The following is a 72,089-nucleotide window of genomic DNA, read 5'->3' as shown; positions in this document are numbered from 1 at the left end:
CTTCGAGGTTTGATTTCTGATTGTGCTCCATATCGTAAACTGACATTTTCTGCATTTTCGCAAATATTTGAGACGGAGTCGTCTTTGAAGTAGACTTTTTCATTTTATTTTTTAAATAAAGCATGAAAATGATCCCATCTAAGACCATTTGTTGTATCTCATGAACAGGTTCACACTCTAAAACCAAGTCAGGCTCACATTTTTGTACAACAATGGCAGACACACACAGAGGCACATACAATCAAATATGGAAATGCAGACACTAGGAAGCATAAAAAACTTGATTCATCAAGCCGAAATCGGCTCGCAAAGGGCCAGATTCTGAGAATCTGGCCCTTTGCGAGCGCTATTTTTGCATTTGGGATTCATCATCCCAAATGCAAAAATAGGTAATAGCGATTTCGCTATTTTGCGAGGAATTACATTTAAGGAATCTCTATTTGAGATTCCTTAAATGCAATTCATCATCCATTTAAAAATTGCGAATTCGCAATTTCGGCCTGCTATTTACCGCGAGGTCAAACCTCGTGGTAAATAGCGAAAACTTAGAAAAATGCTTTTAAAAGCATTTTTCTAAGTTGCATGTTGCACACACACATGTCCTTTGGACATGTGTGTGCGCAACACCTGTTTCAATTTGCATTTAAGGGGTGCTACAGGGTGTCCTTTGGACACCCCTGGCACCCTTTAAATCGGTATCTTATTTGCGATAAGCAAATTGCTAATCGCAAATAAGGAATGTGTAGGAATCGCAATTCTTTATGCAATTTCTACATGAATCCCGTTTTGCAAGTCCTTAATAGCGATTCCTTATGAATCGCTATTAGGGTCTCGCAAAACGGGAGAATGATGAATCAGGCTGATACTTCCTCCCTCGAACAGCAGGCCCTACTTTAGAGAGCACGGTCCCGTGGCTCAGCTTCACATACAGATCTACTGCCTGAATACTATCCCATTTTAAGATCTCATCCCACCGAACTTATCCTCATCAGAAGTTCTGTTTCTGGGCATGTTTCTCTGAGTTTGTACTCCACTCCTAAGCGGGATGTTTCCCACCTTTCTCAGATTTGCAGGGGATGACAGTTCTGGTTAATTGGTACAGCAACACAATAGAGATGTCAGCAGAGGTGCACAGAACATGATGTGTGAAGGTGGTGCATACCAGAATTTACGTTGTTGTTTTGCTTGCATAGCTCGCAGTTTAAACCTTGAATGTTAATGCGTTAACAGTGGGCTCAGTGTGCATAATACATAGAATCAACCTACTGTTTGGGTACAGGCATTAAGCTAGGACACAGGGCAAAATGACACTCCTGGTTTGCTTTTGAAAACCTAATTCAATTCATTTCAGAATAACGTTATTCTGTCGACCATAAAAGCATATAAAACATAAAACAAAAAACGTTCAGTAAAATACATCCACAATTGATACATTTAAAAAACTAGTGGCTTGCACAAAATCACATATAGCGGCACAGAACTTCAGCTAAAACGGCGATAATGTGCTTGCTAATATGCGTTATAGAATTCCAATAGAAACCCAGGTTAGATGTGCAGGACATCTAACCTGGGCTTCTATTGGAATTCTATGACGCATATTAGCAAGCCCATTATCGCCGTTTTAGTGGCAGGTTCCTGCCGCTAAAACGGCAATAATGTTAACGAGGTTCTTGCTAATATGCCCCAAAATTTGCAACAAAAAAAGAGAAAATGAACCATAGACATGGTAACATCGTTATTGCACAGACATACAATTGCGTCTAAATTAGGCAGATACCCTAAGGGGAAACAGAGTAGGTATTTTACTGTATCTGCTCTAAATCTAAATAACAAAGGGGCATATTACACAGGCAGGCAATATGTGATTGTCGCCGCTTTAGCGGCCGTTTTCGGACGCTAAGCGGCAATAATTCTATCGCCCTATTAGCAAGCTGTCGCTAACAGCAGTTAGCGACAGCTTGTAGGCCATAGCGAGCGGTTTGGGGCCCGCTTTGCATGTCCGCGATATTTATCGCTAATGACATGCAAAGTAGGCGTACCCAACCTGTTAGCGACTGAAAGCAGTCGCTAACGTTGCTATCGCCTATTAGCAAGGCAGGCCTAGCGATGGAAATATTCGCGCTAAGCGCGAATATCTCCAGAAACTAACGCCTGCTCAGACCAGTTCTTAGCCATTATATCCAATGGGAGTTGGATATTATGGCTAAGTCCTCATTAGCGATAATGCATGAATATCGCTGGATTACCAGCAATATTCACGCATTTCGCCGCTAACGCCGGATATTTTATCGCTTTAGAGATAAACGTTGCTAATGGCACGTTATCTCTGCGATAATATCCGATGATGCTTGGTGTTAAAAAAATACTCGCTAAGCCCATTTAGCGATAAATATCGCTAGTTGTTGGTAATATGCCCTAAAGAGCGCTCTCAGGTCCTTTTAGTGTTCCATACATACCTATCAGCTGTAGCCTCCACGTTCAAGGACATATACTTTGCAATAGTTGTTTTCTGTAATTCATCCTCGACCCTCATTCCACGCAATTGGGCTAACAACAGTAAAAATGACTGGATTTTTATTGATGGATGCACATGAGGCAGTGTCTGAAAAAGCATTTGATTAGCCAAGGTCATCAAGTGCATGTCACGTAAGACAACCATGGGATAAACATGCCCTATCATAAATCAGGCAATCCCTAATTATGGCCCTTGATAACGGGGCATCCTCATTATGCCAAATAGATGGCCACAGCAAAGGCGGTCTAATTTGAATAAGATCACTCGAATAAGTGAGACCTAATACGCTGTGACAAATAACATATGAAAAGGAGGCTGGAAGGGCCAGAGCTCTCCTACAGCAATTATGTAATTTTGTATGTAATCTGTAATGCAATGCAAATAGCTATGCCCCAAACTCCTGCCCCATAAGAGGCTAAAGGAGAGCATTATGCAGTGTAAATTTGTAGCACCGGGGCCAGAGGTGAAGCATTAGAGCGACGCGGGAGGTCAAGGAGTGATCCCAAAGATCTAGCCAGTTTTGCCCTATTTTGCAAAATATGTGGTGCCCAAAATCCTGTTGTGCTAAAAGTTCACCCAAATATGAAAATGTTTTTGCACTGTCTAAAACGTCATTAAATAAGATTTAGCAAAATTAGTTCAAAGATAACATTTTTAGAGATTTTGGTGTGCGTGCCATCGAAACCACATCATATGCATACAGAAGTACTGGGACCAGGGTGCAATTTATATTTGGTACATCTAAAGTGCTAGTTGCCAATTGAGTGCTCAAATCATTATTGTAAAGGACAAATTTAAAGGAGCAAGTACACATCCTTGCAGCACCCTGCCATGAGTCTCAATGATATCTGACAATTTGCCTTTTGGTCCATATCGCGCCCTTGCTGAAGTATTAGAACAAAGCGCTGCCAATATATGAATGAGGGTCCCGTCAAGTCCAATGTCATAAAGGTGCTGCCATAGATTATTTTGATTTACACAATCCAAGGTCATGGATACATTCATGAATCCCACATACAAAGTGGACTGTTTGGCTACTGTGTGCTTCACAATGACAACATTTAAATTTGCCAGCCCGAAAACCATATTGGCATGGGTCCAGGATAATATTTTCACTTACCCAATCCTGGATCCTCATATAAAGAACACAACCACAATGTTTGGCCGGCATTTTGATTCAAGACATTGGGAGATAACAGTTAGGCTTGGCACGGTCAGCTTTTCAAAACATGGGGACTATAATAGAGTTCACCATGGAGCTGGGTATTGTAGAAGATGTCATGGCACTAAACACATTTATCAGCAGGGGGGCCCATATGGCCAAATTACATTTTATTAAATTTATGGGAATACCATCGGGGCCTCTGGTGGGAGGGGCAAAGTAGTAACAATGGGTTTTCTTTCCTGCGTTTTAAAATTATTAGAAGGTGCACTGTTTTGCTGGTGGGATGCCATAGCACAATTACTTCCATTGAGGCCATCCCCCTTCTCCCCGATATTAGTCATACCAGCCTTGGTTCCACTTACCCCTTTACACTATACCGTGTCTGTTGTATCTGTTATGTTGAGCCTGTCCTAAGGATGCTTTTAGCTCACTCGGATCACCAATTGCCTTGCCTCTGCCCGACATATTACCCATTGTAATCTGTGGCAGGGGATTTGGGGCCCGATGCAGGTAAAATAGATTTACCGATTTTTAATTACCGAATCATACCGATTCGGTAATTAAAAATAGGTAAATCTAAGGGGTGGAGATGTAGGAACATCCAGATGTTCCTTTTACCGAATCGGTAAAAAATCTGTATTTACCGATTCGGTAAATTTACCGAATCTGTAAAATATGTGGCCCTACATACCATTTTGTAAATACCGGTCGGTAACGGCTGAAAATACCGATTTCGGCCGTTACCGACCGACCTACATCCGGCCCTAGGTGCCGAACATGCTAAACATACTGAAAGGGGAGGTATGGCTGGGGGCTTCATCAATGATCTCAAACGATTTTACATGTTGGATAGGTGCTATATAATAGAAGTTATTAGTTTTTTCAAGGATTCCGCAAGTAAGCGCAAGATTGAATCTATCAGAGAGAACTCCACCCCCAGTCCATTTATACTTTCAATAGAGTTTGCCTTCGAACAAATCTACAATTAGGCCTCTCTTTCGCTTTACTGCTGGTTCTGGAGTTAAAATAGAGCTTTTAACAGCCTCAGCGTTGCTTTAATGGGTGGAGGGGGCTGTGTGAATATAAGTTGTGCGAGATAGTGTTCTTTCTTGTGCTCCACCCGGTGTTCAGTTTGCGAGTTGGGGACAGTGTATACTGAGCGCATTGTTTTACTTAGACTGCTTCCTTGACGAGTAAGGGTGATTTCAGTGCTTACCAACCCTATTGCTCTCAACAGCATAGTTCAATAATTGTGGGTTAATACTGCACCGTTGCCATACTCCTGTCTTGCTTCTTCCCCATTTTAATAAACAGAGATGGGAAAATGCGCTTGCACTTATCAAATTGTCTGTGAGCGGGTTGAAGGATTGAGGTCCACAACAATAGGAGTATGTGAGGTTTTTATGTTATATTCAGGTCTGGATGCTGTTGCCAGGGTTTGTTCTGGGGATAATATGTCTTATCCAAATGTCTTCTTTTTCGTTTGGTGCGTCTGGCATTCTGTGGGGATGTCTTCACGTTTCAGGCTCCCCTCGAAAAATCAATAACACCTGGAGTGTTGGTGAAAGGTTCCATTTGTACGCCTTCACCAAAGGGGAAAAGGAGTGAGGAGACACCCAGCGCTTTACTAAAGAAAATAGACTTGATGAGGCTGTGCACGTTAGAGGGGAGGGTGATCGGGCGGTTTAGGGACATGGGAATCGCTTGGCTTGTTACCATTGACCTTCTCCCACCTCCCAGCCCACCCCGCAAACCGTGGACGCACCTGTGAGAGCCACGCTTCTCCTGGAGCGTGGCTGGGTGGAGAGTGTGGACGTTGGCCTCCTGGCGCTCCTGACACTTCTGGAACTTCTCCCTTGGCTGACAATATCGGGACCAGAGCGTCTTCTCCCAGGGCTCTCATCTCCTCCACGCGTTCTCTCTCCTCCAGCGTCTTCCTGAGTCCGTCATCTCTTCCTCTTGTTCCCCGTCTTTAATTGGATTGGGGCCAATGATGCGTGGCTGGGGTGTGGGGTCCGTCGAGAACAGCTCCCAATTAAAGGGACCTTACGCAGAAGCAGATTAACATTTATCCTGACAGGGACTGCTTGAAACACATCAGTCCAGGGATTCCTCTGTCTGTGAAGAAAGGAGAGGATCCCGGCAGTCAGGAATACACCACCATTCGTCCACCATTAAGGTATTACCAGAGGAGATGGGGCCCAGTAACATTGTCCTAAAAGTCTCCTAGCAATATTTTTAAAGTACTCAGGTCAGAGCGATAGCTCAGCCTTGTCTGGCCACGGACAGGTGTAGACAGGTGCGCTCTTGACCTGGGTATGCAAGCCCTGCACTGTGGGACTCCTCTTAGGAATTTATGGCACTCCAACACCTCCAGACACCATTGTGGCCCCAACCCAGAAGTACTATACATGCTGGGGGGTGTAGTTCTCCTCCTCCCCCCAGCAGTAGTAACCACAATTCATGACTGCTGCAGTTAGCGGCAGGCAGGTAGGTGAAAAAGAAAGTGGCCTTGAGGATCCCATGCTTGCCGGACTCCTCTCAGGAATTCATGGCACTCCAGTGGGGCTCTATGCTTGTGAGAGCAATAGGGGTGGTAAGCACTGAAATTGCTGTTACTGGCTCTCTCTTGCTCAAGGAAGCAGTCTTAGTGAAACAATGCACTCAGTGCACACTGTCTACAACTCCTGACCTCCTGGTCAGAGTCACTTGCAAAACCCTGTCTAGCTCCACCGTTGTGGGACTGCCCTTAGCGCCGTTTGAGCTCCATGCCAGGTAGGTGTTTGAGGCCCACCTCCAGTCACAGGCTCCTGCCTGCACCTCATCCCTGGTGATGTAGTGGAGAGCCCCCTCCTCTTCTGCTATTCTGCTCTGTTTGTGGCTTTTTTTGCCTTTTTCCAGTTTGCATCTTTCCTCAGTATTTTGCCTTTTTCCTGTTTGCCTCTTTTCTCTGTATTTTACCTTTTTTCTTTGCCTTCTGTCGCTTTCTCGTTGCCCTTCTCTTTACCTTTTTCTCCTTTTTCTTGTGTACCCCGCCGCTGCTGCCCTGCGTCACCTACCCCCAGACCCCTACTGAACGGCAGCTGCTGCACAGCAAGAAGAGCAATATCTCTGACCTCCTGGTCAGAATCACTGCTCTTTTCTCATGCAGCTCCACATTGTGGGACTGCCCTTAGTGCTGCTTGAGCTCCTTGCCAGGTAGAGGTTTGAGGCCATCCACCACCCACAGGCTCCTGCCTGCGCCTCATCTCTGGTGGTCTCGTGGAAGAGCACCCTGCTGTTCTGCTATTCCGCTCTGTTTGTGCCCTATTTTGCCTTTTTCCTGTTTGCCTCTTTTCCCTGTATTCTGCCTTTTTCATGGTTGCCTCCTGTTTCTGTATTTTGCCTTTTTCACGTTTGCCTTTTTTCTCTGTATTTTGTATTGTTACCTTGCCTCTTGCCTCTTTCTCTTTGCCCTTCTTTACCTTTCTTCCCCTTTCACTCGTGCTTCCCACTGCTGCTGCCTCCACGGCCCATCCCCCCCAGTGTGTCGCACCTGCTTCTGTCTCCCACCTCCCAGCCGATCGCCCTTCCCCTGACCCCTGCATATTAGTGGCTGCTGCGTGGCAAGAAGAGCCCCTATCGCTAACACCCCAGCACTATTCACAAACTCAACCATGGATGCAGGATCAAATTGCCAGCTCTCAATGCCAAGCAACACCCAAAGCCCGATCTCCTGCCGCCACTGCCACCCCACCTTCACCCACCTCCGGACCCCGGTATTTACCTCCAACCCATCGGATGCCACCGCACACAAGGCACTGAGCTGCATCCTCCTTAACATATGCCCTCTGAACAGACACGCTGTAGAAATCCGAAACCTCCTAAACACTCACATGCCTGACAGTGCCTTCCTCACAGAGACCTGGATCAACGCCAGCTCTGCACTCGGCATCACAACCATCATCCCTCACAGACACAAGATCCTGAGAAAAGACCACCCCAACTTCCAGATCCAGCCCAACCCTAGAACAATGCTCCATGGAACACTGGCCTCCAGTTCTCCTGGAGCCCGCACTCCCTTTGACAATGCAATCGCCGCCTACAGTGAGATACTACTGAGGAATATATTGAGGTTAAACTGTGTCACTTTAGAGAATATTTACCTGTGCTCCGAGGCAGACAGGATTGCACCAGAAAGATAGGAATAAGCAAATGAAACCATTGGGATTTTTTTGAGCAAGACTCGTTGGAAAGTAAGAATACAGGAGTATAAATAAAGCCTTGAAAAGACTCATGGAGTCGAAACGCCCGGCGTCGGCTATGATCATGTATCATGTTTTTAACAATTGAATGAAAATTTCATCTATCAAAATAAAGAAAGAAGAACATTTTGTGATAGAACAAAGTTTTCAGAAAATTTATTGGGCTTTGGGAGCATATTTATTGTGATTGTTGAAACAACAAATTTCCTTTTCCAAAGTTTTTTTCGAGGATGGAAAGATCCTGGCAAGTCGCTAACTTGTATGAGCTTGAAATTTCAATTATTTATTAAAAGTCTTGATAAAATATCAGTGCAGTACTGGAATCATGTTATACATCATTTAAAAACAATCGCACAGACTATTGGAGGTCCTGCAGAGACCCAATAGATGTGCTTGTAATGAACAATGTCCTGAAGAAGGTGCAAGATTGTGTAGATCACCAAAACGCTGCGTCGACAATTTGTTTGTTTACTATTAATTGTAGTGTGACCAAAGAAAAACATTTTTTTAGCAATAAATTGTGAATTTGAATGTTTTTCACTAAAGATGTTTTTATAATTATGGCTAATTGTTTTTAAATGATGTATACCATGATTCCAGTACTGCACTGATATTTTATCAAGACTTTTAATAAATAATTTAAATTTTAAGCTCATGTGTGATAATGTGCCCCCGTTGAATAATTGTTACAAAGAGTTTTGTAAATTTGGTAACCTGCGCAAAGACTTTCCTCACACTGAAGGGTAGGTCACTATACAAGTTAGCGACTTGCCAGGATCTTTCCATCCTCGAAAAAAACTTTGGAAAAGGAAATTTGTTGTTTTAATATTGTGACCCATTCCTTTTCCAGTAAAAGGGTACCTCCCTCCATACTTGGTTTATTGTGATTGTGACTGATATTAGATTGCACTCCAATAGATTGTATTACATTATCTTCTTGATACTCTAAATATACTGGTATGTGCTGAGCACCTTTGTTTGCTGCCTACATCATACCCCACACCCTTGCCTCTATGGACTACTTACTACTTGGAGACCTGAAATTCCACTTGGACAAGCACAGCAATCCCAATACCACTGCCCTCCTGGAGAACATCACCAACATAGGACTGAAACAACTTGTCTCCACCCACACCCACACATCAGGGGACACACTCAGCCTCATCTATGCTGGAGGAAACAACATTCACTTCAGCCACACCATGGAATGCTCTGGACAGACCACCACTGCATCCATTTCTCATTTATGAAACCCACTGCCCACAAGCACACACCCCACCTTCCACGCAGAAGATGGAACAAGGTCCCTGAAGAATGGTTCACCTCCGCCCTCACACGTAATCCACCCACAACTAGGACAGATGCCAACACAGCGGCAAGCAACCTCTACCAATGGAGCGCCAACTGCGCCAACACTCTCGCCCCCTCCAGAACACCCCGAGATGGCACAACAAGAAAGCCAACTGGTTCACCAGGGATATCCGAGAATCCAATTGCTTCTGCCGACGACTGGCAAAGACGTGGAGAAACAGCAAAACACCAGAAGCATTCTCCACCTACAAAACAGCCATCACAGCACACGACCAACACATCAAATCAACAAGGAAGAAAAATGTCATCCAAGACAGAATCCTCTCCAATGCCTACAACTCCAAGGAATCTTTGCCATCCTACAGGAAATTTGTAAAACCCAGCAGAAAAACAACCAACGTCCCTCCCTTCCAAGACCTCTGCAATGAACTCAGTTCCTTCTTTCACCTCAAGATCAAGACGCTCTACAAAAACTTAAATGACCAAGACAAAGACCATGGCACAGCCTCAACTCTCACCTCCAATGATGCCACCCAACAGACCCTTCTCAGATGGACTTCTCTCACCACAGAAGACACCTTAAAGACAATTAAGAGTATCACTACGGAGCACGTTCTGACCCCTGCCCACCGTACATCTTCCACTGGGCCACCACTGCCAACTGCTCCCTCAAGACAGCCACATTCCGCGACAACTGGAAGCGTGCAGAAGTCAACACCCTCCCAAAGAAGCCCTCCACAGACCTGATGGACCTCAAGAACTTCAGGGCCATCACACTTCTTCCTTTTACTGCCAATGTCATTGAAAAGGCCATTAACACCCAGCTAGCACACTTCATAGAAATTAACAACAATCTGGATTCTGCAGCAACCACAGCACCAAAACCACTCTCCTCGCTCCCACAGACGACATCAAGATAGTCCTTGACCAAGGACACACAGGAGCTCTCATCCTCCTGGACCTATCAGCAGCCTTCAACATCGTCTCCTACCGCACACTAGGCACCAGACTCAATGATGCAGGCATCCAAGGAAAAGCCTTAGACTGGATACAATCTTTCCTCTCAGGCAGAACATATATAATAAGACTCCTGCCCTTCCTCTCAGAATCAACATCAGATGCAGAGTACTTTAAGGATCCTCCCTCAGTTCCACACTCTTCAAAATTTACATGGCCCCTCACAGAACCATTTTCAGAAACCATGGGCTCAACATTGTCTTCAATGCCTATGACACCCTGCTCAACCTCTCCCTCACCAAGGAACCTGACAGCACCAGGCACAACTTCCAAAAAGAGATGAAAGCCGTTGTGACCTGGATGAGCAACAGCTGCCTGAAGCTCAACTCAGAGAAAACAGAAGTTCTCATCCTCGGCTCCACCCCCGCCACATGGGACAACACCTGGTGGTCCCCGGCCCTTAGATACCCACCCATTCCAATGGGCCATGCACGCAACCTCGGCATCATATTCAACTGTTCACTCACCATGATTCGCCTGATCAACGCTGCATCCTTCACATGCTTTAACACCCTCTGCATACTTCGCAAGACGATCAAGTGGATCCCCCCTGACTCCAGGGAAACTATCACCCATGCACTCATCACCAGAATCCTGGACTACAGCAACATCCTCTATGACGAAATCAACAAAAAACTCCGCAAAATCTAGACCATCCAGAACGCTGTAGCATGACTTATCCTCGATATCCTATGACACAACCACATCCCCCAACTCCTCTGCAACCTCCACTGGCTTCCCGTTGAGAGAAGAATAACCTTCAAGCTGCTCACACATGCCTACAAAGACCTCCACAACACTGGACCCCAATACCTCAACGACCAAATCTCCTCCACGCCCTCAAGAGAAACCTCAGCTAAGCAGACCTCGCCCTAGCCACCGTCCCTTGTTTCTACAGAACCAGAGGAGGTGGAAGATCCTTCTACCTCGCAACCAAGACCTAGATCAAACTACCCCTTCACCTCCGATGAAGCCCAACACTGCACCGATTGAGAGAGGACCTCAGGACCTGGCTCTTCAAATGACCCCAACGGATCTGCTCACCCTTTCCCCAGCACCTTGCGCCCCTCACAGGTGAGTGCTACACTAAAAAAAAACTGATTGCTTGTTTGGTTGGTTGATCGCTGCCTATTGGGCTCCCGGTTTTACAGCACTAGCTGCACTAAGTGCCCCTTTGTGCGCTGCATAATAAACCTGCCCCATTGCACACTCATAATACACCATGGAGGGAAAGGCAGAAGTGGTAATAAATATAGGTTTGTGCAGTGAGTGATAGACTGCAATTAGATCCTGGGGTATCAGCAGAAACTATTAATATAATGTTCCAGATTCACAAAGAAGTTTGCTGCACAATAAAATTTAAGGGGCAGATTTATGTTAACTGGCGCAACCCCAGGGATGCGCCAGTTAATGTGCGCCACAGTGCGCCACAGCTCCGCCACCCATGGTGCGCCGCACTTACAATGCGGCGCACCATCGTGCAAGGCAGGGAAGATGCGTGACGCATCTTTCGGCGTACGGGCGGCGCATTGCTGGAGTCATGTCGCAAGTGCGACATGACTCCTGCAATGCACAGGGGCCACCCCTACAATGCATGGTGCGTCACCCTTACGTCTGCTTCAAGCATGCGCAAGGAATTGCCGTAGATTTCACTCAGCCACTTTTAGGAGGCGTTCCTGCGCAGGAACGCCCCCCCCCTGCGCAGGAACGCCTCCTTATGGCGCAGGGCTTTCCAACGTGACGCCTCTCCTAGATGCGTCATGTTGTAAATAGGGCGCATTGTTTGCGCCGCCGTTGCGTCAAATTAAGTGACGCAATTGCGGCGCACAGAGGCGCAAGGGCCTCATAAATCTGCCCCCAAGTGTTTTCCAAGACTTTACCTCCTTAAAGAAAATGTATCCGGACCTAATACAGACAGGTTTTTGAGAGCACAATGAATTATAGTGTGCGAAAAAGAATAATACACGTGAAAAAGAAAATATGTATGAGAATCCGATGCACTATCTCGATTGTCTTGGAAATCTAATTCCCTGAAACACTAAGACGGAGTGAAATGCATACGTTATTAAAAAAACTGGAAATTGTCGACTTTATTGAAAAATAAAGTAACTGTCTCGTTCTGTGTTATTTGAACACTATGCATACAGTTAGTTGATTTGAAATCTCTGGAGCTCTAAGGCTGTTACTGTTGACAGAATCAGATGTCATATCAAACTTAAAAGCAGATGAGCATCATGAAAAAGAAATCTCCATTATATATGGAAGTAAACAAGTTTTGCCAGGCACTTAAAACCTTTTTATAGTCATGTTTTCCACTGATTGATGCACCATGCCTTAGCAGAACATGAAACTGCTCGATAAGGGCTATCGTCGGAAGCTGCCATGCTGTATAAAGTACATTTCATTTCTGAGACACAGCTTGCCAACTGAGCTTACAAGGACGAACGAGTGCTCTTAATTTAAAAAGAATGCTGCATGAGAGCTGAGTGGTAGATTCAGTCAATGACAACCTCTTGTGCTCTGAAACCCGCTCTGCTGCCTGGATGTCTTCCAAAAACAAACACAGTAGCTTTTTATATTTGTGTAGATGTATAAGTCAATACAGAAGACGAGGAATACAACTAAATGTGCATAAGCGAAAGTAGAACTCTTGTTTAAAGAAAAATGAATGGATGTCAAAACATGAAAGTGCCTTGGGGAACAGGCATACTATTAGCCACGTCAGCCAGATTCACAAAACTATTGGTGTGGCTTGGGTCAGTATGATCCGATTTTTAATACAAATATAAAATACATTGGAGTTATGGAAGAAGTGCAAAGGGCTGACTGTGAAAAGTAATGCATGGTAAGGCAGGCAGTCAATTTTAATAAAATATAATGTTTCTCATTTCTAATTATGCTTTCTTTACCATTTACTTGTTTGAGAATGCATAGATGAAACCCCTTTCTTTTAAATGACAAAGAGTGGAGAGTGCAGAAATTGGACTTGTAACTCATACTGACTTTATCATACCCTTATGTTTGACCATTAGATTGCAATGTTCCGTTATAAGTTTCATAAGAAAAGCAAAATGCTTTTTTATACCGGTTAATATACAAAGTATTATCCCAAGTTGATACTATGGTACCTCCATGTCTGGGATGTTTAGAAGGAGCACTCTTGTTTGTACTTAAAACATCTGTTGCAGATTTATTATCCTGCCCCTTCTATGTAGATTATCAGCTATATATCATGACTGAATTTAGTTTGAAAGCACAGATATGGAAAGCTGAAAACGTACACTTTTGATGGTACAAGGCCTTAGATATCACAGCTCTTGCTTGACAGATCTGACAGGCCAAGCCCTTTTGTGGACTTTAGCCGTTTTCTATGACTCCTCTCACCTGATTGACACTTCCTGAATGCTAACACATATCAGGTCACTCGATCATTTTCTCTCTCTGCTTTCACGGTGGCTTGTCTTCAAACGGCAGCCTTTCAAATGGGAAGCAGAACTTCCCCCCTCCTTGGCAGTTATCAGGATGTGAAGTCGTTTTTCTAAGAGGCTGTTTTGTGCAATACATGCCAAAGTATTGATCTATCATCAGAGACGAAGGCATTTTCAGGTTGATAAATACCATATATAATGGTGAGATTTTATTATGGCATATTTGAGGCTAATAGGATAAATAGTGCATTGGCCTTTCCTGAAACCTGCCTGCAGGTGCATTAAAACCGGGGCCAACATTGATCCAATATTCAAGCAGGGTCAGGAGTAGTCTGCCAAAGATTTTTACAGCTCCATCTAGTAATAAAACTGCGAAATATTCTACAGGGTCATTTTGTGACCCTTTCTTGTGTTAAGGAACAATAATGGTTGACCTGATCTATGCTGTAATCTAGTCTATATGTTGAAGAACAGTCGAACTCCTTGGTTAAGATGATAATCCTTGGTAAAAAAAAGATGATTAGGTGCAACTAGGTTGACCCTCCTGAGTAAGAGGGTAAAGAATATACTCAAATCTGCATTATCCCAAATAGTGGACAATGTCCCATAGATGCACTCAAAAAAGAAATTTCAATAATGGTGAACCGGAGTTTTTGATATTCTTAATAATTTTGTTTTATTTCTTCAAACTTCTTTTGTCAAAATAATAATGAATTCATCATGTTTTTCAATAGTATGCCCAATTCATTTGGAGCAGTCTGCCCTTCATCAGGGGCCTTAATTTCTGTAAAAAAAAATACACAGCGTTGTATTATTGAGTAACATATCACAATATCACTGTTTCATGGTGTTTGAGGCAGTATTTGTGAACATAAGCACCTTATATCCCAAAGGGGTAGTCTTGGGGTTGTTTAGACATTTGATGCCTTCTAAATGAAAGTGGTTTGGGAGAAATACATGCACGATGATTATGAACCTTGGTATCACTCGAAAAAAATTGCCCACTGCTGTGCTGTGTGATATAAAAAGACTCAAGTGAAGAACCCAACTCACAGTAAAACACAAAAAATAAAAAGGTGTTACAGGTTTCAGGTACCAGTACCCAACACGATATTCTGAAATATGCACATACATTCAGTCGATACTCTGTGTGTTCATTGTGGAACTGAGCATAAATTCTTACCGAAACTGTATAATAATGCAAAGAAACCACTAAATCCATAAAGCAACTACTTTGCCAGGCCTTCCATACAAAATTACGAACATCTTCAGAACCTCATAAAGAATTAGTAAAGGTAAGATTTTGATAAAAATGTATATTAAAAACATATAGTTACCCCTTTTTCTCCTAGGCAACCAACATACGAAAAATGTATAAAATAAATTAACGATACATATATCCTTTTTTCTTACAGATTCAAATAATCTATACTACAAAGACCAAATGAATGATCAACAGAGACCAAATAGAAGCCAAAACAACCAAAGCAAAAGGTATAATGAGCTGAAACCAATTCTCTAATGTATTATTTTTAATAAAACTGTGGAATTTTCATATGAAGGAATAAAACAATGTAAGCAGTTAATTTCCCAACTTCAATAAAAGCATTTCGAAAAGATTTTTTAAAAAAAGAAATGAGAAAAAAAATAAGGAATACAAATATATTTAAACATAAAAAACAACCTACTTTTTCTTAACTTTTCAGATAATGTCAACTGACGAGAGCACATTACATCACTTCGAGCAAGGGAAACCGCCTCTTAAAGCATGCAGGGTACATTTATGGCACGGAGAGACTAACAGAACCACGATGTCTTTGGAGGTGTGTGCAATACTACTCAACCCATTGCACAGGCAGAACGGTTACTCTGGGTGAGTCTGTTTTAAAAACTACAGATCATAATCACTCTGCCTCTGCAATGAAGATTAAGGTAAGAGAAACTATAAATGAAATGAAGGATATTGCATTCACCTCCAATGACTCCTGTGCTTCTTTTTAAAGGGAGGTTGCACAACATGTCCCAAGTCATGTTGCCAGCACATTGCCCATTATACCCAATCTGAGACGAATCATACAACGTAAAAAACAGGTAAGTAACCCACAAAGAGTTACTCCACAAACCTTTTCTGACATTCTTATTCCTCCTGAGCTCTCTGTATCTGTTTCTAACCCACCTTTCTTACTTCATGACAACCAAAACCCTCATTAACGAATTCTCCTCTTTAGTACTCCACGAAATCTAGTTGAGTTGGAGAACAGTGATGTTTGGATGATGGATGGGACGCTTAAAAGCATGCCCCATCCTTTCACCCAAATATACACTATTCATGCCAACATTTCTAATACAGTATTTCCCTTTGTATACAGTTTGCTACCTGATAAGCAATCCTCAACTTACACTGAACTTTTAACAGTGTTAAAATCTTAAAAATCCAACAAAAATCCTAGGAAAATTATTATTGATTTTAAATTTGCAATGATTAATGTTATTTCCAAAATGTACGTGGATACCCAAATTCAAGGATGTTTTTTCCACTTTTTCCAGGCATTTTGGCGTAAGATACAAAAAACATCCTTAGTTGTGGATTATGTATCGGACAGCAAACTGCAATTCGAACTAAAAAAACTAACTGCACTTTACTTTGTTCCTCCTGAGAGTGTAGACAAGTACTACACTTCAATTACTCAATCTAACTTTTATACAACACACGAAGAAAAATTGGCACCCTTAGTAAATTATTTTGAAGACACATGGATTGGGCATCTAAGCAGGTTGGGTCGCAGGAGGAAGCCACGTTTCCATGTGGAGTGGTGGAACTGCTACTCAAGCTGTTTAGAAGGAGAAGCAAAGACAAACAATGCCATAGAGGGATGGCACAACTCCTTCAACCACACAATTGAAAAGCTCACCCTAACTTTTATCATTTTTTGGAAACTTTGAGGAAGGAGCAAAGTTTTCAAGAAATGAGAATGAGTCAAGCATTAACAGGTAGTCTGAACCCCTGAATTAGCAAAAAAATTAAAGAGATGTCTTAAAGACTATTGGCAACTTTACAACAATTTTCATTGTGTGTGGCTTCTGAGTACCTGGATAATGTTGCTCACATTCTACATTACTAATACTCACTACACTTTTACTTACCTGTTTTGCCCTAAATTGTACAACTCTATTAAATTGTCAATTTTTATTAACAGTATATAAAAGTTATAAGTTGGGTCACCGTTCCCTAGATCTAATCTTTTTTCAAGTCTTTATCTTTCAAGTCCATAAAAATATGTGTTGCAATAGCATGCTTTGTATCGTCATTCTATCTAAACACGTGACCCGACGTGGGCATACACTAACAACATGATTTGTGACATGTTACGATTTAAAATTGTAAACATTATTTACATCTATAAACCTCCCTCTTCTCTCCTTGCAATAAAAGTCACTCATGCACAATATAAATTAACTTTTAAGAGGTTTATAACCTTTGAGCAGGTCTCCCTTGCTTTTGCTCTGTCCGTCGACACTCCTCAAAATGGCTGCATTCATGGTTGACATCTACGTGTAAACGTCATATCGAACGACAAAAAAAGAAAACGGGCAATTTTTTCAACATTATTTCATAATCTTTTATTCGGTTACCACTTGTTTGCAACCATAAAAAGTACAGTTAAATGACAATAGGAAAAATAAAAATTATTATATATACAAACAAAAAAAAATTAAAAATAAGTTTTTCAGACATAAAATAACATATTATCCATCAAAAGATTGTCGAAGCTTAATGACAGATTTTAAAAATGTGGCTATACATTTTGCCGAATGAACAGTGTCCAGGAGTTGCAAAGAAAGAAATGCTTGCCGGCACGACCTAAGGCCGAGTGAACGTAGTAGCGGTAAAATCCAAATTTTTCGCGATGATTTGTAGTATGTACAGAAAAAAGTAATGTGCATTGTTGATTGGGTTGATAGTTCATCACATGGGCAGTTCATAATATCGCTCGACCAGTTCTGTTTCCGTGGAAAAGTTACCAGCCGAAAGAAAGTGTGAAAACGAAATCTTGTTAACAAGTATTTTTCAAAGTTAGACAGATAATACAGTAAATAAGGTTGGATGGTTCTGTGGGGTTGAATTAATTGAATTTGGGCATTGAGAGGTTTTACAATCTCGATTGAACTGCGGAGTGCTCTTAGATGGGCCATGGTTATTTCCTTTAGTTCTTTTCTCGAGATGTCCTCCACACTCTCGCAGGATTCATCTAGCATTCTACCAGGGTTGGCTTTTCTTTCATGGAACCTCACTGGAATCGATAATAAGATAACATCCCCTGAATGGTGTAGTTGTGTTGACCAGTATGACATCATCCTCTTTCAGGAATCCTGGTCTATGGTTCCAGTTTATCGCCTTGGGTTCCTCAATTTTCATGCCCCAGCCACCAAAAAATCTAAAGGTCGTCCTGCTGGAGGTTTGATTATTTGGGTTTGACAAGCCCTATGCTGTAAGGTGCAACAAATTAGTTCTCCTTCGAATGACATCCTGTCAGTTAAAATCACATGGGAAAATGGTCAAGGGGTGGCTATCTACAATATTTATGCAAGGGGGACAGCAGGGGACAAATATCTGAGGTAATCTCAGCTCTTGATCAGCAGCTTGAGGCACTCCCAACACAGTTGTCTACTATAGTAGGTGGAGATTTTAACACTACTTTCGAACCTCTTTGATAAGAGGATCAGTTTCTCGCTGCTGAGGAGGACAGTAAATGGGGTGTTCCCCAGCTTGAATTACCTGCTGTAAAAAGATGGTCAGCCGTAGCTATACAGCTTAAGGCCCTATGTCTAGTTAGAGGGCTTAGAGCAGCAAATGGACGCACTCCGTCTGATCGCATGGGAAAAAATACATTCGACAATGGTAGGCATTCTAGTCGTATAGATTACATCCTGGTGGACATAAGAGGGTAGCACAGTCTGATAGATATGACTGTTAAAACTAGGATGAAAGTGATCACAACCCACTTTGCATGGATTACCAAGCACAGATGGGGACTAAAGAACTGAAATCGGGGTGTGGGAAGGTCACCTTGGACATCGCCGCTTCCAATAACATGCGTCACATTAAATGGGGTAGTTTTATTGAGAACCCTGAGAAAATGGAGGTCCTTAAAAACATGTTTGTCGAAGAAGTGGCTAATTTAAATACTCACATTAACAAGCCAGACTTTCCCCAAATAATGTTTGAGGCACACATCCACTTCTTCGCAAAACTCCAAATAATTTTTAGGAAAACCATAAAACCAGATAAGGGAAACAAAAAACAACCTAAGGTGGGGTGGTATAACAATGCATCTAAATTAGCCCGCCAAAACTTGAGCATAGAAATAAGGTGCAGGAACCCCACAGGAGTGAGAAAGGCAAGGGAGACCTATAGGCTTGCCCAGAAGGTAGCAAAAAAACAGTGGGATGAGGAACAATGGCGTTATTTGAAATTAGCTTGTGGAGCAAAGGATTCAAAACAATTTTGGGCCATTATGAAATGGGATAGAGGAGGTGCAGCTGAAGCCCCCCAAAACAACGTTGCCAAACAAGAGTGGGTAGATTTCTTCAGACCACAATATGCTCGTAATCGAACTGAAGAAGATTGTCCACTACCCCCAACTATTTTTCATCAAAGCCAGCTTTTTACAATCAAAGACGTTAGCATAGCGCTAGATTGCGTGACCGGGGGAAGAGCCCCGGCATGGATGGCATCCCCGCTGACGTGTTTTTAATTGATAGATCATCTTGGTGTCAGTACTTCGAGTATCTAGCTAACTCTGTGGCTAGGGGTGCGCCAATCCCACCCTCATGGAAAGTTGCTGAAATAATTCCGGTCTTTAAAAAGGGTGACAAATCTCTACCCAGTAACTATTGACCCATTAGTCTTATAGACTCAGCCCAAAAACTCATGGGTCGTTTAGTGCAAAATAAACTGCAAACATGGTTAGAAGAACACAATATTTTGTTCCCATATAAAGCCGGCTTTCGGCCATGCACTAGTTCAATTGATCAGGGTTTTTACTTCATAGCACTTTACTGGAGGAGCGTGGCCCTAACTAAGGGGACACTTTATGCGGTCTTTGTAGACCTGAAATCGGCTTTCGATTTAGTCCCCCGTTCCAAACTTTGGAGCGTTCTCGCTGAGTCAGGGATATCCCCGGAGCTATTGACTCTTCTCGTCCGCCTGCATGAGAACAACTACGCCAGAATCAGATGGGGGATGCAGGGTGAGGTGACCGACTCATTTCCTGTCGAGCGTGGTGTTCGGCAGGGGTACATACTGGCACCCACGCTGTTTTCACTATACATCAACGGTATAGTGGATTATCTTAACCGTTCCCCCACTGATGCCCCCATTTTGGCTGGGGCCCGCGTGCCTGTTCTCATGTTTGCGGACGACACGTTGATTGTTTCCCGGACCCCGAGTGGACTCCAGAAGGCTGTGAATGCGTTCGGAGAATTTTGCCAACTGCGTGGACTTGAGATAAACACCTCAAAAACCAAGTTCATGTCCCTGAGTCAGCGGAAAACCTTCAAAGGTACAATTAATTTCAATGGAACTCCACTAGAGCAGGTAGAGGCGTTTACGTATCTGGGAATATCTCTCCAGAGTAACATGGGCTGGAAAAGTCATATTGACATGGCTGTTTTAAAATTTCACCAGCTTGCCGGTGCCTTAGCCACAAAGCACAGAGCTTCTTTTACTAAGCCAATCACACCTGCCCTAGAGATCTATAACATGAAGGTCATAAGTGCCTCTTTGTATGGTTCAGAACTTTGGGGATTCAATCATTTGAACCAACTAACAATGGCGGAGAATACATTTCGACGCTGTTTAGTCGGGGTCCCCCAAAGTACTCCTACCATCCCGCTTTTATATGATCTTGGCAGGAAAAAAATTGAGGATATAGTAGGGCTACGGCCCCTATTATATTGGAAGCGTATCTGGACAATTCCAGAATTAGTTCACTATGCCCTTGCATTAAAGGACATCATTAGGGCAGATCGCTTTCATTCTATCCAATGGCTCAAAGAGATAAGGGGCCTATTAACAAAGTTGGAGCTTGATCACCTATGGGTAGATGCAGATGCCCCAAGTTTCCCGTCAAAAACAATTCTGAAAAAAAAGTATTGGGAAATGATTTGGATGTCCACCCATAGCACCTGTGTAAACACTAATTTAACAGGACGGTTCCTTGATTTTAAATCTCGCCCACTCTGTGAAGCTTATTGGGATAACATAGAGGGTCCGCTTGACCGAAAGCTGTATTTCCAGTTTAGAACTGGAACTTTACTTGTAAAAGCTTTCAGCTATAAGTGGTCAGCTAATCGGGATAACAAATGTCATAACTGCAAAGATTTGATTGAGAACGTATCCCACATGCTGTTTGTATTTCCCCTCTATACAAGCCCTCGCAGTAAGTGACTAAAACCAACGTGCATCAATATGGGCACCCGGAGATATATTGAGGCGCTAAGGATATTGGAGACAGATTGCTCACCCTGTATAGCGATCGCTGTTGCTAAATTTCTAAGGTGGGCTTGGATTATACGCACTCGCACTTTAAACTCTATAGAAGTTAGCTAATGAACTCTAAGACACTTAAAAATATGATTGATCTTGTTTTATGTATATTTTAGCTGTTTTAAATATCCTCCTAAAAAAATGTGCTTTTTAATTCGTAGATGACAGCTACAAAGATTTAATAACTTTTTAACATTGCATTTTTTATTGCTATTTAGTATTTATAATGTTAATGTATAATGGTTGTGATTGGATGTATAATTTGCTTTTATGACATGCTGTCGAATAAAGCTTTTTGAAATTGTATTGAAAAGATGGTGTATGAACAGAATTCGGTATGTGGGCGATGTAACGGGTGTTGGTTGTCTTATTAATTTCACTGAACTGCAAGATAAATTCAATATGCCACAAACTGATTTCTTTCTTTAAGTATTTACAGATACAAAGTTATATCAATGCTTTAGGCCCCCATGCGGAATTTCAATTAAGGAGAATTCCTCTTATTGACAGCATGTTTAGGAAAACATTGATAGGACAATATTATAAAATACTTATTTTGTCATGTTCGGATGATATAGAGATATATCAATGTAAATGGTTAACAAAAATAGGTAGGGGCTTAATTGATATAGAGGAATTAATTAGATTAGCAAATAGCATTTTAATCACAGGAAGATCACGTTCACAACATTATATGGCTTTATATGATCTTTATTATACGCCCAGAGTCCAGGAAGTAGTAAGGAGACAGACTAGTGCTGTCTCTTCCCAAGACAAAAAGTTGTTTAAAAAACGATTTTCACTTTCTGTGTTTACTGTCTATGCCTGTGGTTGTTACAGTTAAAACTTGTAGTTTTAGCCTGCCTGTAATTGCATATTTTATCACCTGTGTTGTGTTTTAAATGTGTGGTTTTCCCTGCCCATGATTGCCTTCATTTAGTGTGTTGAATTGTGGGATTTGCAGTCCAACCTCTGTAGTTTGTCCCTCTCATTCCTTGGTGACAAATCTGTTTTCCCTCCAAATTTCTCCTTTGCTCTGTGCTTAGGCCTGTGTGCTCAAACAGTGCACCCTCAGCCACCATTTTGTGTTCACAAGCCAGTGAGGCCAGCACCCCTGCCCCCTCCCCCCCCCAGCAACAGGGATTTTCTACATCAGAGGGTGCTTCTGTGAGCTGTTTAAACTGTATTTACTGGGGCCTGTGCACTTCGTTTTTTGGCCAGCAGGGGGAGTAAAGCTTTATTCAAACAGTATTGTTAGATTTCGAGTTAGTGAAGCCTTTACCTGCTGAAGTCCAAAGTTGTGGATTGAGCCTGTCTGTCTCCTAGGAGATTCTGAACAGGAGCAAACAGCTTCCAACTCCCTGGCCAGCAAACCTTGTCTGAGGTTGCTGGGACCTTATATGGTGTGCTAGTGGTTGGCACATGTGTACACTGATTGGTGGTTGTATCTGGTGTTTCTATTGGGTTAGGGTTAATGTCCTCATTGGTTGGGTATTTGAGGGTTCTGATTGGTTTCTTGGTCTGTGATTCAATCATTGCAGGGTTGGGACTAGGGCTAGGGTTAGGATTTCTATTGGAAGTAGGGACTAGGGCTTCCTATGTTATTGGTTGTTGGGAGTAGGGTGGGACTAGGGCTAGGGTTAGACCTTTAATTGGAAGTAGCTATTTAGGGCTTCTGGTGTGATTGGTTATTGGACCAGTTGTGGGACTAAGGGTAGGGTTAGGCTTTCTATTGGGAGTAGGGACTAGGGCTACCTGTACCATTGGCTGCTTGGACTTGGGTTGGGACTAGTGGTAGGGCTAAGGCCTTCATTGGACGTAGAGATCAGGGGTTTTGAACTGATTGGGTGCTTGGACTAGGATTGGCTCCAAGGTCCTGGTCTCCTATTGGTTCTAGATGTTAGGGCTAGTGTTGTGATTGGATAGTGTTAGGGCTAGGGTTCCCATTGGCTGAAGGGGTCGCCTGATTACTAGGGCTACAAAAAAGGCCAGGCTTATGGCATCTCAGCCCGGGCGTCGAGGCTAAGGGTGGAGAGGACAAGGGTTGTTGCCTGTTTGGGCCTGTTCGAGACTGGTCGGGACTAGGGCCAGAAATGCTGCCCTTTTCTCATTTAACAATACCCAGCCCACACCATACACAACCATAAACAGAGCAACACACTCACACCAAATATACACCACGCACAACACTATGCACAGATTAATGTACCAGCATTGACCACCAACCCAACCAAACCACATCTACACACCCTACTATCCCAACTACCACACATATCCACCATCACCCACAAACAGTACACAACTCTATCACTAACCACTAACCAATACACTCATTACTAACACAACGCCAATCAACACCATAAATAACTACATCCCACTCAGACACACTCTCCTTGCTGTAATTACACCTAACAGTCCACCTTTTATCACTAACAAATATATAATGATCCTTTCATCAGTTGACCTAAAAAAAAAATTTTTTAAAAATCCTTCACTCTTTTATCCCTCCACTATCCTTTTTCTATCAAAATTAACAGACTAACATGTTCACTTCTCAAATTCCATATTCCATATTCAACTATACTTATATACTGCCCAAATAACTGAATAACATATCTACTACTCAAATTACGTCATATTTATACTATACTAATTTTCAACACTAATCATTTATGGGTTCCGGAGTGGCGTGCTACTCGGCAAAAAGGCGCTTCAACACCCATCAGGGGTAACAAGTGCTATATGAATGCAAATCTTTCTTCCCCTTTTATCCATCCGCTATCCTTCTCACTCCAAGTAACAGACTAATATCCACCACTGAAATTATCTCATATTTCACCATAATAATTCACCACTAATCCTTTATAGGCTCCCTGAATAGCATGCGTCAACAAGCGAGCGATAAATAAATACAAACCTTTGTCCTATTCTATCCTTCTGCTAGCATTCCAAATCCAAATAACTGACTAACCTATCCACCACTTAAAATGTACTTGCATGTTTCTCTATACTAATTCAACACTAATCCTCTGTGGGTCCCGGAGTAGCGTGCTACCCGCCGAAAAAGCGCTTCGACGCCTCGTCAGGGGTAGTAAGCGCTATATAAATGCAATTACAATACAATACAATACAATACAACAGTAGGCACCACGTGTAGCAGATGTGGAGAATTCGCAGCTGATGCACTACATATGTTTTTCTTGTGCCCAAAAATGACTAACCTATTTTTTTCTATCGAGCAATTTTTGGGTGTATTGTTGGGATGAACAGTTACCATAACAGGGGAGCTGGTATTGATAGGGGTAACGTCAGATATACTTCCTGAAGCTAGGAAAAGTTTCTTGTTCATTTGTATGGTGCTAATACGGGAACACTGACATAATATCGACTACAAAAATATAGGCATTTAAAATATCGACTCCAAAATATCGACTACAAAAATGTCGAAGTCCTATCTACAAACAGGTAAGTACAAAAATATCGAGTCAAAAATATCGTTGAAAAATATGTACTTTGTAAAAATATCGAATTTATTAAAATTAATGTAAAATTAAAAAATATTAAAAATAAATAACTAAAATATACTTAAAAATACTTAAATAACCTTAAAATTATTAAATAATTAATTTAAGTTATTAAAAAAATACATTTTTATTTGTTAAAACATATATATATTAACAGAATATTATTAAAAAATATGCAATATAATTACCGTAGCATAGCAAGAGTATTAAAATTACTATTCCCACTCCAATGAGTGCAACAGTAGGGAAAGCGTTGGATAGCGTAGCGGTAAAAATTACTATTCCAACTCCAAAGAGTTCAACAGTAGGGAAAGCGTTGGATAGCGTAGGGGTAAAAATTACTATTCCCACTCCAAAGAGTGCAACAGTAGAGAAAGCGTTGGATAGCGTAGGGGTAAAAATTACTATTCCCACTCCAAAGAGTGCAACAGTAGGGAAAACGTTGGATAGCGTAGGGGTAAAAATTACTATTCCCACTCCAGTGAGTGCAACAGTAGGGAAAGCGTTGGATAGCGTAGAGGTAAAAATTACTATTCCCACTCCAGTGAGTGCAACAGTAGGGAAAGCATAGGATAGCGTAGGGGTAAACATTACTATTCCCACTCCAGTGAGTGCAACAGTAGGGAAAGCGTTGGATAGCGTAGGGGTAAAAATTACTATTCCCACTCCAAAGAGTGCAACAGTAGAGAATGCGTTGGATAGCGTTGGGGTAAAAATTACTATTCTCACTCCAAAGAGTGCAACAGTAGGGAAAACTTTGGATAGCGTAGGGGTAAAAATTACTATTCCCACTCCAGTGGGTGCAACAGTAGGGAAAGCGTTGGATAGTGTAGAGGTAAAAATTACTATTCCCACTCCAGTGAGTGCAACAGTAGGGTAGCGTAGGGGTAAAAATTACTATTCCCACTCCAGTGGGTGCAACAGTAGGGAAAGCGTTGGATAGCGTAGGGGTAAAAATTACTATTACCACTCCAGTGGGTGCAACAGTAGGGAAAGCGTTGGATAGCGTAGAGGTAAAAATGACTATTCACACTCCAGTGAGTGCAACAGTAGGGAAAGTAAATACTTCATATATTATTTAAAAAAAATATAAATTAATATCTATAAAAAAAAATATTAAAAGTAATTACCAATTTAATATAATAGAATAATTAATCAATTAAAAATACAAATTAAAATTAAGTATTACAATTAGTTACCTATTAATACAAATTAATTACAAATTAATAATTAATTATTCACAATTAAAAATTAATTAACAATTAATTCAAATTAAATACAATTAAATAAATTGAATTATTTAATTAATTATAAATACATTACTTCCCACCCTATTCCCCTATAAACCCACAACCCACTACAGAAAATAAAATAGTCAAATTAACATAATTAGCAATTAATCAATTAAATAAAATGAATTGACAATAAAAATTTAATTATTTACCCATAAAAAATTAATTAACAATTAATTCTCAAAAAATACCAATAAATAATTTTTACATATTTAATTAATTATAAATCAATTACTTCCCACCCAATTCCCCTTTAAACCCCAAACCCGCTACAGAAAATAAATTAGTAAAATGAACATAATTAGCAATTAATCAATTAATTAAAATTAATTGCCAATTAAAATTTAATTAATTACCAAATATTAATTAATTAACAATTAATTAAAAATGAATACCAATAAATAAATTTACATATTTAATTAATTATAATTAAATTACTTCCCACCCTATTCCCCTATAAACCCACAACCCGCTACAGAATTAAATTACGCAAAAATTAAAAAAACATAATTCATTAATTAAAATAAATTAGAACATAAATACACACTTTTCACACATATATTAACATAAAAAACACTATAAAAAATTCGATATTATTAAAAATTCGATAATTTTAATAACCTATATTATATACTTTCTATATTTTTAACATCCGATATTACATTACTTACCTTAAAAACGATATTTTTGATGTCTATATTCTGTCCATTCGATATTTTGTCCATTCTATATTTTGGACTCGATATTATGTCCATTCGATATTTTCTACTCGATATTTTGACTGTTTACCGCTAATACCTGCTTGTATTACTCATGACTGGATTAGTCCTGCTTCTCCGTCGTTTGAGACATGGCGTGCTCGTTTGTTATCTATGTTTAATTTAGAAATGGCTATATATAGGACTAAAGGTCGAAAAAAAAGGGCCTTGGGAATGAAGGTCTGGGCACCAGTTAAGGACTGGATGCAAAGGGAAATTGCTTGATCATTCATTTTGTCTGTTATTTATTTCTTCATAGATGTAGTTTCATTTGGCATTTTATTATGCTATTTTCCTTTATGAAATATTTGTTGTTTTCTTCTCTGCTCTACTTGCATAAAATGGGACAAAACATTCAATAAAAATATTTTAAAAAAGTAAATCCAGGGTGGTGCTTCTGTAGGGTAAGTGCTGGATAGAGTAGGAGTAACAATTACTATTCTTACTCCAGGGGGGTGCAACAGTAGGGTGAGTTGTGGATAGTGTAGGGGTTAAAATTACTATTCTAACGCCTGGTGGGTGCAACAGTAGGGTTTGTGCTGGGTAGAATATGAGTAACAATTACTATTCTAACTCCAAGGGTGGTGCATCTGTGGGGTAAGTGCTGGATAGTGTAGGAGTAGCAATTACTATTGTAAATCCAGGGTATGTGCTGGATAGAGTAGGATTAACAATTACTATTCTAACTCCAGGGGGTGCATCTTTAGGGTACGTGCTGGATAGTGTAGATGTAACAATTACTATTCTAACTCCTGGGTGGTGCATCTTAAGGATAAGTGCTGGATAGTGTCAGAGTTACCATTACTAGTCTAACTCCAGGGTGGTGCATCTGTAGGGTAAGTGCTGGATAGTGTAGATGTAACAATTACTATTCTAACTCCTGGGTGGTGCATCTTAAGGGTAAGTGCTGGATAGTGTCAGAGTTACCATTACTAGTCTAACTCCAGGGTGGTGCATCTATAGGGTAAGTGCTGGATAGTGTAGGAGTAGCAATTACTATTCTAACTCCAGGGGGGTCCATCTTTAGAGTAAGTGTTGAATAGTGTTGGAGTTAGAATTACTATTCTAACTCCAGGGGGGTGCATCTTTAGGGTAAGTGCTGGATAGTGTAGGAGTAACAATTACTATTCTAACTCTAGGGTGGTGCTTCTGTAGGGTAAGTGCTGGATAGAGTAGAAGTAACTAATACTATTCTTACTCCAGAGGGTTGCAACAGTTGTGGATAGTGTAGGGGATAATATTAGTATTCTAACTCTGGGGTGGTGCAACAGTAGGGTAACTGCTGGATATTGTAGGGGTTTGAAGGGCGCATTAAAGTTCTGAGCCTAAGACGTGGTACTTTAACAAGCTATCTAGACTTTATTAGCCGGTTTAGCCCAGCAAAGAACGTCTATATGACTATTTAAACATTCAACAACTAAAGGGTAGTAAGTTCTAAGAAATAAAACAAAATGGTCTCCATGCTCGTTTTTATTTATATCCCCTTGTGCTTTGTGACTCCTTAGTAAGACATTTGAATGTTGCTCTGTGGTCCCTTACCTGCCCATAGAAGCAAGGAGCAATCCATTTTCTAAAATGTAGGTCACAACTTTCCTAAATATTTTTTTTTTAATTCAACAATAGCTTTAAATATTAATTCCATGTACATACCATGCGTTTCAATATAACTCTTTCACATATCAAGTTGCACCAAACCATGAACCCTTCGCATATGAGTCGAGAATCTTTCGCTTACACATATTTATTTAACGTTGTGCGTAATACTGCACCTCACAATCTTCGTTTTTACAAACACGCATGTGTTTTGCTCCTAGGCATGGTTGAACATTCTCTTTTTTTTCCTCTTTGATGTTAGCAGCCATTCCCTCCCCCTGCGGGGAGTTGCAAGGACATCTGATTGGCTCGTATTCAGAAAACAGAGTCTTTCAGTGTTTATTTTTCATTGGTTGTGAACCATTTTAGGAAGATCTATTACCAACATTCCCTTCCTGCGCGGAGTTGCTGAGACATTTTATTGGCTTTTGTGTTCTGAACTGGACCTTCCTTTGCCTAATGTTGTTTGGCTTTTTTTTTTATGTGTCGTTAAGCATTCCCTTACCATCAACATAGCTATTTTGTGACACACTTTAAATTACAATGCGTGAAAAAAACAAGTTGTGGGAATTTATTTTTCACTAAAACTTTCTACACTGCTTACGAGTTGGTGGACTGTGAAGGTAAACCAAATATTATGTATAAACTATAATAATTGTGCTGAGTTTTCTTCTCTAGTGTGGAATACTATCACTCGCATTAAATGTATAAGTCTTGTTACGCTGCTGTAAAAATATAATTGGTTTTAGAATATTTTTATTAAGTCTTTAAAAAACATCACATGGGTGACATGCAAAATCGTTTTTCAAAACTATTGTCTTACGCGTTGGCACACACTCCATTTTTTTCCCGCAACCAGTATTTCCTTATGTAAACATTTTATAAGTGTTGCCCCATCATCTATTAAATATAATAGGTCTTGTTTTTCTTTCAGATAAAGTAGAATAGAAGTGCTACGAGAAACACTCCCTCACAACATCATCTTTTTTTATGAACATTTCATTTCAATTAAACATTTTCTAAACAGTATGACTTATGAAAAGCATTATTATTAAACTAATGAATTGACAATAATATTTATATTTTCATGTTTACTGCTCGAGAAGATGATCCTCCAGTTCATCATGAGTGAAAACTGGTAAAAGCACTACACAATATAAATACTTTTAAACCCATTTTCACTCTAGAAGAAAAAGAGTATTAGAGGTACGTTTAAAAAACAAATTGTACATATTTCTAACCCTCTATTCTCCGTGTCTTTGTAATATTTTATTTTTGGGACGATAGTTGTTTTACTGATCTTAAGTCATGTCGTTAGTAAAGTACATTTATACTTAAACATACTACTTTTTAAAAATCATTTAAATATACTTGCATTTTGAAAAAAAATTCAATCATAAACTTGTAGCATTAATTCACCTCACTTTAAAATTCTTTCCATCTTGCGTCGACATACATCCAACTCCTCTGGAAGGAACATAATGTTTTATGTATTTCTAAATATACATTAACAAAATATTCCCTCTGAGAAAATGAAAGATAATCTCAAGATGATTCTGTCGCTCGTAAACTTTACCTTCTTCGTAGTTTTGTCACCCGTTATTGATTCTCTGAAACAAAACTAAGCATCCCACGGGTGTGGTCTATATACTTTTTGGTTACTGAAGTCACTATGGAATCAATTTACTGCTCCTTCCATTTTTGGGTCACGTTTTTCAGTTGGCATGTGCTCTCAGTTCCACTGCTTAATTTACTCACGTGTTTATGTAAACGTGCATCTTGTAAAACAGTTTTAGTTTTGGTTTATTTCCTCATATGTTTTCGCAAACATCATTTACTATTAATTCGTTGTCTCTTTTATTATAGGATTATTAAAACTGATAACCGAGTATTTATTTTTTAATTTGACTTTTTTTATTGATCTGTGTGTATAGTTTCTGCCTACATTTTAATACACTTGCCCACCCAAAACCCCTATTTTCCCTGCATCCCTTGCCATGGGTACTCTCTTTTATTATACGAGTATTTAAATTGATACCAGAGTATTTATTTATTAAATCGACTATTCATAATGAACAGTGTGTAGAGTTTCTGCCTACGTTTTAATACACTTCCCCACCCAAAACCCCTATTTTCCCTGCATCCCGTGGCAGGGGTACTCTATTTTATTATACGAGTATTCAAATTGATACCCGAGTATTAAATTATTAATTCAACTATTTATTATATTTATTGTCTATTGTTTATGCCTACATTTTAATACACTTCCCCACCCCACACCGCTATTTTCCCTGCTTCCTGTGCCAGGGGTACTCTCTTTGATTATATGAGTATTTAAATTGATACCCAAGTATTAATTTATTAAATCAACTATTTATTTTAATCAGTGTCTATAGTTCCTGCTTACATTTTAATACACTACCTCACTCAAAACCCCTATTTTCCCTGCATCCCGTGTCAGGGTTAATTTTACAATGTATTTAAATATGGTGCAAGGTGTTTATTTTATTTTATTATCGTTCTAAAATTAATAACTGAGTATTATTTTTTAAAGCGAGTACTTTTTTCTTTTTAGTAATTAACCAAATATGCATTGTAATGGCATGCGTTGTAATGGAATATGTGTTGTAATGGCATGCGTTGTAATGACATGCGTTGTAATGGATATACGATGTAAAAGTTGCGTTGTAATGGCTGTCTCCCGTCTAAACAACCCCAAGACTACCTCTTTGAGTTATAAGGTGCTTATGCTCATCAATACTGTCTCAAACACCATGAAACAGGATATTGTGATGTGTTACTCAACAATAAAACGCTGTGTATTTTTTACAGAAATGCTCGAAATGCATTGGGCATACTATTGAAAAACATGATGAATTCATTATTATTTTGACAAAAGAAGTTTGAAGAAAATAAAACGAAATTATTAAGAATATCCGAAACTGTGGTTCACCATTATTGAAATTTCTTTATTGAGTGCATCTAGGGGACATTGTCGAACTATTTGGGATAATGCAGATTTGAGTATATTCTTTACACTCTTACTCAGGAGGGTCAACCTAGTTGCACCTACTCATCTTTTTTACCCAGGATTATCATCTTAACCAAGGAGTGCGACTGTTCTTCAACATATAGACTGGTTCATTGATCATTTTCTGAGTAAATAGAACAGCGCACCCACAAAGAAACATTCAATACGAGGATATAGCTAACCTACAAGATCAAAGGGCGGACACATTCCGCTACTCAGAAGAGGATACACAGCGAATATATTCACTGACTGGGGAAACTGAATATGCTAGTTCAAGTACTGGATCCAAACAAAGTAATATAAAACAACTACTCTACATATCGAAAAGGATAGTAAACCAACGTCTGCACGCTAGTACTTTCATCAAGTACCATAAAGTTCAAAGTATCCCTCTGGGATTAAGCATCTCTCTTAAAACGACACTGTGTAAGAACAATACACGATTCACAGAAAGGTGGCAAGCAATACTAAATAAGTGTTCTTTAGATCTCATTTTATTGATCATAGAAGAATTAGCAACATTAATTGAAAATTTAAATACTCAAAGGAAATCATTGAAAGGAAAATCCAGAAATTTAAAAGAGACACTTTAGTTTATAAGCTGGAAGAAGTCTACAACTGGGCAGCCATTTATGCGAGACGTCGACAACAAAAATCCAACACAGGTGGATCAGCGGATGACACTTCGTCATCTGATGATTCACATTTTAGAAAAAGACTCCCATTTAAAAGACAGGGTTTAAGAAAAGAAAGTGAAAGACCATCTACATCAAGCAGTGTACAGCAAGAAAAAACACCCAAGGTTCCTTTTTTAGAAACAGGCTCAACCACACTAGAAGAACCAGGAGGGGATGTGGAAAGACCAAAAGAACAACTAGATGTGGTGGCGAAGAATACAAGGAGTCAAAAAACGTAGTCATCAATATTTCTAAACAGGAGATTACTCAATTCCAATTGAAGGTTTTACAAAAAGGTACATCATATGTATCCACCTACCATTCTAACCCACTGGAAAATGAAATGAACACGTACAAGTTATTAAGATCACTAAGATTAAGACATTTCTTCAGCAATGTCGTTGAAAAAATGGAGGAACAACCCAAAGATACACTATTAGGACTAAGGAACAAAAACAAATTCATGCCACCAACCAGCGATAAGGTATTGGATGCATTTGAAAAAGTCATTTCGAAAGATATGAAAAAGAGTTTTAAACAACCAAAATCAAAAATTACCAATCTTACCAGGAAGGAACAAGCAGCTTTAAAACAACTAGAGAATAACACACTTATTACCATTCGACAAGCGGATAAGGGTGGCGCTATCTCATGAATATAAACGAACGGGAAGCACCCAGAGCATCGCTGTCAAAACATGGCGGTGCTATCGCACCGTGACTTTGACATCGCATCGTTGTTCACATCGCATGCTACGACGGCGCGATGTCATTAACAACGCATGCCATTACAACGCATGCGATGTTAGCGATGTTACCTTAGGAAAATGAATTTATAGAACGTGAAATGGGAAAATGCAGCGATGTTACCGTAGGAAAATGCATTTATAGATTGGGAAATGGGAAAGTGCAGCAGATATTATTTCAAAGATGTTAGCGATGTGAAGTGGGAAAGTGCAGCGGATATTATTTCCAAGATGTTAGCGATGTTACCTTAGGAAAATGCATTTATAGAACGCGAAATGGGAAAATGCAGGATAACGATTTCCAAAATGACACACGGGTATGATGAATGGGTGAATGGATGGGTGATGGTGGATTAATGGATGGCTGTATACAGCGGGTATGATGAATGGGTGAATGGATGGGTGATAGTGGATGAATAGATGGATGGGTTTATGGGTGGATGGATGCATGAATGAAGGGTGGGTGAATGGATGGGTGATGGTGGATAAATGGCTGGATGGATGCATGAATGAATAATGGTGGTGGGTGGGCGGGTGGATGTGTTGAAAAGGAATTACTGTGCCAAGTGGTCCACAGTAACTTGGGGGCCTACTCTTTCACTTTTGCTAAAAATTAATTACGGACCGGTGATTGATGCATGACCATTTTTAGATATCCTATCCAAGGGAAAAGTAGGAAAGGGATTAAAATTCACCTTCGACCTCATTTGTCTTGACCCTGGATGTTGGAGATTTGCACTTCCACAGTCTGATTATTGACATCTCCCGGGTTTCCAACAGTTGTCCTGGCAGATTTCGGTAAAAGTGTCTCATGTCCCGATTTTTTTAGGGTAAACTGACAACAGTGAAAGGCTTTTTTTTTTTAGGTGTTCCAAAGCAGGGCTAGGAAGCAATTTAATGTACAGGTATAATGCTGGGTTTAAAAATTACGTTTTATTTATTTTCTTAGTGCCTCTTCTGTGTTTCTATTGATATGAGGGCTGTCATTTTTAGCCACATTATTGATGTCAACTTGTAGTCCTTCCTCTTTTTTTGCGAAATTTTCCTGTTTTTGTGTGGCACGATCTGGTCACCCTAACCGGAATGGCCTTGGGAACCTTATTTTCTCTGGCCTCGTCTATTATCGGGGACATGCAGGGCAAAGATGGGGTACATCAGAATCCAAAACGTTTCTCAATGTATTCAACATGATTCTTCTCCTTCATTTTAGGAGGATGAAACTTCCTGGGCCAGTGACACGTGGAATCCCTCACACAAGCAACATTACATTTCTCAACCAGGGAAACACTAGCTTCCAGAGTCAATCATCCAAATCCTGCTTTGTATAACGGTATTTGAATAGTTAAAATAATGGAAAGTATTCTATTTTTAAACAACTAAATAGAGCCAGTAGGTTTAGGGGTTGTATGGAGAGAACTTGTTTGGCCTCTCTATTTTATACAGATGTGCTGATGTCTCCTGGGTGAGGGAATGTATTGGGGTGCGGCAGTTGTGGACCGAAGTTCTGCCCACACACCTGGCAGTTCTTGGTCGTCACTGTGAGGTCTTTGTAGATGTGAGAACAGCTAATAGACAGAAACAGGCCATTGAACACTGGAAGAAAGAAGGTACACACTAGAATGTGCAAGGGAAAGTTTTTCATATAACTGACACAGGCAAAGAACAAAGGTAAATCACCGCTATGCAATAATGTATGTTCTCAATTATTTAAGTGGCTGCGTACTGCAGCAGCACACAATAGAATAGAAACGCAGCTGTGTAAAATAACACATCAAATAAAGCATTACAAATCGACGGAGATTAAACTAAATGACAACTCACATTTTGAAAGTTCCTGAAGGGCACGCAAAAACGAGGAAAACATAGGGCAGAAGGGCACGCACAAACGAGGTCTCAAGAAATAGAACACCAGCCTAGTGGACAGATTGCAAAGACTGTCAACAGGATAACGACACAGGCTTAAATGGCTGCAGACACGGTGGGCAACACAATATATACAATATATACCCCCCACCCCCCCACCAACCCATTGGCTGACAAGATTTTTAAGTGTGTCAAACATCGCGTTGTCATGTCGTGCGATGTAAAGTCGCCGATGTGACACGCGATCCTATTACATGGCCGCATTTGCGTCGCAACTAGGTGCGATGACAAAATGGCCGATGTAAATGCCTTTACGATGTAATTGCCGTGATGAGAATGCCCGTTCTCCCCCACCTCATACACTTGCGCTCGATGAACTGCTCTCTGTGCCCCTAATTTTGCTGCAAAGTTCTCATAAAGCCTTGACTTGTGTATGGCCAGTTCTGACATTATTTGTTCCGTATCTTGAGAAAGCCTAATAGCTGTTACAAGCTTAGATTCCACATCCTTAAATCATTTGATATAGTCACTTCCATTTCGTAGGAAAATCGAACTCCTCAAGATTTAGTGAATACCTTTTCGCAACAATTCCTTTCGATTCACAGAATGGACCCTGTGGCTCGTTGTGAGACGTTTTGATTTCCAGTACGGTTCATAAGCTTTGCCCACTCTGCCTTTCAGAAATGCCATCTTTGAGTAGCGATAATTGTCCATTAAGTTAGGAGCTGCCATCACACCGCGTGACTACATCACGGGCGCCATTAATACCTAGTCTCACATTTCAAGTTCTTGAAGGGAAAATTACCATATCACAATGTGCATTTATAAAACTCGCTGTGAATTTTCTATAGAAAACTTGACTGCTTGCTATAGCCCCAGCATGATAACTTTGTGAAGCCACTCATGTTTTTTAAATAATGTTTTTCCTTTTATACATGCTCGTTTCCCACCTGAGTTCTTCTACATAAGGATCTAGTTGAAAATGATATAAACCACACTTTTTATATATGATGTGCCTGTGCTACACTTAAAAATAAAACATGTCATCACTTAAACCCCTCTGATGCAGAGGATGACCTGCTGATGTCCTCCGCACTACCTGTCAGGACTCAAGCTGTGGGTTCTGTCATTACAAATCCAACTGCGTTATGGAGAAAATCAAGATGCTCTCCAGACACTTGGGCAGATAGAGTACGATCCTGGAGATGCAAGATGGCCGCCGTCGTGGCCAGCGTGAAAGACAATGGACGTTCTAGTCTTCCAGATCCTAGCTGCTGAGATTGCTATGTGGAGCGCGAGCGTTATGAAAAACGCGCACTTCACTGAAGACCCTAGCTGAGGAGGTTCGTCGTGTCAAGCTTATGAGAATTCTAGTCATAGTGTTTATAGTAGGAGAAGTTTAGTAATCAGGAGAGCAAGGTGGAAGACGCTGGAAGTAGATTCGGCGCAACTAGTCAAGCGCGAGTCTGTAGAACATTGCGAGCGTCCGCCTCTCAAGACGGAGACCTTTGGCAGCCGCTAACTGCCTGAGGAGCGCTCTTCGTGAACACAGACACTGTCACCGCCGCTAAGCAGAAAAGGAGCGGCCGTCACCAAAGAAACGTCTTGTCGCTGTCAAAAAAACAGCTGAGGAGAGTTCGCCGGTTATCCTGTCAGAGGCTTCAAGTTTCCCCGAGGACAAGACCGGGCGAGAGGCGCCTGCAGCGCGAGTCGTCGGGAGGAAGCAAGCTAAGTGAAAAGGCAGCAATTACATTCTGAAAATGTTATATATATTTAGCCAATCCAAAAGCTCCTGAGGTTCAACAAAGCTGTATACTGAGAAATTTAAAAACACGTGTGTAAAACTAAGAAAGACAAAAAGTGGAAAAAGAGAATACTTACCTTATTAGCTGAGAGACAACTCTAGGAACCCTTTAAACCTGCAAGGGAGAAAAGAGGGACTGAGTTATTCATCTTCCAGACTACTAATAAGTAAAAAGAGAAAAGACAATTAAAACAGAACCCCATTTTAACAAGAAACTCAGATGCCAGTGAAGTAAGTGCATTTTCCCTATCCAAAATAATTAGGTCAAACTCTGCCACAGTTACAAGAAACCAAACTAACTCATTGCTGTTTATTGTTATATTAGTGACAACTGGTAGCTGAGCAGAAGCCTAATCATTACATAAGAAGAGAGGCAAGGTCCTGCAGCACTAGGGTGGGTGAGCAGAGAAAAGGCACGCATTCAAGAATAGACCAGTGATGAATAGATGGTAGGAGTGTAATGTTGTATTATTGTTTTTAGGTTCCACACATCTACCAATCCACCAGAAGGCAGAGACCAGAGGGAACCAGCGCAGGACCATTCTCTTCTCTGTTTGTTATTTTATCCACACCCCCTTCCCTGGGAGTAATGAAGGGAGGGTTCAGGGACCTGACCCACTGACATTGCTCAAAGGGATTTGGGTTCTAGCATCTCTGTTCCCGTGCAAGACCTTGGTGAACCAGATAAGTTGAATCCTGACAGAGTGAAGTGCCCAAGTAACCTTTGCACCTGAACAGAGATGACGGAGGGAATTGATGTCCAGTCCTTAGGTACAATCTTAGATGCAATACAGAAGGAACTGGGAGCGGTGAGGGAGGAAAATCGGAATTTGAGGCAGGAAGTGATCAGTGCCAGAAAAGAAACTGCGGATTTGGCGTTAAGACAACGCCAACCAAGTAGTTTAGAGAGAGAAGCCATGAACCCAGTTTTAGAGACAACTAATAGGTCCACCACTCAAGTAATACATTCTCTCTCTCCGGTCATTCCACTGGCAGCTCCGGAGAGATTTAACGGGGATCCTCAGAAAGCGCAGATATTTTTATCACAGTGCTCATTACATTTTATGTGCCGCCCTTCGATCTTCCCCGACGCGCAGTCTAGAGTGGCCTTCATACTCTCATATCTTAGCGGAGATGCAGCTGCGTGGTCCATGCCCCTAGTCACAAGAGATGACCCCTTGCTACGGAATTTTGAGGATTTCAAACAAGAATTTCTAAGGATATTCGACCGACGGAGAATTTCTCAGGTAGTAGATAACGAACTTTTAGATCTTCGACAGGGAAACCGAGACTTGATTGCATACCTGGCTCAATTCAATAAGCTGGTTGTAGAAACCAATTGGCCAGAGAGTAAGAGAGCCGCAGTATTCTACCGTGGACTGAGAGATGAATTGAAAGACACCTTGGCTCAGATTCCCAATCGGCCTACCGAAATCTCAGCACTGATAGATTTAGTGTTAGAGATAGATTTCCGTCAAGGAGAACGGCGTGGGGAGAAGAAAAAGGATTTTAAGACAATACCCCCGAGATTTGACCGGGCTCGGTCAGATGGCGCTAAAACCTCTGACAATCATACAGGAGTTGAACCGATGCAAATTGGGACAATAAGGGGCTCTCTGACTAAAGAAGAGAAGGAAAGAAGAAGGGCGAACAACCAATGTATGTATTGTGGATCCGGAAACCATTTTGTCCGGGAGTGTCCGAAAAAACCAAAGGGTCCATTCAAGCCGAAGGAAAACTAATGGCACCGCCTGTGGGAGGAGTTGAACAGGTGAGTGCGACTCAGGAATTAACTCCACACGAACATCAAGTCGCAAACACGTTACAGTCTGCGGAGCCGCATCTAATCTTAACAATGGAAGTAAAATTCAGACAAACCACCTTGACTGAAGTATCCGTGATGATTGATTCAGGTGCCACGGGAAACTTTTGTGATTTAAAGTTTGCCACAAGGGTTGGAATCCAGGCAATCCGGAAGGCCAAGAGTGAACCAGTACGTGCTGTAGATGGGACAAATATTTCTTCAGGACCCATCGTGAGTCATACCGAAACTATTCAGTTAACAACCAGAGGAGGACATCAGGAGGAAGTCCAGTTTAATTTGATAGATGCCCCTCAATTCCAATTAATTCTTGGTCTCCCTTGGCTTACGGAGCATAATCCTACAATTAATTGGAGTTCCAGAACTATAGTGATGGATTCAAGCTACTGTTGTGAGAATTGTTTTGACTCAAGGAATCAACCCGAAAAGAACACCCTAGCGCAGGCCTTATGTACCATTGAACATTCCTTGTGTGTAATTGACGTTCAAGAAATACCAGAAGATTATAAGGAATTCGCAGAAGTGTTTAATGAAGTGGAAGCAGAACGTTTACCACCACATCGAGTTTATGACTGCAAGATAGAATTGGAGCCAGTGTCAAATTTGCCATGCAGCAGTGTCTATGCCTTGACCGAGAAGGAACATCAGCATTTGAAGGAGTACTTGGATAAGTATCTTGCCAATGGCTTCATTCGACCGTCCCAATCGCCGGTTTCATCGCCTCTTTTTTTCGTGCCGAAGAAGGAGGGAGAATTGCGGACGTGCATCGACTATAGAGCCATAAATAAAATAACCAAGAAGAACAGATATCCTCTACCCCTTATCTCAGTGCTTCTAGACCAAGTTAAGGGGGCTCGAAACTATACCAAGCTTGATCTAAGTTAGGCCTATCATCTAGTCCGGATGCAGGAAGGAGACGAGTGGAAGACGGCATTTCGGACAAGATTTGGGCTTTTTGAATACCAGGTGATGCCATATGGATTGTGTAATGCCCCGGCCGCTTTCCAGCACTTCATCAACGACGTCTTGAAAGAATTTATCGATCAGTGTGCAATTGTGTACATTGACGATATCCTGATTTATTCTTCCGATGTGGCAAGACATCACGAGCAAGTGAGAGGAGTGCTACGGAAATTACAGGAAAATAAGTTGTTTGTGAAGTTAGAAAAATGCGCCTTTGACGTAACCCAAGTGGAGTTCTTGGGTTTCGTACTGTCACCTTCCGGAATTGTAATGGATCAACGCAAGGTGGAAGCGGTAACAAATTGGAAATCTCCGAGAAGCGTGAAGGAAGTTCAAGGCTTCATAGGATTCGCTAACTTTTATCGGAGATTTATTAGCGAGTTCTCCAGGAAGATCCTCCCTCTCACCAAGTTACTGAAAAAAGGAGCCAAGTTTGAGTGGTCAGAAGAAGCAGAAGGGGCCTTTCAATCGTTGAAGAAGAATTTTACCACAGCGCCAATTTTATTGCATGCTGACCCCTCTGAGCCTTTTTATGTAGAAACTGATGCGTCCGATCAAGCAGTAGGAGGAGTGCTGTCACAAAGACACAAAACCACGGGCCAGTTGCATCCGGTTGCCTACAGATCCAGAAAACTATCTCCTGCAGAAGTGAATTATACCATCACAGAGAAAGAGCTGTTGGCTATCAAAGACGCTTTTAAGGAGTGGCGGCATTATTTGATGGGGGCTCAACATCAAGTAACGGTGTTTACGGATCATCGTAATTTAAAATTCTTGAAAACGGCCCGAACACTTACGCCACGACAGCTGAGGTGGTCGTTGTATTTTGCAGACTACGACTTTATCATCACTTTTCGTCCTGGAGCCCAAAATGGGAAAGCAGATGCGTTATCTAGAATTGGCACTGAGTTTCAGAGAACTTCCAACAACATTCAGCCGATCATTCCCAGTGAAAAGATTATTGGAGCCATAACCACCATTCAACTACAAGAGTCAATTGCAGATGTCATGAGTGAAGAGGCCATGCAGCAATGGGTGGAAGAAGACAGCAACAGGAAAATAATTCAACAATTGCCCTATCATCAAGACGCCTTGTACCTACCAACAATCGAGTTACGTCAACATTTAATGCAAGAGTGTCATGACGACAAATTGGCTGGCCACAAGGGAGAAGCTAAAACAGAGGAATTAGTCAAGAGACACTATTGGTGGCCTAAAATGGCGTCAGATATTGAGACGTATGTGAAGTCTTGTGAGATTTGCGCGCAGGGGAAGTCAGAACGGCAGGCACCAAAGGGGTTATTACAACCACTACCCACACCCCCCCATCCATGGCACACAGTTACATTAGATCTTATAACAGATTTGCCGGTAAGCTAGGGGTTCGACACCATACTAGTGGTTGTGGATGCTTTCTCAAAGATGGCCCATTTCACAGCCTTAAAAGGGGTACCTACAGCCAGACAGTTAGCAGAACACTTTAGTGCCCAGATTGTTAAAATACATGGAATTCCTAAAATAATCATTTCAGACAGAGGTCCTCAATTTGTGTCCCGTTTTTGGAAGGCCTTTATGGAAGGTTTGGGAACGGAAGTTAGGTTTTCCACTAGTTACCACCCCGAGACAGATGGGCAGACAGAGAGGGTAAATCAGGAATTGGAACAATATTTACGACTCTTCCTCTTAAAAGAAGAAGGGAATTGGTCGGAATATTTGTGGACAGCAGAATTTGCTCATAATAATGCCAAGAACATCTCGACAGGGTTCTCTCCTTTCTTTGTAAATTATGGCAGACATCCAAATGCAACCATTCGACAAATGGAAACGGCAGTTCCAGCAGTGAAATAAGTCATGTCACATTTGTCTCGAATTCAGCAAGACGTAATGAACAATCTGCGATCGGCTAAAGAAAAGTACAAGGAATATGCTGATCGGAAGAGAAAAGCAGGACCTCTTTTGGTTAAAGGTGACCAGGTTTGGTTAAGTACCAAAAATTTGAGACTCAAAGGAAACAGAAAGTTTCAACCTCGATTTATTGGTCCTTACCCTATAAAAGAACAAATCAATCAGGTCACTTACCGATTGGAACTGCCACCTAAGTTGAAAATACACCCAGTCTTCCATGTTTCACTGTTAAAAAAGGTTTCCACAAGTCTGAGGAGCCATCTACCGCCAAAACCAATCCAGTTGGAAACTGGAACGGAGTTTGAAGTCAAAGACATTTTGGATTCCAAGTGCTCCAGAGGCAAACTGTATTATTTGATAGACTGGAAAGGCTATGGTCCAGAGGAGCGGTCTTGGGAGCAGGAAGAGGATGTTCATGCACCAAGATTGGTAAAATCTTTCCATCAGAGATTCCCTACCAAGCCAAGAAGGGAAGGACCTACCTTGTTGGGGGGTACTGTCAGGACTCAAGCTGTGGGTTCTGTCATTACAAATCCAACTGCGTTATGGAGAAAATCAAGATGCTCTCCAGACACTTGGGCAGATAGAGTACGATCCTGGAGATGCAAGATGGCCGCCGTCGTGGCCAGCGTGAAAGACAATGGACGTTCTAGTCTTCCAGATCCTAGCTGCTGAGATTGCTATGTGGAGCGCGAGCGTTATGAAAAACGCGCACTTCACTGAAGACCCTAGCTGAGGAGGTTCGTCGTGTCAAGCTTATGAGAATTCTAGTCATAGTGTTTATAGTAGGAGAAGTTTAGTAATCAGGAGAGGAAGGTGGAAGACGCTGGAAGTAGACTCGGCGCAACTAGTCAAGCGCGAGTCTGTAGAACATTGCGAGCGTCCGCCTCTCAAGACGGAGACCTTTGGCAGCCGCTAACTGCCTGAGGAGCGCTCTTCGTGAACACAGACACTGTCACCGCCGCTAAGCAGAAAAGGAGCGGCCGTCACCAAAGAAACGTCTTGTCGCTGTCAAAAAAAAAGCTGAGGAGAGTTCGCCGGTTATCCTGTCAGAGGCTTCAAGTTTCCCCGAGGACAAGACCGGGCGAGAGGCGCCTGCAGCGCGAGTCGTCGGGAGGAAGCAAGCTAAGTGAAAAGGCAGCAATTACATTCTGAAAATGTTATATATATTTAGCCAATCCAAAAGCTCCTGAGGTTCAACAAAGCTGTATACTGAGAAATTTAAAAACACGTGTGTAAAACTAAGAAAGACAAAAAGTGGAAAAAGAGAATACTTACCTTATTAGCTGAGAGACAACTCTAGGAACCCTGTAAACCTGCAAGGGAGAAAAGAGGGACTGAGTTATTCATCAGCCAGACTACTAATAAGTAAAAAGAGAAAAGACAATTAAAACAGAACCCCATTTTAACAAGAAACTCAGATGCCAGTGAAGTAAGTGCATTTTCCCTATCCAAAATAATTAGGTCAAACTCTGCCACAGTTACAAGAAACCAAACTAACTCATTGCTGTTTATTGTTATATTAGTGACAACTGGTAGCTGAGCAGAAGCCTAATCATTACATAAGAAGAGAGGCAAGGTCCTGCAGCACTAGGGTGGGTGAGCAGAGAAAAGGCACGCATTCAAGAATAGACCAGTGATGAATAGATGGTAGGAGTGTAATGTTGTATTATTGTTTTTAGGTTCCACACATCTACCAATCCACCAGAAGGCAGAGACCAGAGGGAACCAGCGCAGGACCATTCTCTTCTCTGTTTGTTATTTTATCCACACCCCCTTCCCTGGGAGTAATGAAGGGAGGGTTCAGGGACCTGACCCACCGACATTGCTCAAAGGGATTTGGGTTCTAGCATCTCTGTTCCCGTGCAAGACCTTGGTGAACCAGATAAGTTGAATCCTGACACTACCCTTGCAGTGCGGAGGACGTCCATGGGTCGTCCTTCTGAGGGGTCACATGGGAAGCTACTCACATAGTGGCTTAAGAGGGGGCTGATGCTGAATCACTTCTGTGTCAACCCCCGCCCCTTCCTCTGCTCATCAGTAATGCCCTGACATGAATCATCCCACCAATCAGCACGTAGAGGAGCAGGTAAGAAAGCTCCCTGCACATCCAATGGGTTTTTGCCCTTCCAGGCTGCTTCTTCAAATTTGAGAGAGACATCGCTGAAAAGAGGAGAGTCTCCCCTTTCAGCGATACCTTTCTGAAATTGATCCCTACTTGTCGATCATGAATGTACAGCGATCCAGGAGCAGGAACCACTAAACACCAAGGATATTATTTTAAAAGTGGGGTGTGGGCCCCTGGCCATCGTCAACCCCCCAGGGGGCATATATATATGAGATATTTATGTTTTTTCCATCCCTTGGAAGGCCGCTCAGCCTCCAAAGAGGGGCGCAATGGACTTCCCAGAGAAGGGAAAATTATTATACGAGTATTTAAATTGATACCAGAGTATTTATTTATTAAATCGACTATTCATAATGAACAGTGTGTAGAGTTTCTGCCTACGTTTTAATACACTTCCCCACCCAAAACCCCTATTTTCCCTGAATCCCGTGGCAGGGGTACTCTATTTTATTATACGAGTATTCAAATTGATACCCGAGTATTAAATTAATAATTCAACTATTTATTATATTTATTGTCTATTGTTTATGCCTACATTTTAATACACTTCCCCACCCCACACCGCTATTTTCCCTGCTTCCTGTGCCAGGGGTACTCTCTTTGATTATATGAGTATTTAAATTGATACCCAAGTATTAATTTATTAAATCAACTATTTATTTTAATCAGTGTCTATAGTTCCTGCTTACATTTTAATACACTACCTCACTCAAAACCCCTATTTTCCCTGCATCCCGTGTCAGGGTTAATTTTACAATTTATTTAAATATGGTGCAAGGTGTTTATTTTATTTTATTATCGTTCTAAAATTAATAACTGAGTATTATTTTTTAAAGCGAGTACTTTTTTCTTTTTAATAATTAACCAAATATGCATTGTAATGGCATGCGTTGTAATGGAATATGTGTTGTAATGGCATGCGTTGTAATGACATGCGTTGTAATGGATATACGATGTAAAAGTTGCGTTGTAATGGCTGTCTCCCGTCTAAACAACCCCAAGACTACCTCTTTGAGTTATAAGGTGCTTATGCTCATCAATACTGTCTCAAACACCATGAAACAGGATATTGTGATGTGTTACTCAACAATAAAACGCTGTGTATTTTTTACAGAAATGCTCGAAATGCATTGGGCATACTATTGAAAAACATGATGAATTCATTATTATTTTGACAAAAGAAGTTTGAAGAAAATAAAACGAAATTATTAAGAATATCCAAAACTGTGGTTCACCATTATTGAAATTTCTTTATTGAGTGCATCTAGGGGACATTGTCGAACTATTTGGGATAATGCAGATTTGAGTATATTCTTTACCCTCTTACTCAGGAGGGTCAACCTAGTTGCACCTACTCATCTTTTTTACCCAGGATTATCATCTTAACCAAGGAGTGCGACTGTTCTTCAACATATAGACTGGTTCATTGATCATTTTCTGAGTAAATAGAACAGCGCACCCACAAAGAAACATTCAATACGAGGATATAGCTAACCTACAAGATCAAAGGGCGGACACATTCCGCTACTCAGAAGAGGATACACAGCGAATATATTCACTGACTGGGGAAACTGAATATGCTAGTTCAAGTACTGGATCCAAACAAAGTAATATAAAACAACTACTCTACATATCGAAAAGGATAGTAAACCAACGTCTGCACGCTAGTACTTTCATCAAGTACCATAAAGTTCAAAGTATCCCTCTGGGATTAAGCATCTCTCTTAAAACGACACTGTGTAAGAACAATACACGATTCACAGAAAGGTGGCAAGCAATACTAAATAAGTGTTCTTTAGATCTCATTTTATTGATCATAGAAGAATTGGCAACATTAATTGAAAATGTAAATACTCAAAGGAAATCATTGAAAGGAAAATCCAGAAATTTAAAAGAGACACTTTAGTTTATAAGCTGGAAGAAGTCTACAACTGGGCAGCCATTTATGCGAGACGTCGACAACAAAAATCCAACACAGGTGGATCAGCGGATGACACTTCGTCATCTGATGATTCACATTTTAGAAAAAGACTCCCATTTAAAAGACAGGGTTTAAGAAAAGAAAGTGAAAGACCATCTACATCAAGCAGTGTACAGCAAGAAAAAACACCCAAGGTTCCTTTTTTAGAAACAGGCTCAACCACACTAGAAGAACCAGGAGGGGATGTGGAAAGACCAAAAGAACAACTAGATGTGGTGGCGAAGAATACAAGGAGTCAAAAAACGTAGTCATCAATATTTCTAAACAGGAGATTACTCAATTCCAATTGAAGGTTTTACAAAAAGGTACATCATATGTATCCACCTACCATTCTAACCCACTGGAAAATGAAATGAACACGTACAAGTTATTAAGATCACTAAGATTAAGACATTTCTTCAGCAATGTCGTTGAAAAAATGGAGGAACAACCCAAAGATACACTATTAGGACTAAGGAACAAAAACAAATTCATGCCACCAACCAGCGATAAGGTATTGGATGCATTTGAAAAAGTCATTTCGAAAGATATGAAAAAGAGTTTTAAACAACCAAAATCAAAAATTACCAATCTTACCAGGAAGGAACAAGCAGCTTTAAAACAACTAGCGAATAACACACGTATTACCATTCGACAAGCGGATAAGGGTGGCGCTATCTCATGAATATAAATGAACGGGAAGCACCCAGAGCATCGGTGTCAAAACATCGCGGTGCTATCGCACCGTGACTTTGACATCGCATCGTTGTTCACATCGCATGCTACGACGGCGCGATGTCATTAACAACGCATGCCATTACAACGCATGCGATGTTAGCGATGTTACCTTAGGAAAATGAATTTATAGAACGTGAAATGGGAAAATGCAGCGATGTTACCGTAGGAAAATGCATTTATAGATTGGGAAATGGGAAAGTGCAGCAGATATTATTTCAAAGATGTTAGCGATGTGAAGTGGGAAAGTGCAGCGGATATTATTTCCAAGATGTTAGCGATGTTACCTTAGGAAAATGCATTTATAGAACGGGAAATGGGAAAATGCAGGATAACGATTTCCAAAATGACACACGGGTATGATGAATGGGTGAATGGATGGGTGATAGTGGATGAATAGATGGATGGGTTTATGGGTGGATGGATGCATGAATGAAGGGTGGGTGAATGGATGGGTGATGGTGGATAACTGGCTGGATGGATGCATGAATGAATAATGGTGGTGGGTGGGCGGGTGGATGTGTTGAAAAGGAATTACTGTGCCAAGTGGTCCACAGTAACTTGGGGGCCCACTCTTTCACTTTTGCTAAAAATTAATTACGGACCGGTGATTGATGCATGACCATTTTTAGATATCCTATCCAAGGGAAAAGTAGGAAAGGGATTAAAATTCACCTTCGACCTCATTTGTCTTGACCCTGGATGTTGGAGATTTGCACTTCCACAGTCTGATTATTGACATCTCCCGGGTTTCCAACAGTTGTCCTGGCAGATTTCGGTAAAAGTGTCTCATGTCCCGATTTTTTTAGGGTAAACTGACAACAGTGAAAGGCTTTTTTTTTTAGGTGTTCCAAAGCAGGGCTAGTAAGCAATTTAATGTACAGGTATAATGCTGGGTTTAAAAATTACGTTTTATTTATTTTCTTAGTGCCTCTTCTGTGTTTCTATTGAAATGAGGGCTGTCATTTTTAGCCACATTATTGATGTAAACTTGTAGTCCTTCCTCTTTTTTTGCGAAATTTTCCTGTTTTTGTGTGGCACGATCTGGTCACCCTAACCGGAATGGCCTTGGGAACCTTATTTTCTCTGGCCTCGTCTATTATCGGGGACATGCAGGGCAAAGATGGGGTACATCAGAATCCAAAACGTTTCTCAATGTATTCAACATGATTCTTCTCCTTCATTTTAGGAGGATGAAACTTCCTGGGCCAGTGACACGTGGAATCCCTCACACAAGCAACATTACATTTCTCAACCAGGGAAACACTAGCTTCCAGAGTCAATCATCCAAATCCTGCTTTGTATAACGGTATTTGAATAGTTAAAATAATGGAAAGTATTCTATTTTTAAACAACTAAATAGAGCCAGTAGGTTTAGGGGTTGTATGGAGAGAACTTGTTTGGCCTCTCTATTTTATACAGATGTGCCGATGTCTCCTGGGTGAGGGAATGTATTGGGGTGCGGCAGTTGTGGACCGAAGTTCTGCCCACACACCTGGCAGTTCTTGGTCGTCACTGTGAGGTCTTTCTAGATGTGAGAACAGCTAACAGACAGAAACAGGCCATTGAACACTGGAAGAAAGAAGGTACACACTAGAATGTGCAAGTGAAAGTTTTTCATATAACTGACACAGGCAAAGAACAAAGGTAAATCACCGCTATGCAATAATGTATGTTCTCAATTATTTAAGTGGCTGCGTACTGCAGCAGCACACAATAGAATAGAAACGCAGCTGTGTAAAATAACACATCAAATAACACATCAAATAAAGCATTACAAATCGACGGAGATTAAACTAAATGACAACTCACATTTTGAAAGTTCCTGAAGGGCACGCAAAAACGAGGAAAACATAGGGCAGAAGGGCATGCACAAACGAGATCTCAAGAAATAGAACACCAGCCTAGTGGACAGATTGCAAAGACTGTCAACAGGATAACGACACAGGCTGCAGACACGGTGGGCAACACAATATATACAATATATACCCCCCACCCCCCCACCAACCCATTGGCTGACAAGATTTTTAAGTGTGTCAAACATCGCGTTGTCATGTCGTGCGATGTAAAGTCGCCGATGTGACACGCGATCCTATTACATGGCCGCATTTGCGTCGCAACTAGGTGCGATGACAAAATGGCCGATGTAAATGCCTTTACGATGTAATTGCCGTGATGAGAATGCCCGTTCTCCCCCACCTCATACACTTGCGCTCGATGAACTGCTCTCTGTGCCCCTAATTTTGCTGCAAAGTTCTCATAAAGCCTTGACTTGTGTATGGCCAGTTCTGACATTATTTGTTCCGTATCTTGAGAAAGCCTAATAGCTGTTACAAGCTTAGATTCCACATCCTTAAATCATTTGATATAGTCACTTCCATTTCGTAGGAAAATCGAACTCCTCAAGATTTAGTGAATACCTTTTCGCAACAATTCCTTTCGATTCACAGAATGGACCCTGTGGCTCGTTGTGAGACGTTTTGATTTCCAGTACGGTTCATAAGCTTTGCCCACTCTGCCTTTCAGAAATGCCATCTTTCAGTAGCGATAATTGTCCATTAAGTTAGGAGCTGCCATCACACCGCGTGACTACATCACGGGCGCCATTAATACCTAGTCTCACATTTCAAGTTCTTGAAGGGAAAATTACCATATCACAATGTGCATTTATAAAACTCGCTGTGAATTTTCTATAGAAAACTTGACTGCTTGCTATAGCCCCAGCATGATAACTTTGTGAAGCCACTCATGTTTTTTAAATAATGTTTTTCCTTTTATACATGCTCGTTTCCCACCTGAGTTCTTCTACATAAGGATCTAGTTGAAAATGAAATAAACCACACTTTTTATATATGATGTGCCTGTGCTACACTTAAAAATAAAACATGTCATCACTTAAACCCCTCTGATGCAGAGGATGACCTGCTGATGTCCTCCGCACTACCCTTGCAGTGCAGAGGACGTCCATGGGTCGTCCTTCTGAGGGGTCACATGGGAAGCTACTCACTTAGTGGCTTAAGAGGGGGCTGATGCTGAATCACTTCTGTGTCAACCCCCGCCCCTTCCTCTGCTCATAAGTAATGCCCTGACATGAATCATCCCACCAATCAGCACGTAGAGGAGCAGGTAAGAAAGCTCCCTGCACATCCAATAGGTTTTTGCCCTTCCAGGCTGCTTCTTCAAATTTGAGAGAGACATCGCTGAAAAGAGGAGAGTCTCCCCTTTCAGCGATACCTTTCTGAAATTGATCCCTGCTTGTCGATCATGAATGTACAGCGATCCAGGAGCAGGAACCACTAAACACCAAGGATATTATTTTAAAAGTGGGGTGTGGGCCCCTGGCCATCGTCAACCCCCCAGGGGGCATATATATATGAGATATTTATGTTTTTTCCATCCCTTGGAAGGCCGCTCAGCCTCCAAAGAGGGGCGCAATGGACTTCCCAGAGAAGGGAAAATTTGTCAGGCAGATTTATTTTGAGCTTTGTGCTGATCCCTGCTCATCGGTGGTGAACACATCACAATCCATGAACAGGGGGCACTAGTCATCAGGGAGAATATTTTAGAATTGGGGGGTCAGCCATGGTTGAACCCCTCGGAGAAAGGTATTATATATTTGTGTTTTCCTCTCCTTGAGGGAGGGGGGGATGACCAGCACATTACCCCACCCCCAGCTAAGCAAGAATTTGTTTTAGCAGGCATTTGGGGGCATTTTATCAAGGACAGGCGTTAAAATTATCGCCGCTTTAGCGTGAGAAAACTGCGGCTAAAGCGGCGATAATGGGCTTGATAATATGCTCTTGAGAATTCCAATAGAAGCCCATGTTCTGGTGTCAACATGGGCTTCTATTGGAATTCTCAAGGGCATATTATCAAGCCCATTATCGCCGCTTTAGCTGCAGTTTTCTGTCGCTAAAGCAGCCATAATTTTATCGCCGTGCTTGATAATATGCCCCTTGGTTTTTAGTCTTATGCTGCCTGAGGCCTTTTTAGCTTTCCTGGACAAAACAAAAGTTGTAATGGTCACTGTTGGTAAGGAGAGAGTTTTTCCCTTCCAGTGATGCCTTGGCGAAACAAGTCCCTGCTCGTGGATCGCAACTGCACTGCAAGCCACGAGCAACGATTCAGTAGACACTAGGGATGCCTTACTATATGAATGGCACAATAACTGATATATGACTAAAGTGTGATCACCGATATTAGCAATGAAATATGATGTGCTTGGGGAAAGTAAAATGTGAATGACACAAAAACTGATAAGTACCTGATGTGGGCTGTAGTGGGTTGAAGCAGAGGGGCACATAGTGCAAATGGCTAACTTCATTTTGAGTTTACTGCATTCAGCTCTTTTGCAAGGAGCACTTCTTGCAAAGAATTTTACCCAGGCATCATGAACAAATGTAGTATAATATGATTTTCTCTTATTGTGTGTTTTGCAACACATTTTTTCTTATCGTTTTGTCTTAGCTATGTTGGAGAAGGTTTTGGCAGAGTTTGATGTTCGGATACATTTTTGTCAGTGTTGGATCTTTGGATAAGTTCTTTGTGTCAGATAAGTAGAGTTTAAGACTTGTTCTTGTGATCACAGTGTACCACACTCTCACAGCATTACATTCTTTCACTTTTTAGTGCACCTTTTTGCCCCACACATAAAGCAATAATTTCTACAAATAAATCTGTATTCCTCCTAGATCAGAAAGTTCTAGTTAGAAAACAGAGATGGCATCTCGTTGGATGACTGCTTCTGAAGCTCTAACTTGAATAATGGAAGAGAGCTGGGTGAGGGGCATGGCCAAGCCGCAGACAAAGATGGCTGCGCGGAGTTGAAGCTACATCTGGGAATCCGCCTGTCCCCGCAAATACAGATCGCCTTGGCGCTATGATCCAAGACGCTAAATCAATTTCCGATGGTGCCACAGTGAGGCCGTTTGTGTGCCTGGAAACTGCCTGCAACCTCCTGAAAATTTCTCTGGGCGCTAGGGGGAGGGGTCTGCTTTGGCCTCTGACGTGGCCTGTTACAGCTCCCTGGCCGCCGATATTTAGATCACCCCGGTGGCTCCCAGTGGAGCCCTTTCTGGACTTCTTGGTCTTCGCCCTGGCAGCGGTGAGTGTGACGTTTGCTTGCCCCCTCTCTAGACCCACTACTGATGTTGTAACATGCCCCCTCTATCAGCTCCCATGGGTGACGTGCGCACCATCGCTAATGCTCCTATAGACCCGCAGGGAGACATGGTCCCTGGGTGAGCCAGGTAGGCAGCCACCCGGCTGCATACTAAGACTGGGGGGTGAATTGTTAGGGACATCATGAGCCTGCTCCGGTTCGCTTTATGGATCAACTGTGGCATAGCAGATCACCAAGGGGCCTGACCCCTGGACTCGCCGCATAGTGAGGAGGCAAAGTAGCTCCATTTGCATGCCGCTGAGGCAGAGGAGGACCGGGTGGTTGCTCTTTGCTCCAGAGGGAGAGATCTCCACCCAGTGTATCAGGTCTAAACATTAGGATCGCTGGTGCACCTGTGTATTTCATCACACTGCATCAGACAGCTGCATCAGGCCCAATGAGCCAAACTGACTGGGAACCATATTGCTTTTCACCATCTGCTCGAAGTCCACTCCCTGCAGAGGGGTTCTCCCCAAACACGTGGCCCCAACACATTCTGATCTACTTATGGGACCTGTAGTGGTGGACTGAAGGGAAAGTGGGCACCTGAGTAATCACACAACAGTAAACCACTTCCGAACGTCGATGGCTCCAGTGCTCAGGCAGCATCTCGCCATATTTGCACTTCCGGCTAGCTGTCGTCACTAACGGCTAGTTCCACAGGCCCAGGACATACAGGTATGGGCAAAATAGATCTCAAACAGAGAGTGTTAATGTTCCCCGTCGCCACAGAAAGAGCACAAGACCGCAGTACCATCATGGCGGAGGCTGCCAACACCCGGTCACTGTGTCTGAAACCTACTCCTCGCACCCCGACTTACTAGCTGAACTCAGAGCTGGGTTAAAATCGCTGGATGGCAGGTTCAACATGCTGGACAAACGGCTTGACTCACTGAGGCCAAATTAGACATCCATGACTGAAGATTGGAAACTGCGGAAGGGCGAATCTCTGACCTTGAAGACGGGGCCGCTCAGTCAACGAAACAACTGGACCGCATGAATTTTTTTTAAAGGAAATTGCAATTAAAAACGAAGATTTAAAAGCACTCAGCCGCCTTAACAATATCTGCATTCTTGGGGTACCGAAGTCGACGAACACGGGAAAAATTTACACATTTGTGGAATCATCGCTTGGCGACATTTTGGGAAAAGAGGCCTTCCCCCCTGGATTTGTAGCAGAGTGCGGTCATTGCTCCTTGGGCCCCCGCCCCAATCCTGGCTGTCCGCCTCGGCCTATCATAGCGCATCATGAACTTTTGCGACAGGGACATGGCACTTCGGCTGGCCAGAGTTTGGTGAACTTACCTGGCAGGGCTCCACTGTGTCATTATTCCAGGACTTTACAATCATGGTCCAAGAAGCTCGTCGAAAGTATACTGGTGTTAAGGCAGCACTGCGGAATTTGGGGCCTCCGGTATGGCATGCTGTACCCTGCACAACTACGAGTCGACATCTACGGACGGTCCTGAATATTTGACAATCCCACTGAAGCCCAAGCTTTTTTGCAAGACCTACAAAAACTCCGACAGCCAGCTGAGGGATGTTGGAGCTATCTCTTCCCCTTCCCACAGCGGATCTGTAGCTAGTGTCGAACTTTTTTCTCATGAATGATCCTCATGTATACTCTTCCTTTGTCTTTGCCTTTCTTTGCATATGGCGATATTATGTAAAAATTGAGCTAATAGAAAAATGGGAACAGTATAAGTAACATTCTTTCACACTATTCTAGTTATGCTGGGCACCACTGAAGCATTGCCTTACCCCTATTTGCGTAGCACACTGTTGATCTCACAGATTACAATGCATTGTTCCGAAATGTAGTATTTCCACACGGTATGGTTACAGGATGCATTAGGTTATTGGTTATTTGGGTTAGTGCCCTGCGAACTGGGATGCACGGTTGGGAGGAGGATGGAGGGTGGGGATGTTTTTCAAACCGTTGACTGTTCTTTGATTGCCAGCTCCATGCATGGCAATCAGTGGTAACTCACTAATCACCACACTTTCATCATATTGATCCACGGCACAGAAGACCACTGCCCCTAATCTAGTGGACCATTCAATTCTATCACTCCTAACCTGGAACGTAAGGCAACTCAACAACCCCAAAACAGGAAAACGTACTACAGTATCTGCAACGGCAGAACGTCGACATAGCCTTTCTGCAGGAGACACACTTGCCCATTTCTGACACCACACAATTTGCAGCCAGTTGGGGTGCTCACTGTTTTTCTCCAATTACAGTACATATGCCCGAGGCACAGCAATTTTACTCCATAATAGACTACCTTTCTCTTTGAACTGCTGCCACAACGACAGGGAGGGTCGATTCACAATAATGGTGGGTACGTTGATGGGCCACATAATTACTCTGGTATGCATTTATGCCCCCAATGCTGACAGCCCTGAATTTTTTCATGAACTGGACTCCACAATTCCACATTTCGGTACTGGCAGTTTGCTACTGGGGGGGTATTTTTAACTTGCTTCTTACCTGCACTATTGACAGCTCCTCCAAGGCTGCGGACTCCAAACCCTGTGAGCGTCAGGTGCTATTAGACACATGCAAGACATTCCAACTCGTGGATATTTGGAGAGCCCACAACCCGACAAACCCAGGATTCACACACACTACTCATCCCAACATAATACCTGAACCAGACTCAATTTCTGGCTACTCACTCCGAACCCAATCACATGGTACAAATCAATTACGATACTCCCCTGGACCTATTCCGATCATGCCCCAGTCTTGCTTAGGCTCTGTATTCCCAGACCAGAAGAGCATGAGCATCAGTGGAGATTCCCTGGCAGGGCGCTAAATGATGACTTGTTTGACTCAGAAATTAGGGAAGCAATTGAGGATTATTTCGATTTAAATACGGGGTCAGTAGACACATGGGCAATGCTTTGGGAGGCCTTTAGGGCCTACATCAGGGGCATAGCCATATCAAAACACACTGGAGTACTAAAAGATCTGAGAAAAACTCTAGCTACTATCGAACAGCAGCTGACAGATTTGGGTAAATCTATGCTTTTCTCACCAGATGCTACTGAGGAAGTAAAGGGCCGATTTGCGTTGCTGGCAGAATTTCGGGAAGCTGCAGACACAGAAACTCACTTTCTGAGTAAATATGCAATAGCACAAAGGTATGGCGAGGGCGAGAGGCCTGGGGGCACATTAGCACAGCTATTGAGACCCCCATACTCCAAACCATACATCACAGAACTCCGGACTGACTCTGGACATACCTTAACAGATACATCAGATATAAGTGACGCATTTCTAGCGTATTATGAAAAATTGTATACCTCCAAACTTGGCAACAAATCCACTGAGCGAGATGATTATTTCACTGAGATTGCACTGGTATATATGCGTTAAAAGGCTCTACTGTTCCCCGCCCGGATGGTTTCACAGGGGACTTTTATCAACTATACAAACATAAATCAGCCCCGAAGCTCCTAGAAGTATATCACAAATCTTTAGAATGGAATCAGTTGCCTGCCACTCTAAGAGAAGCAGTGATTGTTTTATTACTGAAACCCTGCAAAGATTCTTTGCTGTGCAGGTCTTACAGACCTTTGTCACTATTACATTTCGATTATAAAATACTGGCGAAAACGATCGCTATGCGGCTCACCTTGCTACTGGACAAAATAATATCCCCAGTCCAGTCAGGGTTGTACCCCACAGATCTACTTCCCTAAATCTGTGCATTCTCTTAGCAGTCCTGCACTGAATCAACCCTGCGACTCCGGCAGAGGCAGTACTGCTGGACGTGGAGAAAGCTTTCGACTCCCTGGATTGGCCATTTATATGGACAGTTATGCGTTGGTTGGACATGCCCTTTGGGGTCGTAAATCTCACTGCACTGTTGTACTCGGCCCCCACTGCCAGACTGCGCTTAAATGTCCGGCTGTCTTGCTCATATACATTATCCCAAGGCACCGGACAGGGATGTCCCCTATTACCACTTCTTTTCATATTGGCAATGGACCCACTCATTCGACATTTCCAAGAGAGTCATCTCCAGGGGGGTCCAATTTAACACTGGGCCTCTACTGGTGTCACTATACGCAGATGGCATTATATTATATGTCAGGGACCCCCAAAACAATTTAGAACCACTAATAAGAGAGATCATCAGGTTTGGCAGCTTCTCCGGCTGTGGCATAAATTGGTCTGTGATATTTCCCCTCTCCACGGTCACTGCCAGATGGGAATGCGACCTGGTGCTCAGACTCAGTAAAGTACCTGGGGTCAAATACCACCAAAATTATATAGTCGAACTATGGGCATGGCAGTGCACACATTGGCAAAGCAGGTGGACAGGTGGCTACGACTTCCACTTTTGATTGCTTGGTGAATTGCGCTGATTAAAATGATTGTCCTGCCTAAATTCTTGTATCTCTTTAACAATACACCCATCCTGTTACCAAATCATTTCTTTAAATCAATATACACCCATCTTATTTGGTTGCCTAGGGGAGGCAAATGACCCAAGGTCCGCTGGTAAGTTATGACACTTCCGTATCATAGAGGAGGCTTTGGAGTTCCCAATTTCAGCTGTACTACTTGATTGCTCAGTGCAGCTATGCTCACGCCTGGTTCCACCCCGATGCCAGGATTCCTTATTTACATCCTAAGGCAGATTTTGTCCTGCCGGACATACTGAATACGGTACTGCCCCTGGGCTACCCACGTGACCCTATAGACATTCAGATGGTCTCCACTACCAGCTGGGCATGGCAGAAACTGGTCAGAATGCTGGGTTCATCTGTACTATATTCCCCGAGCTTACCTATTCCGAATAAATGCTGGATACCTATTACTGGGGAAAGAATAGTGCAGCGCACACTCTCTCAGTTTGACATGACCACTATTGGGGACTTTTACCTTGAGGGCCAAGTTTTTTCTGTTTCTGACAGTGAAAGGTTTAATGAGGCATCATTCATGGACAGATTTGTACTAATTTGCCTTTGCGCATCTCCAAGAGCTAAGATCCCTGGCTATCCCGTCGAACCTAATCCATTCACCCCACTTTCCACAGTCCTGGATAGTACCAATAGGGACCATCTGGTTTCCAAATTATATTGGGCGTATGTTGATATCATTTCAATAAGTGATGCTAAAAGAAAGGCCGCTTGGGAGGCAGATTTAGGACACCCTATCACTGATGACCATTGGGCTGCATGCTGCCTACAAACCAAGGAGTTCTCCTTAAATAGCCGCCATAAGCTAATCCATTTCAAATTTCTGCGCAGAATATATATTAACCCTAAGATGATACATAAAATAGGCCCAGACAGCCCCACACACAGATTTTGTACACCTCACCTGGACCTGTTGCAAAATAAACAAGTATTTGGCCAAAATCTATTGTACCCTTGAGGAAATGGTAGGCTCAGACCTCGAACCTCCTCCAGAGGTTGCATTGCTGGGATACGTGACGAATATCCCAAAGCCAGTCCCAAAATTCATTGCTTTGGGGTCTCAATGCTTTGGGGCACTCAAATGGGGGCGAAAGGCTCCTCTGACGTGCAAGGAATGGCTAAGCAGTCTGGCATATTGCAACATCAACTATGATTTGTATGCCTCCACTTTGCCTAGTACATCCCGCCTGCGGGGCATGTGGGGCCCTTTTAAACAATACAGGCAGCGACACAACCTCAGCTTACCAAACAGCTGGAACGTGGACTTGTGCCTGCGGGCATTGGCTGATCTAATAGAAATTGTGCATCAGACATAGAAATGTGATATTTAAATTGAATGTATGGTTTTCTTTTCATAATGCAGGTTACGATGCACTGTAGTAACGAGACACTTGATGTTAAGAATTGCGAGAGTGGAGATCATGTACTTGCAACGCTGATGGTCCAGGCTGAATAAATACACTCGGAGATAAATGTTGTAAAACCCACGAATCACTGTATCATGCACTGTATTGCTACAAATACCATTGTATTGGAGCTGGAAATCAGAGCTTCTGGACCCTTGGCTGGTGTTGTGGACCCTTTCTGTCCCCCAGGGGACCGTACAAAATAAGTTCTGAAAGTTTCAGTACTTTTGACAACATTTTGTGAAAGCTTCATAAGAAGTCCAACCTCAATGACAAGAGTAAAGCCTGCGAAGTTGAACGGCAACTCGGCCTGACCATGCAGGTTTTCTCCACTAAAAGCTCCAGATCTCTTCAACATCAACAACCAAGATAAAGACCTCCAGGACTTCCCAGGGCGTTGTGCTGCAGCAGGCCAACATGGTCGAACTGAAATCTGGATTGCTGAAGCAAATTGCTCGACATCAAGAGAAAAAGGCTCCAAAAGAGTGACTAAGTGTGAATGTAAAAACTTGACCTGCCCTACCTCTCGATTTAGCTGACCCATGCTCCATTGAGGTCAAACTGAAACTTTGACTTGGTCCCATGCCAGTGCGACCAAATACCCGCGGTTGGCTCTTTTCACTTTTAAGGCCTAACAAGCAAATTTTTGCAGTTAATCTTTAGACATTCATATCTACTGTTCCCTACATTGGATGTTTGCCATTTTGGTGTCATTTTAAGGATAAAAATACCCTCCATTTCCATACAATGGTATTGGATTTCTATTGTGTTTTACTTCTTTACATGAGAGTAGATATTATTGTCCCCAGCACCCAGCTCAGCCTGGCCTGTGTTTGCCCACTTGTTTAATTTTTTACCACGCAAAAGGGAAATTCTGGAAAACTGATTCAAGGTAAGCACGTAGAGTTGGAGGTACTATTTGCCCCAAAAGACTTTTCATGGATACATAGCCTTCCATATGCCATTAAAGGAGTAGCTGTGTAGCCTTGGAAAATAGTGCATCTTGTTTTGAAAGAAGGACTCTAATCAGAGACCCTTATTTCTTAATTAGGTTTGAGTTACAATATATTTACTTTGCTGACTGCAGGAAAGAGGCACACGTTGTTCTTGCTTTTGTTTGCTTGCAACCTTCATCTTCCATTAAAAACGTAGTCAGAGTTCCATCCACTGTATTACAGTGAGTAAACTGCCCATAATGGTCAAAAGGACATGGTTCCTGTTTTGACTGAGTGAGTACCCTGTCCAACAAAGCATAAGGTCCATAGTCTCTGCACATGTTCTCTTAAGAGAGTTTAGAGCTTGATTTAGATTTTGGGAGTGGGATAGTCCATCACAAACAAGTTGGTTATCCTAGCAGCTAACTTAAATGCCATAGCATGTAGTGCACTTGTAATTTGGTGGAAGAAATATTGGTCATGTTTGTGATGGAATAATACCATCTGCCAAAATCTAAAACGGGCCCATAGTATAGTCTGCCTCAGAATGTTTAGCTCCAGTTTGAACTGTACATTTGATGGCTATGTCTGTCGAATGGGTCTAAAATGCATCCTCAGACAACACCCAATTGTCTTCCACACACTGAAGGTGGTGGATTTAGTGCACTGAAGGCACAACAAAGAAAATTCTCTCTAAGCCTAATCCGACTTCCAAGGTGGAGCTTTAATAAAGGTGCACCTGGCAGTGTTAGACAGTGGTTGAGCTGGACATGGCCAGGAAGGCAAACCATAACCTAAATTTGTTCTCATTATGATCTTGTGTAGGTTAGTGGAGATGTTCATGGTCAAAGTGAAACTGTTCAAGGAACCAACCTCAGAAGGCAGTATGTGTGTAGTGGTGATTGTGTGGGTGTTGGCTGGCGAAAAGTGTGATTGTCAGCTGGCATAATGTGTGGCTGTTGGAATGTGTGGTTGGCAGAATGTGTGGCTGTCGGCTGGTGGAATGTGTGTTGAAATAAGTGGCTGTCGGTATAGCAGAATGTGTGGCTGTTGCCTGGGGAAATGTGTGTATTGGTTTGCAAGAGTTGTTTTTGCATAATAAATTGATGAGTGTTTGAATTGCAGTGTGATTGGTGTTTTCGTCCAGTTGGCGTATAAATGTCATGGGCCCTTAAATGGCAGAGGATTCTTTTTATGTGAGTGTTGTGTACGTTGGTTCCATGGCAGGCAGTAGGAATGGCATTGTGTAGCATGCATTAAAGGTGCATGAGTGGAGGATGAAGTGGTTGGCGCCTTGACGTGGCTTTACAGCTCCCTAACACGAAGGTCCTGATTTAGATCTTGGTGGATCTAGTCCTGCCATCACTTTTTCAACAGTTTCACCATCCCCCTACTTGGCAGTCTGCCCGCTTGAGTTAGATGTTAGCCAGTCTATGGATGAAAGGCCATCCGAGTGCCTCTGAGTCTGCCAGGATTTCCCTCCCATGTCGACGGTGCCACAGGCAAAAGCACCTGTCAGAGGGAGCCCAGCAACGAATACCACCAGCCTAATCAAGATGTGCCTTTCTGTCAGGACAACTGTGGTGGGGTTACCTCGATAATTGAGTTGGTGGATTCAAAGGAAATGAGGTACAAACTTACTTTTGTTTCTATTTCTCACTTCTATTTGCTTCTTGAACCACATTGTACAGGTCCGTCCTTTGCTGCCGCAACTTGACCATGACTCTAAGCACCTCTATTGTCTCCGGGATCAGAGGTAAGTTTTGGACACGTCTTACAAACGAATTGTGTGTTAACATTTCCTTTGGCCTTGTGTGTTTTTATTTGCCCTTACATGCAAGTTCATTTTTATGTGTAATACATCAATGCCCATTTTACAACTAATCATTATAAAATGAATACACCTATATCAAAACAGATTGTTTTGTTGTTATGAGTGTTGTGGGAGTTGTGTTTGTGGTTCATGTGGGCAAAAAACAGGACCTTAGTATTCAATCAATTATGTAAAGTATTTGTAACATTTTTTGACATTTTTAACCAAGCGTTATAAAAATACGTGAAAAGAATATCCATATGCAGTATGCTTCTCAAATGTTAAAATGAATAACCATGCTGAGAGGTTAATAGAGCTGACAAGTTATGTGTGTATGAATTTCGGGGGTTTCAAGATACAGTACTTCGCATTTGATGTGACTGGTGTTGGGCGTCTAAGAAAAGTGCTAAAGAGAAAAGAATAGAGAAATGATGTCGGAAGACAAAACTTACTCGTACAATAGATGTGGAGAGGAAAAGCAGCGTCTGCTGTGACTGTTCGCAAGCTTCTGCCGGGTGCGCGGTAAAGATAAAAAACGGGTTTCTTAAAGAGACAGAGTGCCTCATCACGTGCAAGTTTCCCGAAGCGAACTCCGTTACAAAATATTTATTTAAATCTGTTGGTGATGCCAAAAGTAAAGTGTAAAATGCATAGCAGAAATTGTGTTGTGTATAGAAAATAAATTAAATACAATACAGAATGTTTCGTGGTGTGGTATTAATTCGAGGCGAGTGTCATGTGATCTGAGTATAGACGCTTCATGCGGAAGTAATTTGTTGAAAAAAAGATTCAAACACAAGATTAAAAGAGTGCAAAGGGATATTATACTCTGATCCTCATCTACAGACCACCGGGCCCTCACACCCAGGCCGCAACCACCATCACCGAGCTCGCTGCACCCCACACTATCACCTCCACGGACTACATCCTCCTCGGGGACCTGAATTTCCATCGCGACAACCGTAACAACCCCCACTCCATCACCCTCCTTGACAGCTTTGCAAATTTTTCACTGAAGCAGCTGGTCAACACACCCATGCACAGAGCTGGACACACTCTGGACCCTATCTTCCCGGGAGGAACAAACATCCAGTTCAGTCACACCACGCAGCCGCACTGGAGAGACCACCACTGTGTCCACTTCACCTTCAACACCACCAGCACACCCAAGCCCGTTCTGCGACCACCACAAAGAAACTGGAGCAAGGTCACAGAGGAACTCCTAAACACCACCCTTCGCCAATCACCCCCAGCACCACAACCAACACCAGAACTTCACCACTGGGTCACCCACTGCGCCGACATACTCGCACCCCTCCAGCACCCCGCCAAGCTACGCCTGCTGAAGGCCACCTGGTTAACCACCGAACTACGGGAAGCCAGACGCTCATGCAGATGCCTAGAGAAAACCTGGCGAAACCAGAAAACCTCAGAAGCATGGAACAACCATAGGAGTGCCATGAACGAATATCACCAGTGCATAAGAGACACCAAACGGGCCTTCTTTAAGAACAAAATCCAGACCAACGCGACTAACGCCAAGGAACTGTTCAGCGTCATAAGCAGCTCACAAAGCCAACAGCGAAGCCACGGACCTCACTCCTTCCCAGGAACTCTGAGACAAACTCAGCTATACTTCCACCATAGGATCAAGGACCTCTATGACAATTTCAGCAAACCGATGCAGGGCATCACACTTCCCCGGTGCAGCCGATCCGCCAATGCTCTCGACCTGGATTCCCCCTACTGCCGAAGAGATCACCAGGACAATGAATAAAACCCACTCAGGAGCCCCTAGGGACCCAAGCCCACCCACCGCACATATTCCACAGGGCAGCCGCCGTCATCACACCCAAACTTGGACGGACCATCAACTTCTCCTTCACGTCCAGCATCTTCCAAGACGACTGGAAGCGGGCGGAGATTAAACCTCTTCGCAAGAAGCCCACGGCCAACCCAACTGACCTGAATAACTACCGGCCCATCTCTCTCCTCCTATTTTGCAGCCAAAGTCACAGAGTGACTCGTGAACACTCAGCTGACCACCTTCGTCAAAGAGAACTCCATCTTAGATGACTCGCAGTCCGGATTCTGCAGCAACCACAGCACCGAGACCGCTCTCCTCGCCACCACAGACAACATCCGCCTGCTACTCGACCAAGGGCACACCGTGGCACTTATCATTCTAGACCACTCCGCTGCCTTCGACACTGTCTCCCATCACACCCTCGCCGCCAGACTTCATGACGCCGTAATACAAAAAGCCGCCCTCGACTGAACCCGATCCTTCCTCTCCGGCAGAACCCAGAGGATCAGACTCCCTCCCTTCCTCTCCGAACCCACTGACATCAACTGCGGAGTGCCCCGAGGCTCATCACTAAGCCCCACACTCTTCAACATCTACATGGCCCCCCTCGCCGCCATCATCAGTCAGCATGGGCTCAGCATCGTATTCTACGCAGGCGACACCCATCTCATCCTCTCACTCACAAAGAATCCTGGAGACACCAGACTCTGCTTCCAAGAGGGAATGAAGAACATGGCAACCTGGATGAACAACAGCTGCCCTAAGCTCAACTCAGAGAAGACCGAGGTCCTCATCCACAGACCCTGCAACTCCGCCTGGTACAACACCTGTTGGCCCCCACCCTCAGGAACCCACTCATTCCTACAGACCACACACGCAACCTAGGCATCATCCTCGACTCTTCCCTCTCCATGAACCGCCAGGTCAACGCTGTTGCTTTCACCAGCTTCAACTGCCTGCGCATCCTCTGAAAGACCTTCAAATGGATCCCCCCCGACTGCAGAAAGACCATCACCCAAGCACTTATAACCAGCAGACTGGACTACGGCAATGCCTATACACAGGAATCAACAGATCCCTCCTATACAGACTCCAGACCATCGAAAATGCTGCTGCCAGACTCGTCCTCGGAACTCCAGGCCAAAAACACATGACCCAACACCTACAAGACCTCCACTGGCTCCCTGTCGAGAAGAGAGTTACCTTCAAACTCCTCACCCATGCCTACAAATCCCTCAACAACATTGGACTCAAACACCTCAACGAGAGACTATCCTTCCATGTACCCAAAAGGAACCTCCACTCCACCGACCTCGCCCTGGCAGAGGTCCCCCACATCCGCAGAAGTAGAACAGGCGGGAGAGCCTTCTCCCACATCGCAGCCAAGACCCGGAACGAGCTCCCCCTGAACATCAGATGCTCTCCAACCCTTCACACCTTCCGGAAGGACCTCAAGACCTGGCTCTTTGACTGATCCGGAGCTCCCCCTCTCCCCCAGCACCTTGAGACCCTTACGGGTGAGTAGCACGCTATATAAACCCCTGATTGATTGATTGAATAGTCAGCAACAGTTATAAGTGTTGATGCTTTTGACCCTATATCTACTGGTAATGTCAACACCAACTGGTATGAATTTGTGCTTCAGTTACTCCTCCCCAAGTGAAGCCAGAGGGAGGCCCTTGATGGGCGATGCCAGGCCTAGACTGTCTGATGGTTTTCCCACAGCCCCACAAGAAACTGAGGACTTGGTTGCCCTGGTACCTACCAGCTCAGGTCGTAGTGACTATTTCCAGATATGACCTTAGAAAAAACCCTTCCCTTTTGTCTCCTCTGGCAAAGTTCCTGGTGTTGAGAAGGTGGCAAAGAAGCACGGGGCATCGGAGTGGTAACTGTATAAACTCTGTTATTGTGCAATGTTGCTGGCGCACTGTGTTATTATGAAATCTATGCAACTGTTAATATTTTTGGGGTTTTGTTGAAGTTGAGAAGGATTGTAGTGTTCCACTGACCAGTGGGGTGTAGAGGTGCAAAAGTGTGCACACCTGTGTTCCCCGGGACATTGGTTTGGTTCTATACTGATGTGGGCCGGGTAGTATAAAAAAATAAGGCCGGGCCATGACGCAGTAGTCACAAGGGATTCCAAGAAAGCAACCAGCATGAATTGGCAACTTTTATCGTATGCCCTGTAGGCCTAGGTGCCAACAGCACAGTGCACAACGTCCTAAAGTCGAAAACATCTTGTTCAGCAACAGAAGGAAAGTATGTGATGGAAACTCTGCAAAAAAGGCCGTTCCAACACCCATCAAATGCATCAGTGCAACAAATTTACTCAATGTTGCATAATTATCCTAAAGTTAAACTTAAAAAGGAAATAAGTACCAGAAAAAAAACACGTATGATCAGGCAGGATGTTTAACTACTCAGGGATATGAAGAAAGAAAACAGAAATTATGAATCCTCTATTCTCTTTTCCATGATAATACTTTCAAATGGTAAAAATGTTCAGTAACAAAAATGAGATGTTCATGAACCAAAGGCAGTAACTGACTAAGTTAGTACTTAGACATTAGTAATCCATCCTCCAACAAGATATTAAAAACTCATTTACATATGTCCAGTAGCATGGCTTGTGTTCCCTTCGCTACCAAGAGAGGATGACCAACTTCAGGTTACCTCATTCCAGGTATCTAGACAATGACTGATGACTACACATATTTAGACCCATATTTACAAAGGGTTTGCATCTGGGTTACATTACAGCGTAACGTCTTCTGTTTTGATCTATAAACCAGTGCAAATCATGATTTACATTGGTTTGTAAAGCAAAGCAGCTTAATACGCTGCCTTGTGTTACTTTGAATGAAGTGAGCTTTCCACGGGTGGTGCATGGGCGTTTCAATGCAACCACCCTTGGGTTTTGATGCAAATCCCTAGCTACAAAGAATTGTAAACAGGGATTTGTGCCAAAATTCTGCACCTACCTGAGGCAGATGTAACGAGGAGGATGTATAAATGTTGCCTAATCAGATAACTATCTTGTGAAGTAGGTAGAGAGAAGTGATGCACTCATCCAAAGCTTATAATTTGAATTGGAAGGTTTTCATGTTGGCAATGCTCGAAACAGCTCCAGCACTTTTCGCTAAGTCATTGCACGTAATTAATTCTTCTAAATTACAGTCTCTTTGTTTTGGCCCACCTTTTCCTACTTGTTTCTCTCGAAAGAAAATAACACTTTAACTGTTTATCTATTGAGACTTTCCTCATTTTTAGCCACTTCAACAAGGCAGAGTAGTAAATGTTTTTCAAAAGAAGTGTGCCTACATTTTGGAAGGGCAGCATTTGCGCCCATGCTGCACAATTGCCCCTTAGAGTCTGAGTCATCTTCCCAGTGTTTGTGTGCACCCACTGCCAAACCTGACTCAGTGGGCCTCATTTATGAGGCCTTGCGTGAGTTTTGCGCTTCCGATGCGTCACTTTTTGAGACGCATCGGCGGCGTAAAACATGCCTCCTGATGCGCACTATTTACAAAGTGACGCATCTAAGCAGATGCGTCACTTTGTAACCCCCTGCGCTACATTATACCTGAGTCAGGTATAATGTATGCAGAGGGGGCGTTCACCCGCAAAAAGCCTCGTAATAGTGACGCAGTGAAATCTATGAGATTTCACTGCGTCACTTTTAGGACGCTGTTGCGTCAAAATCTTTCACCTGCCTCACAGCAGGCGTAAGACTGACGCAAGCCCTTTCACATGGGGCTTTCCCTATGTGAAAGGAAGCATTGCTGAAGTTGCGTCACTTTTGTGACACACTCCAGCAATGCGTCACTTTTGCGCCTACAGATACGTCAGAAATACTGACGTATCTGTAACTCCTTGCGACATGATGCGTCATATTATAAATATGACGCATCAATCATGTCGCGGGGAGAGCGCAGTGAAAAGTGACGCATCGCTGTTTTCACGCAGCGATGTGTCACTTTTCATGAATGAGGCCCACTGTGCTTACGGATACCAGTCACAAAGGGGATTATTTACATGCCCAGTGCACCGCGACAGTGTCACTTTTTTTGACGTTGCGGCGGCGCATAGGGCTTAACCATATATATGAGGTGACGGTATGCCACCCTGCATGGCTTCTCATGGCCCTGTATGGTGTAAGGCACCACAGCGCAAGTCGCTGCGTTGCCTCACACTGCGTGTTAGTGTGCTGTTACTTGGATGAATATCGGAGTGAATTGATGACCTAGGAAGTGTTCCTTTGTAGGTGTTTATTAATACAGCTGAATTACAAGTAATTTGAGCCTTTATCAGGTAATGAATTTTATAATTCCTAAAAATATTTGACTGCAACGCGGTGGAACAATAAGACAACTGTGTGTACAATGTATAATATGTACTACGTGTGGGAATCATCCATGTTTATAAAAGTTTATTTTCAGTTGCTTGACTTGTTGAGATATTGATAGATAACTAATGTACTGGTTAATTTACCCCAAGAAGGCATTGAGAAATTGATGCACTATGTTGCTGACCATTGACTGTCATGTTTTTGCCAACCTGACAACAGTAGACTTATAAATGAGACTTACGTAAAAGTGCAATGCAGGCAGAAATTTGAGGAGTGGTAGTATTCAAGTGTCAATGTTCCTTATTGGTTTCAGGTCATCATTAACAGTTTCAAGAATATTGCAAATTGTCTGACCATCCAGACTGCATCTCTAAAATACCTGCTGGCAAGACATGCTGAATATTTCATGTAAATAAATATTCTTTTTGTGAACATTTTTATTTACAATATGCACAACTGTGGATTCAGTTTCTTTTCTTGGGTCAAGCCCCCACAAGTAGGGGAGAAGTGGCGACCCACAGTGCAGAGCGAGGGCTATTTCATTCTGCATGGGCTGGACTACTGTCAAACCCAATGTGGGGTTTCTCAACATCTTTTACTTCTATGGGAAAGTGGGGTAGACAACTGACAGGAAGTGATCATTAGAAGGGGACAGAGTTATACAATGCTGAACTACCCCTCTTTGTCCCTCAAAGCCTGGCAGTGCTCAGATCACTGGTGTCTGCGGACCATTACTATGCTGGTGGGGGCCACATGAAAAAAACAAGGTAGCATATTTACAATATTTTGGCGAAGGGCAGCACAGCAAGTCAAAAGTAAAGGGCGGGAATGCACCATATATACAACATACAGTGCATCCCTCTTCTTTTTTCACCACTGTGCAAGGATGTCTGTGTTGTTGGCATGATTGTTTTGTGCAGAAAAGGACACCTTCCTTAACACAAGCATTGGAAATGCAATAGGTCTCGCATTAGAAAAGTTGGAGCTATTGGTTTTGTAAATACAATTTTTTTTTAATGTGTTGGTCTTGAAAATAGCAACATTAATAGCTTTGTCATTTACAATGCGAATAGTTATAACTTTTGCAAATGTGACACCTATAGCATTTGTAATGCAAAATGCGTTTTACGATGCAAATAGTAAAGAAAAAAAAACACAATAAGATTCGGAGGTGGTAATACACGTTTAATCTCTTCATTTCCATACATCACATGGGCTTCTGTATAAATATGCTCAAATTCAAGAAAACACATTTGTGTGCACGAAATGAGTGTCAGTTGTCCCACCGAAGTCTAACAAATAATGCAGGAATAAAAGATATCAAGTGTGTACAAACAGAGAAATCCGGGGTGAGGCGTGCAGGCTGGCTACTTGCATATTTCGTTTGATGCAACAAAAGACTTGCGCTTCGTGTTGCCGCCACCCATGGTGACTGGAAAGCCATTTTAAGTGAGAGAGAAGGAAGACAAAAGATAATTGCCGATGCACAGGCTTCAAAGCGTGAGGCGGCTTTCTGCAGTGCTCAGAGGAAGACACAGTGCTGCGTTACAACAATTGTACAGCTTTATCATGTGTATACTATTCATGATCAAAATTAGCAAGAAAAGGAGCGCTTTTTTCTAGGAAAATTATCGTGTGTTTAGATAACTAATGGACTTTGAACGCAGACGTGGCACTGCGGTGTTTAAATAGAAGATACAAAAGTATCTTTGCCAAGATTTAGAAACTTCAGTTAAGGAAGGAGCGAGATTTCTTAATCCTATGTATTTGAGGAAGAACACTTATGAGGTGGGGGTGTTGATCATCTTTGAACTAAAAAACATGTACATCAGGGGAGTCTGCAGCAGGCAGTAGACCTCAACGCTATGAGGTCTGGTTCTATTTTACACTTTTATGATATGAGATATAGGAATATTCATTAATCAGTTTCATTGCATTTATAGATTCGGATTTGGCGGTACTGATTTTTCTCTTAAAACTAATGTGTAATCAAATATTAATTTTAGCATGAAATAAACGTGCATATGAAATGTACGATTTAGAGTCGTTGGGCAAAACATGCAGCATAAAAGAGGTATTTTATGGGCAAGTAAGTATTAACGTTAGTAGTGATTGTTTTGCATTCCGGGTTGGTGTTTGGTAACATTACTTGTTCACGGGTAACGATGAGTCTCGAAAAAATACACACAGCAATGACGCACGGCTATCTGTTCAACTCTATGATGGCATGAACAGAGCGCGAGGGAATTTTTCGAGGGTTGCTGCAGGAATACACATGCCCTCGATATACCGTCAGACTATGGGGCCTACAAGCATTTCGATGACAGGAAACTGAATAACCACTGGGAAATCCTGTGTAGTGAAGTTTGCCGGTCAGATTTTACCTCTGGTGGTTAAAAAAAAATAAAAGTAGACTGGGAGGGGGGAGGAGAAACGAGAGAGACGGCCTGGCAGCCGTCAAAGTGAAAGTAAACAAGTTAAAAAAAATAAAAGTACACTGGGAGGGGGGAGAAGAAACGCGAGAGACGGCCTGGCGGCCGTCAAAGTGAAAGTCCGGCCGTCCGGCCGTGAATAATTGGGGGAGGAGAAATGTAGGGGAGGAGAAATGCCTGAGGCAGAGCGCACGCTGGGGGATGCCTGTGGGAGGGAGGCAGATGGCTTTGATGTGCACGCGCTTTTCACGGGCACTGCATGGAATCGCCCCGATGGTTAAGCTCTGGTTAAGCCCCTATATTCTCGCATGGTCAATGCGCAAGCGCATTGACAGTCGAGACCTAAAAAACAATCAAAGGAGGTGTTTTCCTCGTTCTATGTGTGCCATATCTAAAAGGCCATGTAATGCCACTATTCAAGGCTTTTCATGGCCTTGTATATACAGATTGAGGCAACACAGTGCAAAGTGCTGCATTGCCTCATCCTGCGATAGGGAGGTATGCTTATAATTTTATGGTGGGTGTTCCCAGGTAACACTCATGGCATGTGAAAAATTTCCAGATTAAAAAAATTTCATAAATCTGAGAATGATTCAAAAGCCTGCACCTACCCAGGCGTGGCATAGGAGAGGTTCAACAAGTACAAATAACTTTATGTCTCCAAATGTTTTCCTCTTTTTATGTGTACTGCTTTCAGCGACACAAATAGAAAGAGGAAATTGCCTCTGTTGCCTCCATTGACTGTTTATGTGCAGGAAGGTGTCCCTTCCTGCACAAAAAAACAATCATTCCTAAAACGTAGACACCCGTGCACCATGGTGCAAGGGTGCCTGCGTTAGCTTATGGCCACTCTTGGTACTGGGGGCCCTGATCAAATGTGTCCAATTTTAATGTACATCTGCTTGCAGATCTGCAGTGTAGCGATTCACTCATAGACACTGTTTCAAAAGTGCAAAAGCCAAACCCAATATTGACAAAATTATGTCAGTTGAGATCATTCCTTGAACAGTATGGCCAAGTGGTTGATGCCACAGGCATTGTATCGCTCAGTGAAAGGCTTTATTCCTCGATACAGTGAATATTTTGTTTCTATTTATGGGCTTAGCTATTGCTACCTAAAGTATATTCCTGATTCTAGATGCAGAGTGGTTTACTACTGACAGGTTCCATCTTTGGGGTATGGAGTCCTACATATGCTATTAGGATGCCAAAGGGGCACAGGAAGGAAAATACTTAATGCAGATAAGCAAGGAACTGGTGCCCTCCTAGTTATTGGAATACTGAGCCTTAGTGGGATAGTTGGATCCCTGACAGAATATCAACCTAACAAATATCGAAGCACAAAGTATCAGAAATTAATTATCAATAAGAAAAATATCGACTCTGAATACTTAACCATGAAAACCGCAAAGTACAAGAACACAATACCGTTGTGTAATATTGATATACTGTTGGGAGAGACACAGCGCAAAAAAACTGCACCAGCAGCGGGGCGGACCACAAGCTCCAGGGAGTAGTGGGACCAGCGGGGCAGGAAGCAGGAAGAGAAGGCCCCAGCCCATCCTTCTCCGAAAGCACAAAAGACCTCGCGCCTCCCGCTCTGAGGGAGACGCAGTGCAAAAAAACGGCACCAGCAGCGGAGTGGACCACAAACCCCAGGAAGTAGCGGGGCAGGAAGCAGGAAGTGAAGGCCCCAGCCCCTCATTCTCCGGCGGCACAAAAGACCTTGCGCGGGCGCGCGCCAGGCGAAGCCCAGGCCAAGGGCAGGCCCGTCATTGCCAGGAAGAGGAAGGGCTGGGCCCCCCCTCTTTCATCCAGGACTCAGGACAAAAGGTATGTTTCGTTGCAATTGCCGTGTGTCCCATATCTGCCCATATTCAGTGACTGGAAAAATCAGAAATTCTTATTTTCCCTTTTAATCTTTTCTATACAAGGGGCAATTGACTTTGAGGGGTAGTATCTGTTCTTATCATAAGCAACATTTGTTTAATTTGTGCCCTTTAATGGGCAAAAGAAAGGCAATGGAGCGAGGGGGGTACTGGGAACAAGAAAGGCAAAAAGGTTAAAAAAGCTACTCATGCAGCGAGCAACTGTGTCTTAGACAGGATTGAGCTCATAGTGAATGAATGTGAGGAAATTTTTGGAGGAAATAACCCTGCAGCTAACATTGGTTTAGGTCGCCAAAAGAGGCCTTAGGTACTGATCCTCAAAGATCAATTCCTTCGATGTTTAGGAAAAAGCCACACCAACTTACCAACTCTATCCCCCCAGGCCTTGTGGCTGAGGGTTTGTCGGCCCATCCTACCTCGCCTGTCACAACACTACTCCCAAATCAAACCACTGTAGAGGTCTCAACTGTTAATGGAACATCTGAGGAGCCCAACCCGTCTTTTCCTTGCTCCAATCACTTTGCGGTGCTAGAATGTTTGGGAGAGGCTTCGGTACCTGTAATAAAAAAGACTTGTGCCGCCACTGAAGCCCTGACTATGTGCCCCTGCAGAAAATCACTGAAGGGTTATTGTAGAAAGTGGAATCTCTTCAAAAAGAGGTGGTTTCCTTAAGGAAAATGGTTGACATTTTACATCATAGGGCCAACAACCCCGCCCCATCCCGCGTCTCGTCGCTCCAACCACCCTTAAATCCACGGGCTCCCCTTTTAAGCAAGCCAGCGTCTGGTACCTCCACCGAGGGGAGTGCGGGGTTCTCTGAAGGTCTGCGGGGCCGAGGGGACTCCACCACCCTAATGGCCCAAGCACTTGGGCCTAGTAAATCATACATTCGGCCACTGAAAATGCTTGAGGCCTATAACACCTTTTCTAAAACCGGGGGCCCCCAGGGACAGGGATATTGCGCCACAAACTTGCCAACAAACACCCAGGCTATAGTCCACATGGTCAAAGTCCCTAAACCCTCTGGCAATCAAGGATATGAAAGCAGAGAATCCCTCCGCAATAAGGCCATTCACTGGTTGCGACATGTGAGGGGATGCAGATCTATAATCCCTGAGGATATTGTAAGAGCAAGAAGGGTTGCTTTACATAACTCGAAGCTAGATTGCATCGAGCTATTGTTAACCGAAACAGCTCTTGCTGAGAATCTACTAGCCCTGGAATTCTGTACGTCTTCCCCAGAGTTCTCCACTATCCAGATCAGACGCTTTCCCCTATGGGCGCCAAAGGGGTTACCCGACCAAGAAACACTAGGGAGACCTGGGGGAGGATCGGGTCTGAGTGGGGTAGACTGACTAGATCTATGGCCTACCGAAAACCCCAGCTCAGATAACCTAGGTTCTAGTTGCACAGAGAGTGCAACCCATACAAGCCCTTGCCATATTGAAATTCACCAGGGCCAGGGCAGGGAGGTCGGTGAAGCACTGTTACTTAGTGGTCCCAGGTATACTCCTCCTCGGGAGGCCATGAAAAATCTAAAAGTAATCAACCTTCTCTCTTGGAATGTGGCAGGTCTGGAGAAGAAGCTGCTGCTCCCAGAATGGAATATTTTCATATAGAAATTTGAGATCTGTATATTCCAAGAGTCATGGAGTTTAACCCCTCTCCATAAATCTGGTTATTCCTCCCATTTCATCCCGGCCACCAGCTCAGGCAAGGGATGCCCCTCGGGGGGTTACTAATCTGGGTCAGCATCTCTCTGGACTGGTCAATAACCACACACGATAGTCCGTCACATGACATTCTGCACCTCTCTATCAGAGGTACACCCA

Source organism: Lissotriton helveticus, chromosome 6 (assembly GCF_964261635.1).
Source record: "Lissotriton helveticus chromosome 6, aLisHel1.1, whole genome shotgun sequence".
NCBI lineage: Eukaryota > Metazoa > Chordata > Amphibia > Caudata > Salamandridae > Lissotriton > Lissotriton helveticus.
Note: the sequence above shows the minus strand (reverse complement) of the source record.